Below are 72,089 nucleotides of genomic sequence, written 5' to 3'. Positions count from 1 at the left end.
TTAGAGAACTAGTTGTTTGTACTAAGTTTTCTAGTTTCTGAGACAGTTATGTGAGTGTGTTTTCTATACCAATACAGAACTAGTGGTTCCAGAATTTTTTTCTTTCTCTCTTTCTCTGATTTATAAATAAGTAGATATTCACAGAAAGAAGTCACTCATTCTCTCATCATCTTAATGCTATTATCCTTGTTTATTTGTATCTTGGCTATTGTATTCAATCCCATTTTATATATTTGCAATCCTGGTATGCATAATATTGTATATTTTAGTATGCCTCTCTTAACATTGTGTTGCAAACATTTCCTGATACTTCCACATTCTCATGATTATTACTATTAAACTACATAGTATACCATAATTTGCAGGCTGCATAGGGCCATCAGGTTGTATCCAAATTGTTATAAATAATGCCAAAATGGATTCTTTTATGCCCTTACTGTTTCCTTGCTGTGATTTTCTTAGCACAAATTCATTGGAACAGAATGTTTGGCTTAATTCATTAATGCATCTTTTTCAAGTCATCTTAACTATTGCTTCTTGTTGACAAGACAGGTAATCAAACAGACAAACATTAAAAGATCTTGGGTTTGCTAGTTATATTGCTTAATGCAACTGACTGCAGTAACCCTTTAATATGATATACTCAACTCAGAGGACATAATGTCTTCCGTATATGAAATCCTACCGTTGCCAGACACATCTTTTCCAATCTCTACTTTTAAGATGTAGTCTGCAGTGGTTGACATTTATTTTTGTGGATTTGATTGGTTAATGTTATGGATGGTGACATTCCTTTAGAGTTCAGATCATCCTCAAAATCAGTGTGCATTTGCAACTACCTTTGGCAAAATTATGCACCGAGAATGCCCTAGAAAAAAAATAGCTGGCTAGTATTGGAGACAGCTGTTAACCCGACTCTAGAAAAGAGTGTGCTTGGTAACTGCAAAGACAACTAAAAGCTGAGTCATCTTTTCAGTTGTGTTGGTTGCCTCAGATATGCTTGTTGTTAAGAACACATCAGTTTGGATGCTAGTCAATTACCACCCATTGATGACTCTGACTTCGTTTAGAGAAATTAGTAGAACTTGGTACTTGGAAGATCATCCATGGAGACAAGAATGAGGTCTCTGTAAAAATAAAATAAAGAATGGGATAAATTAGAAAGGATCAGTGTTTTATGTTTACTATATATCTATAGATGTTGACAACAAGCTTATACAATTTAAGCAAATTTATCATGGTTAAACAAACCTCTGTAGTCTTTTCTCAGCAGCAGTTTCCCCAAATAGACTCATCCTTGTATCTGTTCTCAGACCTAGTGCTACTTAAATTACTAATGATTGAAATTATCTCTTTTACTCATTGTATGCTTTCTGCAGGTACAGAGTTTATATTTTACTTATTTGAACCATTTATGTGCCTTAGCACATAGAAAGCCATAGAAAAATTTGTTGAGTGTGTGAATCAGAAGTTTGCGTATGTCAGTAGTAGTAACTAGACCTTTAAATTTTATTCACTTTATTCTTTCAAAATGAGTTGGGTAGCCAACTTGTCTACAAATTTTATTTCTTCAAAATTAAATACATAAAACAAAGCATAGCAAAAACTTATGTTTCCAGTCCATTCTTACTGGACATGAATACCTGCTGAAAACAAGTATGAACTGAAAAACAAAACAAAACAGTAATCTGAAATCAATGGGGTGTGCACCAAAACCAGCAGATCCTATAAAGGAGCTATAAAAACTTGAAGAAAGGGATGGCATGGGGTGAGTTAGCCATTCTTTATGGCATTTAGCATGCCAGAAGACTGATTCAGTGCCACATAGTGTAGCTAACACTTCAACAGAAAATATGCAGTCTTTCTGATAATATGACACAATTCAGGGCAACCAAAACCACTGGAAAGTGAGTAGGTTAAGGATTTCTGGAAACAAGACAGGCAGAGAGAGAGAGAGTCAAAAATGTTAGCTGATGGCTGAGTATGTTTGTATGAGGCACACTCAAAACAACATGAATTAAGATAAAAGCACTAAACAAAGTTGCACTCAAGAAACAGGCTTTGTAGCTTTCATATGACTAAGTTAATATACGGTTCAAATGAAAACATTAACGTATTTGAAGGAATATTACAGAATTTAGGGTTCAGAATATGGCTCAACATTATTTGATAGATAACTGGGAAAACGTAACATTTTCGAGAGAAAGGTCAATCAATGAAGGTAAAATCCAAGATAACTCCAATGCTGGAAACAACAATAAATATGGACTTTAAGGCAGCTGTTATTATTGTTCTCAGTGACATAAAGAATAACATGATCAGAATAAGAAATAGAAACCATAAAAAGAAATTTTAAAATTATAGAAAACATAATTTAAAAATTTTATTAGATGAAGTTACAAGGATGAAAGAGAAAAACATCAGTTAACTTGAAGATAGGTCTGTAGACATTATCTAATCTAAAGTAGGAAAAAACATTTAATTAATGATAGACCAGATTCTTAGGGACTTAAGGGACATACCACATGGTCTAACATAAGTGTAATTGGAGTCAAATAACAGTGAATAATTGGACAGAAATTTTATAATTGCAAAAACTTCCTCAATATCATGAAAGACTTAAATGTATCAATTAATGAAGTTTGGTAAATAAAACATACAGGGATAGTGTAACTAAACTGCTAACCATAAAGAAAGAGGTTATCTAGAAAGCAGTCAGAGGAAAAGAACACGTTGCATAGATTGGGACAACAATTTATAATGACAGCTGGCTTCTCATCAGAAACTATGGAAATTAAAAGATGGCAAAACATACCTTTATAAAATGCTGAAAACAAAATAAAAACCTGTCAATGTAGAATTCTATATACGGCAAATGTATCCTCCAAAAAAATTATTTGAAAACATTTTTAGATAAAGAAAAATGAAGAATTTTTTGTCATCTGACTCAGGCTTCACACTGAAGGTACTTCACACTGAAGAAATGACACTAGAAGGGAATTTAGTTCTTTAGAAACAAATGAAAAGTATTAGATATTTTTAATATCTGTGTAAATAGAAAATAACATTGTTTCTATTATTAAAAGGCATATAATTCTTTACATAAAAGATGTTAACATTTTCTTGTGGGTTTATAATGTATAGAGACCTTACAAAGATATGACAATTCTGGTAGAGAAAGAAATGGATCAATATAGTTGCACATTTTCTATATTTTATGTGAATTAAAACAGCATTAATTCTAAATACATTATGAAAATTAAGATGGTATTTTGTAAATTCTAGACCAACCACTAAAAAATTATACCAAGGGGTATGAAAAGAACTTCAGCAGGTAATATGCTAAAGAGAAAATATAGTAATCATTCGAAGGCAAGATCCACTGGAGAAGGGATTTTTTTTTTTTTTATTGCTTTACTCCTACAATAGTGCCTGGTATAAAGTTGATGTTCAAATATCTATTTTTATATAAATAAATGAATGAATGTATTCCCCTGAAAATGCTACTTTTTACAACATTTTGAGACAGAATTGACAAAATTAAAATTATATATTGAAGATGTGCAAGTTTATTTTTAATATACATATTCATTATGAAATCACCACCACAATCAAGCCGGTTAACATATATGACACATCACATAGTTACCATTTTCTTTACTTTTCTTTTAAAAATGGTATTTGTGTACCCTTAACTTAGGTTTTTTTTTCTTCTTTATCTCTTTTATAGGAGATAAATAAAGGCTTGGAGGAAATACAACATAATATTATCAGTTATTTCTGGAATGGGGTGGGGTGATAAGAGTCAATATAGTATAGTAGGCAGAGCTACAGACCTGAAGTCAGGGTGCTTGTGCTAGGTTATTGTTGCTATCACTTACTAGCTGTGTATCTTGAGGTATGTTTGTTATTCTCTCTGAACATCCATTTTCTATGTATAAAATGAGAACAAAAGCACCTAAATCAAAAAGTTGTCAGCAGGATTTAATTAAAAGATACCAATAAAGTGCTTGATACAGTTCCTGGCACACAGTAAGTACTCAATAAATACTAAGTTTCCCCGAGTTTCTAAGTCTTCTGTAATGCATAATTTTACTTTTAGCATTAGAAAGTGTTTTCATTGTTATCCTGTTCTGTTTCTTAAAAACTCTAGCATGTTCATACACATAAGAATCTAAAAGAATTGATAAAATAACTCCTGGAAATTTAATATACAAAAGTCAATGGCTTTCTATATATCAATAATGGACAAGAAACATTTGAAATTAAAAGCATATTTCTGTTTACATTAGAATCAAAGTAAATTAAATTCTTAGCTATAGATCTATTAAAATATATATAAGGTCAATATGGGGAGCAAAAACTCTGATGAAAGGTATCAAAGAAGTACTAAATAAATGAAGAGATACTCCATGTTCATGAATAGAAGAACTCAATATTGTCAAGATGTGAGTTCTTCCCAGCTTGTTCTCGTGCAATTCCAATCAGAATCCCAGGAAGTTATTTTGTGGATGTTAACAAAGTAATTTGAAACTTTCTATGAAAAAACAAAGGATTCAGAATAGCAAACCCAATATTGAAGGGAAAGAATAGAGTAAGAGGACTTAAACTACCTGACTTCAAGACTTACTATAAAGCTACAGTGATCAAGACAATGAGGTAAAAAAAGAAAGAAAGGCAAAGGGATCAACAGAATAGAAAGCTCATACATAGACCTACATAAATGTAATCAATTGATCTTTGACAAATGAGCAAGGGCAATGCAATGGAACAAAAATGGTCTTTTCAACAAATGGACCTTCGCTTACAGAAAAATGAATCTAGACATAGCTCTTACACCCTTTACAAAAATTAACTCAAACTAAATCACAGACCTAAATGTAAAACACAAAACTGTAAAACTCCTAGAAGATAACATAGGAGAAATTTTGATAATCTTGGGTGTGAAGGTGACTTTATGCAAACAAAAGCATAAAAGAAATTATTGATAACCTGGACATTATGTAATTGATAAGCTAAATTTTATTAAAAACTTCTGATCTGTGAAAGGTAATGCCAAGAGAATGAGAAGACAAGCCACAGACTGGGAGAAAATATTTGCAAAAGACATACCTGATAAAGGACTGTTATCCAAAATATACAAAGAACTCCACAATAAGAAAATAATTAGAATTAGAAAATGGGCCAAATACCTTCACAGACACTTTACAAAAGAAAATATAAGGCAGTGGATAAGCATATGAACAGATGCTCCATAATATATGTCATCAAAGAAATGCAAATTAAAAGAACAAGATGCTACTACATACCTATTAGATTGGCTAAAATGCAGAACACTGACAGTGCCAGTGCTGGCAAGGATGTGGAGCTACAGAAGAATTCGCGTTTATTGCTGGTGGGAATGCAAAATGGGGTGGCCACTTTAGAAGTGAGTTTGTTTCTTACAAAACAAAACATACTCTTATGCTATGATTCAGCAAACATAATCTTTGATAATTACCTATATGAGTTAAAAATGTATGCACGGAACTCTTCACACCAATTTATATGGCAGGTTTATTTTAAAATTCCCAAACTTAGAAACAACCAAGATATCCTTCAATAGGTGATTAGATAAATAAAATGTGACACCTCCGAAAATGGAATATTTTTCAGCACTTAAAGATAGATAGCTCTACCGAGTCATAAAAATACATGGAAGAACTTTAAATGTATAAGTGAACTTTAAATGCATTACTAACTGAAAGAAGCCAATCTGAAAATGCTACATATTGTGTGATTCCACCTATATGACATTTTAGAAAAAGCCAAACTATGAAGACAGTAAAAAAAATCAGTAAAAAGATCCCTCTAGAAGTTAGTGGGGAGGGAGGGATAAACAGGTAGCGCACAGAAGATTTTTAGGACATCAGACTATTCTGTACTACAGTAATACTGATATTACTGATACTACAGTGGTGGATATATACCATTATGTATTGTCAAAATCTATAGAAGGAACAGTAGCAAGAGTGAACCCTAATGTAAACTCTCAACTTTGGATGATAATGATTTGTTAACTTAGGTTTGTTGATTTTACGAATGTACCACTGTACTATGCCATGTTCACCATGGAGTAGGTTGGCTATATTTGGAGACAAGGGGTACGTGGAAACCTCTGGATTTTCTGCTTAATTGTGTAAACTTAGAGCTGTTCTAAAAGATACAGTTTTTTGTTTTTCTTTAAAAAAAAAACCTGGCTTGAAAAAACTGTGGGTCTTGTTTTCTATAAAAAGATGGAATATACAAAGAATCAGGAATATTTAAATTTGAGGACAGGATGACTATGCATTCTGGCAGTTAAACTCTGAATTAATGTATTCATTGATGGCTTTTAGAGGAGCGTATGTCATGGAAGGCATATCCATATCTATCAATTACTTGCAGTTACTATCCTATAGAACATATTTGGGAAAAGGCAGTAGTTCTCAGAGTGTGATCCTGGATCAGCAGTGCCAGTATCACCCAGGAACTCCTTACAAATGCCAATTCTCAGGACCTGGCTTTAGATTTACAGAATGAGAAACTCTCAAGATTGGTCCCAGTTATCAGTGTTTAAAACCCTCCCAATGATTCTAATGTTTGCAGAAGTTTAAGAACTACTGTCTTGAGATAAGCAGATGCTGCATTCAGCTAAGTTACTATCTGAATGCTTCACAGTGTATCCATCATTCATTAAGGGTCTGTGGTTGCATGCAACAGAAACTGTTCCAGACTGACTTAAGTAAAACAAAACAAATGTACGGGAAGTTTATCTGTGAGTAATTTCCAGAATCAAAGAAAGAATGAAACAACTAGACCTCAGGAAGAGTAATCAACGAAACAGGATTTCATAAGGAGTGCTTCAAAATGGTCATTCTTTCAACTGACTTCTGTGCGAGTGTAACTTCCTAGGAGTTAGAATTCTAGAACGCAGGCACCTAGTGACAGAAAGAGGAGATGTTGGCACTATGACTGATAGTCCCAGAAGGTCCATATTTAGTGTCAGTTTTAGAGACATGGGCATCAGGGCAGGAAAACACTCCATTTCAACTTTAAGAAGGCAGTGTGACAGAGTAGAAGGTATATGGTGTTTGGCATTAGAAATGTCTGGATTTGAATCTCAACTCTGCTGCTTATTACCATTGGACTTTGGAGAAATCACTTAATCAGCCTGAACATCAGTTGCAAAATTAGCTGGTTTGACATGAAGATTAGAGAAAATGTAGACAAAGGAGCTGGCACATAGTGGGTAGTGACTTTCATTGGGCACCATCACTAATCTTTGAATCATCAACTATTGTTTATTTCACTTCCCACAGGTTTAGGGAGGGTCCCTTAGATACCACTTTCATATTAGCTGTTACCCAATGGTACCCTAGGGGTCAGAATGGGCTAATACTCTTCCTAACAGGTCTCATATTTCCAGAGATTAAATTCAGTTATAGAAGATTTGTCTGAAAGTGGGAGAAAGTAACCTCTGAAATACAGTCAGTAAGAGCTGGCCTTTCTGCTATATTTCAGCAAGGGGAATGAGTCACCATTTCCCCACCAACATGTATGTGTAAATAGAAAGCAAGGTTAGGCAACTACCTGCTCTTGCTTTATTCTCTGTGGCCCTAACCTGCTTCTATGGCAGCAGCTTGTGAAATGGTAAAAAAAAAAAAAAAAAAATGCAATGATTGCATGACCTAATTCAGGCCTGGTGCTTCAAGTGGGAAACATGTATGGGCCTCTCTGTGTCATACGTACACTCAGAACCCTAGAGCAATTGAAACAGATCCTTGTGGAAATGAATTCAGGGCCCTACACCTACTTATTACATAACTTGAGGTTAAAGAAACAAAGCCCTGTGGATGGGTGTGCCTGGGTGTGCGAGCCAGAGAGAAATACACAAGATACCCAGAGATCAGCCCTGCCCTTACTAAGCAGAAAAGGAAAGCCAGCAAGGACCTCTTGGTCATGGATAGCCAAAATGTTCTCTGCTCAAGAGAGTCCAGTGACAAAAGAGAAGAGAAAGTTAACATCCACTGTATGTTAGAAAACAGGCTTGGTGACATTGCGAAGTTTACCTCAAACTTTACAACAGCTGTCATTTTTTGAGCTAGCATGATGAAGTAACAATCCTTAGATCATGAATGAAGGAACTGAAGCTCAGGCAAATGAAGTCAAACTGCTAATTAACGGTGGTGGCCAGCTCGTAACTGAGACCTGTGTGGCCACAGATCCACATTCCAGCTCAGCACCTTGCTGTCGGCGAGAGAGACACATGGCCAGGCTTCCAGTCCTCTTTGTCTCTGTCCCAGTGAGGTAGTGTGAGATGAGGGTCAAACTGCCATCACCCTCACTTGATAGACATTCACAGACCACCAGAAATGAATTTTCTTTCCGCTGCATCTTTGTGGAGTAGAAAAAGAGGTGCACCATTCTCATAGCCAACAAAGAGAAGGGGCTATGTATTTGATACAAAGGGATAAACATTGAAGCTTCTCATGCTTGTCTTTATGTTTGTGCAGGATTCTCAGCAAGCAAGAAAGAAGAAAATAGACTCAAAAGGTAGAGGACTTTGCAGCAATTTATTTTTATTGTTTATTTTTCAATTTTTACAATGACTATAAAATGATAATTTAGCTGATGTCCACTGCAGTCCAACGTGTCAATGTCCTATAAAACCAGAGAATGAACGATCCACACTTTAAAATAATTTTTCCTGTATTAATGAATTCATTTGCTCAAACACAATACATATTTATTGAAAGATTATTACATGCCAGACATATGTTCATTGCATACATTTCAGAAAATTAAGACCTAGGCCTTAAAAAACTCTGAGTCTAGCAGTGAAAAGAGCAAAACTTGGTCAGTGCTACATATACAGGCAGGGCACTAGAAGACTGCAGAGAGTGGCTCCTCCAGGAATGAGATCTGACAATTCTAAGAAATTGTGACAATACTAGAGTTGAAAGGCAGAGAGGGACAACAGTGAGAGACAGAGAAATGTATGGAAGGGCAGTGTCTCGAGCAGAGGCACCTTGTGCAAAGGCAAAGAGTCAGGAGAGAGTTTTCACCTTTTAGGGAAGAGCAAGTAATCTAAAACTTTGGACTGTGAAATAGGAGGAAGAGGTAGGAGATAAAGATAGAAAAATAAACAGCTAACTCTGGAAGAAAGTAAAGGATATACTCAGGTTCCCAAAGTTTGGTAAGTGGCAGGCATGGAACTCCATTCTTTTGGCTCATGTTATAGAGATACGTCCATGATACAAAGTCAACTTAAAAAAAAATGTGATACTTGACCTTCAAGGATTGATGAAGGCTGCTGAAAGAATAAGACCTTGGTACATTTCCTCATGGTAAAGCCATGTTAAGTCATACCTTTTGAAGTTATCCTTTGTGATGATTCTTCTGCGTGCTACACAATCCACATTGTTGACTTATAGGAAGCACTTGAATAATCTCTGAGTGTCTGACTAAAGTTAAATTAAGAGCTTCCAAAGGCTATGGCTCCCCTGCCCATCTACTTTTCGCCTATTCACTTGCATTCACAGTTAGATTCCACATGTGCCCTACTATTTAGCTTCTCCTTCTCTGCTTCTGTCTTCCTACTAGTGCACTCTCTCAGAACATGTGCTTTTAGAGGCTCAAGTCACCACGTAAAAAGCCCAGTGACTTTGAGTCCACTATGTTCTGAAGATCATAGAAAAAGACAGCAGGAGAGGAAAAAAAGAAGGCCAGGAAGCCCTAGCTGTTGCAACCCTCCCAGCCTTATGAATTTTCTCAGTCCAAACACCTGAATAAAGAGTCTCTTGAGATGAACATAGTCCCTGTCTTCATCTAACTGCAACTTTGTGAGACCCTTAGGAAAGCCCAGCCAAGCTGCTCCCAAATTCTTGACCCTCAGAAACTAAGAGATAATACACAATGGTTATTTTGTGAGATACTAAGCTTTGGGGCTATTTGATATGGAGAAATAAGTGATACAGATTGTGAATGGTTTTTCTGAATAGAAAAACTAAATGATACAGAATATTGCTGCTTACAATGCCTGCTTCTCTGTGTCTTCTACCTGGCTGCTGGCCCTTCTCTTCATCCATCCAAATTTGTCCATGCTTGAAGCTTCAACTCAGATTCCAATTTCCCATTGAATCTTTCTCTAATCATCCTAGTCCACAATGATCTCTTTCTTCAACAAGGTTAAGATCAGGAGTCTGCAGATCTGCCTGAAAAGCTGAACCCTTAAGGAGTTTGTTAAAGGGACGCATGCCCAGGAGCTAGCCCAGACCTACTACTTTAGAATTGAAGGGCTGGGGACCAAGTATCTTTACTGGCCTGGCCTCAGTTGGTGGGCTGGTGTAGATCAGTTTTTGAAAACAAGTCATCTGGACCACAAATTTGAGCACAAGATTATTTACTGCTTTATAATACTTTCTCACTGCAATCAGTCTTTAAATGTTTTAAGAGTGGAACACTTTCTCTTTGTTCATTCACTATGTGAAGATTTATTGTGGATTTGCTATTCACTGAGCATTATGCTAGGTGCTGGCAACCCAGAGATGAGTAAGCAGTAGGATCTCTCTCAAAGAGATCTCAGGCAATTGCTGCGGGGTAAAAGACTGGGCAGTGACTCAGACAGGCAGCTGAAGGTGGGATGAAGTAACATGCTCAGCTGGTGCTAAAGAAACCCTGAAGCTTTTGTAAGAACAGTCAGCGAGGCAAACAGGTAAAACCAGGGTGAGGAGGCTGCCTATCATCTGCTCTTTCTACCCTATTCCTATTCATGCACACATTCTTTCCCACTTCAAGGCTTTTCTTGATATTCAACATAAGCCAATTTTACTTTTATGGAACCATCTTCAGGGAGGACCAAACAATGTGTTCTCTGAAGTTTCTACCCTCCAAAAGATCACTTTGCCCACAGGAGAGTCAACATGCTAACAAATTATTTTAAACCACATATTAAGCACTTATTATACTACAGGTTGCTGTGCTAATTTCCCATTCTTTGCTCAGAACAATTCTTTGAAATAAGCACTTACACTTTACCCTCTTGTCCACCCACCTTTCCCGACACTGCTATACCTGCCTCTGCATTTACCTGACTTTGGGCCTCCAGACACAGACTCATCATCATCTCTGCCTAGCCTGGAGCCAGCTGACCCAGCTGTCTACTGCCTGAAAACATATTTTTCAATACTATATTTAAACTCAATATACTACATTATTTTCCTATTGCTGTAAAAAAAAATCACTACAAGCCTAATGGCTTCAAAGGACCAGATTTATTATGTTACAGTTCTGAAGGTGAGAAGTCAAAAATGGGTCTTGTTAGGCTAAAACCCAAGTGACGATAGGGCTGTATCCAGAGGCTCTAGAGAAGAATCCATTCCCTTGCCTTTGCCAGCTTCTGAAAGCTATAGGCATTCCTTGGCTCATGGTCTTTTCTTTCAACATAAAAGCCAACAGTCTAACATGATCTCTCTCTTCTGATATCCTCTTTCCCTTTTGTAAAAACTCTTCTGACTACATTGGGCCCATAAGGATAATCCAGGACAATTTCTCCATCTCAATATCCTTAATTTAGTCACACCTGCAAAGTATTTTTTGTCATGAAAGTTAAAATATTTGCAGGTTCTGGAGGGAGGAATTAGGATGTGGACATCACTGGAGTGTGATTATTCTGCCTATTACACTTAACATTTCCTAAGCAGTGGGAAACAGAGTTCTAAGCTCTCCTTCCTACCTCCACTGAACACACTTCACCCAAGGATCAGTGGAGAGGAAACCAGAGTTCACACCAGAACTGCCAGATCTCCTTACCACAGTGCCTCTGAATCTAATGGCAGAGTATTTATTCATCCATAATCAGGTATCATTAACATTATGGATGACGTTCTCCTACTAACTCTAACTGTGCCCCCATTGCAACTTTTCTCAGCCTATGTCATTCATTCAGATGGAACTTCTATCCTTGTGAGTTTGCTCTCTCTGTTTCTACTCCTTAGTCTCACTGTGTCTTATGGAATTTACCTTTGTGGACCACATGATCCATCTATAAAATATATGCAAGCTTTGATCCCTCTATCTTCTTGCTTACACTGAGATCGAGTTGATCCTTGATGGTGCCATATGTCCTAAAATGCTCTAAATGCAGAATGCTAATTGATCCTTTCCCATTTTTTTTTTTTGTTCTCCATCTTAGATTCCATACTCTGCCTTTTCAGCCACTATTTGGCTTGTTCTTTTCTTCGATCTTCGATGGCATCCACATTGTCCATGATGGATGGGTGAATCCCTACTGACTTTCCTGTGCCCATCCCCTATATTCTGAAAGACTGCAGTACTGAGAATAAATGAAGGTACCAAGAATAAATGACATAACTGAGGAAATTGGCATTATCAATTCAAGATCACCAACAATCATTGGTTCCTCAACTTTGTTCCCTGACCTAACAATATTCCTGTAATAACCTCCTTTCCCTTCCCATTTCAGTATTCTCCTGCCTTTAACATATTTCAAGGCCCAATTCACGTTCTGTCTCCTTACCAAAGCAATGCCTAAAACCACTAGCTCCCTCATCATTGATTGTCATAATCAATGTCTCCTTCTGTTAATTCTAAAACATTTGTTTCGACTCCTCTTGGAGCATCTAACTTGACCAAGTTCTTATTTTCTTCACAAGTTTGTAAGCTCTTAAAACAGATACTATTTAAAAATATATTTTACTTCCTTTATCCCTTAGACACTAGCCTTACTACACAGCATTCCCAAATATAAATTTTCCAAATGCATGCTTGAGTTAATGATAGTAAAACATTGAACCTTTCTTCAGAGACAACTCCACAACAGGTTGGAAAAACATTAACCTGGTCTTACGACAGCCAGTATTTTTCTTCAACGAGATACTTTTCCCCAAAAAGAGACTCAGAATATCAGTTAGAAGAAAACCTCCAGTCACTTTTAGTGACAAGCTTTCTTTTTCAAGCTCGCAAATTCCTGTTCTCAAAACAAAATAGAGGTGTACATGGACATATATATATATTTATATGTACATACATACTTATAAATATATATACTTATATATCTTTTCTAAACAAGCTCTTGAAGTTGAAAACTTTTATGTTTTGTCAACAAAGTGTATGGTAGTCATATTACCTAAATTATTCTCAGCCCCCACTTTTCTGGTATTAAAAGCTTTTCTGGCAGAACCAAAAGAAGGTGGAAATAGAGTGAGGGGCTTGAGGGTGCGGGGAAAGAAGTTTAAGAAGGAGATGCTTCCAAGCTAAAAGCACAGAGAAACGAACCTCATTCCAGAAACGAGGCTCCATGCAGCTTTTGACAGAGGTTCAAAGCTGTCACGCTTCTTTAATTCCTATATGCGTCAGCAGAGAAAGGTTTCAGTATTCCCACCGAAACCAGAGATGTTTTAGATTTATGTGATCCACACCCTTGAAATCAAGGCATTAACATGTTCTGCTGGAGGCACTGAAAAGCTTAGCATCTCTCTTTCAAAAAGGAAGAGTTTCCTGTAAAATAAATGAAGTCAATCATAAGTGGAACAGATCCAGGTTATTACAGGAGCTCACGTGGCTCAGGCGAGGCTGGGCTTAGAGTTTCTGCTTGTTTTTCACCTCACACCCTCTTTCCCTCATGAGTTCCTCGTCATTGGATTTGGGCGCTTCAGTGGCTGGGCATATCATGTGGTGTGTTACTAAGTGCTTCAGAGATTTAGCAAAATACTCTGCCCTTGCCTAAAAGCCTCCTCTCTGAGACAGGTGTATGACTCAGCTTCATCAAGTGCCCTGGGAAGCCAGTGATGATGGGTAATTGTTTTTTAATGCCAAGTTGAGGAGCTCTTGAAGCACTTAACTATTGTTAACCAATTAAGCTACATATAAACATTTGCCTTCCATGGCTAAAGGCCAAGTGGGAGCTAAGGTCATCATCAGAGAAGCAGATTCATTTGCTAAGATTCAACCTCTGTCTATTGTTCAAAGCTCATCATTTTTTGCTTAATTTGCATATGGTTTGCTTTCATTAAAGTCACCCTAATACACCAGTAAATGAGAAATCAAATAAATGTTCCTACAGGAACAATTCATAACCAGGGCTTATACCCCTCTGGGGGGGCCTTAACTAATCTGCTGTGCAGGATCAGGGCATATGACTCAAATTACTCTCATGCCCGCTCCTAAAGGGGACTTGCTTCCCAGTCCCCATTTGACATAGTGAGCTCACTATTACCTTTAGAATTTCACAGTGGTATTTCTCAAGTTTTAGAGGAAAGAAACAATGTGACCAACGACTGACTTTAAAATGTGAATTTTAATTTTTGCTTCTTACAGGGAGAAGCTAAACCTAGTCATTTAAACTTGGTACAAACCAGGTTCTCAACCATAGCTGCACATAGAGTTCATTTCTGATATTAAAAAAAAATCCAGAGTCATCATTCCTTGCCTGAGGATTATACTTCATTAGGTTTGGAGTGAGCCTTTGACATATATATATCTAATTCAATATCTAAACATATATAGAGATCTATCTATCTATAAGTATAGAGGTTAATGTGAATTAATGCATCAATGTTTGATCAATAATCAAAATAAAATACATACTTATTTTTCTTTGTAGTATCTTCTGTCTCTGGCACAAACACTACATGCAGTAAAAATGTAATACATGTCTGTTAACGAGTGACTTTATATCCCTCCTACAGTATATATTCTGAGGTTACTTTTTCTTACCTGGAGTCAGCTTTCTCAAGGTTCTGTCAGGGTTCTTTTATGTACCTAGATACTCTTTCAGTTCGTTGAACTTGCCATGTTCCTCTCACCACAGGGATGTTATACTTATCTCCTTTCTTCTCTCCCTCCTTAGCCCATGATTTCTATTTATACTTTAAATCTCAGCTCAAAGACGATTTACCCACAGGCAGCTTCCTTGACATCTGCTGAAGAACCAGTACCCATCATGGACAACTTAAGTACATTTCTCATCATACCGTGTCTTGAGACCATTATTCTTTCCCTCAAGATCCTCATATAAGTTTGACATTCTACAGCCAGAAATCTAAGTATTTGTTTAATATATCTCTTCATCTCCCCACCATACATAAATCACTGTGAGGACAGGTACAGGGTGTGTGTGTGCACATTCCCACTTGCACCACCAGAACTTTGTAATGCTTACACACAGGAAGTGCTCAAGACCTATTTACATCCAAGAACTATTTGTATAATGAGGAAATGGTTCTGAGAGGCCCTTTAATCAATATAAGTGCTGACAGGCAAGGTGTCTAGCAGGTACAGGGATTAAATAGCAAAACTGGAAAGACTTCGAACCAAAAGAATAGAAATTGGAGTAAGGAAAGATCCTTGTCCCAGAAAGAAAAAATATACCCTTTTTTGGCATTAATAATACAAATTTGAATGGTTTTCTGAACCATACACTACTAATGGTAAAAAGTGTGTTTGTCAGTTAAGCTTGAATCCATGTTCTCATTTATTCCCTTCACTTTTACCTTTTAACTAATTGAAACATCTTGAATGCCAATCTGGGGAAACAGTTTCTCACAATACACTTAAGGGTGCAGGTTTGGAGAAAAGCAGCTTGGGTTGGACTCCCAGCTTGATCTCTATTACGCGTGAGAATGGGGAAAGACCTTCATCTCTCTATGCCTCAGGTTTCTCATTTACCAACTGGGGACAAGTTAACAAAACCAGATCCCTGGGATTGTGATGAGAATTAAATAAACTAATGTAAATTATGTGCCTAGGCCACCTCTTGGCATGCTACACTTGTGCTTTTTACCAGTGCTCAACTAAATGCCCACAGGAGAAAGTGGGAAAGATTGAAAATCGACACCCTAACATCACAGTTAAAATAACTAGAGAAGCAAGAGCGAACAAATTCAAAAGCTAGCAGAGGACAAGAAATAACAAAGATCAGAGCAGAACTGAATGAGCTAGAGACACAAAATCCCTTCAAAAAATCAATGAATCCAGGAGCTGGGTTTTTGAAAAGATTAACAAAATAGAGAGACTACTAGCCAGACTAATACAGAAAAAAAGAGAAAAGAATCAAATAGACACAATAAAAAATGATAAAGGGTATATCACTACTGATCTCACAGAAATGCAAACTACCCTCAGAGAATACTATAAACACCTCTACACAAATAAATTAGAAAATCTAGAAGAAAGGAATAAATTCCTGGACACATACACCTTCCCAAGACTAAGCCAGAAAGAAGTTGAATCCCTGAATAGACCAATAGCAAGTTCTGAAACTGAGACAGTAATTAATAGCCTACCAACCAAAAAAAAAAAAAGCCCAGGACCAGAAGGATTCATAGCTGAATTCTACCTGAGGTACAAAGAGGAGCTGGTACCATTCCTTCTGAAACTATTCCAAAAAACAGAAAAAGAGTGATTCCTCCCTAACTCATTTTATGAGGCCAGCATCATCCTGATACCAAAACTTAGCAGAAACAACAAAAAAAGAAAATTTCAGGCCTATATCCCTGATGAACATTGATGTGAAAATCCTCAATAAAATACTGGCAAATCGAATCCAGCAGCACATCAAAACACTTATCCACCATGATCAAGTTGGCTTCATCCCTGGGATGCAAGACTGGTTCAATGTATGCAAATCAATAAATATAATCTGTCACATAAACAGAACCTATGACAAAAACTGCGTGATTATCTCAATAGATGCAGAAAGGGCCTCCAATAAAATTCACACTTCATCCTAAAAACTCTCAATAAACTAGGTATTAATGGAGCATATCTCAAAATAATGAGAGCTATTTATGACAAACCCACCGACAATATCATACTGAATGAGCAAAAGCTGGAAGAATTCCCTTTTCGGTATCAATGGAACATATCTCAAAGTAATAAAAGCTATTTATGACAAACCAACAGCCAATATCATACTGAATGGGCAAAAACTGGAAGCATTCCCTTTGAAATCTGGCACTAAACAAGGATGCCCTCTCTCATCACTCCTATTCAATATAGTACTGGAAGTTCTAGCCAGAGCAATCAGGCAAGAAAAAGAAATAAAGGGTATTCAAATAGGAAAGGTGGAAGCCAAATTGTCTCTATTTGCAGACGACATGATAGTATACCTAGAAGACCCCATTGCCTCAGCCCAAAAACTCCTGAAACTGATAAACAACTTCAGCAAAGTCTCAGGATATAAAATCAATGTGCAAAAATCACAAGAATTCGTCCACACCAATAACAGACTTAAAGAAAGCCAAATCAAGAGCGAACTGCCATTCGCAATTGCTACAAAAAGAATAAAATACCTTGGAATACAACTCACAAGGAACGTAAGGGACCTCTTCAAGGAGAACTACAAACCACTGCTCAACGAAATCAGAGAGGACACAAACAGATGGAGAAACATTCCATGTTCATGGCTAGGAAGAATTAATATCATGAAAATGGCTATACTGCCCAAAGTAATTTACAGAATCAACGCTATCCCCATCAAGCTACCATTGACTTTCTTCACAGAACTGGAAAAAACCACCATGAACTTCATATGGAACCAAAAGAGAGCCCGCATAGCCAAGTCAATTCTAAGCAAAAAGAACACAGCGGGGGGCATCACACTACCGGATTTCAAACTATACTACAAGGCTACAGTAATCAAAACAGCATGGTACTGGTACCAAAACAGAGATATAGACCAATGGAACAAAACAGAGGCACCGGAGGCAACACAACATACATACAACTATACAATCTTTGATAAACCTGACAAAAACAAGCAATGGGGAAAGGATTCCATGTTTAACAAATGGTGTTGGGAAAACTGGCTAGCTATGTGCAGAAAGCAGAAACTGGACCCCTTCCTGACACCTTACACTAAAATTAACTCCAGATGGATTAAAGACTTAAACATAAGACCTGGCACCATAAAAACCCTAGAAGGAAATCTAGGCAAAACCATCCAGGACATAGGAGTAGGCAAGGACTTCATGAACAAAACACCAAAAGCATTGGCAACAAAAGCCAAAATAGACAAATGGGACCTAATGAAACTCCACAGCTTCTGCACGGCAAAAGAAACAGTCACTAGAGTGGATCGGCAACCAACAGAATGGGAAAAAATTTTCGCAGTCTACCCATCTGACAAAGGGCTGATATCCAGAATTTACAAAGAACTCAAACAGATTTACAGGAAAAAAACAAACAAGCCCATTCAAAAGTGGGCAAAGGATATGAACAGATACTTTATGAAAGAAGACATATATGAGGCCAACAATCATATGAAAAAATGCTCATCGTCACTGTCATCAGAGCGATGCAAATCAAAACCACATTGAGATACCATCTCACGCCAGTTAGAATGGCGATCATTAAAAAATCTGGAGACAACAGATGCTGGAGAGGATGTGGAGAAAAAGGAACACTTTTACACTGTTGGTGGGAGTGTAAATTAGTTCAACCATTGTGGAAGACAGTGTGGCAATTCCTCAAGGCCTTAGAAATAGAAATTCCATTTGACCCAGCAATCCCATTATTGGGTATATATCCAAAAGACTATAAATCGTTCTACTATAAGGACACATGTACACGAATGTTCATTGCAGCACTGTTTACAATAGCAAAGACCTGGAATCAACCCAAATGCCCATTGGTAATAGACTGGATTGTAAAAATGTGGCCCATATACACCATGGAATATTATGCAGCAATCAGAAATGATGAGTTTGTGTCGTTTGTAGGGACATGGATGAATCTGAAGAACGTCATCCTCAGCAAACTGACACAAGAACAGAAAATGAAACACCACATATTCTCACTCATAGGCGGGTGATGAAAAATGAGAACACATGGACACAGAAAGGGGAGTACTAAACACTGGGGTCTATTGGGGGGAAAAGGGGAGGGCCAGTGGGAGGGGGAGGTGGGGAGGGATAGTCTGGGGAGAAATGCCAAATGTGGGTGAAGGGGAAAAGGAAAGCAAAGCACACTGCCATGTGTGTACCTATGCAACTGTCTTGCATGCTCTGCTCATGTACCCCAAAACCTAAAATCCAATAAAAAATTTAAAAAAAAAAAAGTGGCACAAGACAAGGATGCCCTCTCTCACCACTCCTGTTCCACATAGTATTGCAAATTCTGGCTAGGACGATCAGGCAAGAGAAAGAAATAAGGGTATTTAAATAGGAAGAAAGGAAGCAAATTGTCTCTGTGTGTAGATGACATGATTGTATATTTAGAATACCCCATTGTCTTAGCCCAAAATCTTCTTAAGCTCATTAGCAACTTCAGCAAAATCTCAGCATACAAAATCAATGTGCAAAAAATCACAAGCATTCCTAGACACCAATAATAGACAAATGGAGAGCCAAATCATGAGTGAACTCCCATTCACAATTGCTACAAAGAGAATAAAATACCTAGGAATACAACTTAGAAAGGACATGAAGGACCTCTTCAAGGAGAACTACAAACCTCTGCTCAAGGAAATGAGAGAGGACACAAACAGATGGAGAAACATTCCATGTTCATGGATAGAAAGAATCAGTATTGTGAAAATGACCATTCTGCCCAAAGTAATTTATAGATTCAATGTTATCCCCATCAAGCTACCATTGACTTTCTTCCCAGAATTAGAAAAAACTACTTTAAATTTCATATTGAACCAAAAAATATCCTGTATAGCCAAGACTATTCTAAGCAAAATGAACAAAGCTAGAGGCATCATGCTACCTGACTTCAACTATACTACAAGTCTACAGTAACCAAAAGAGATGATACTGGTACCAAAACAGAGATATAGACCAATGGGGCAGAACAGAGGCCTCAGAAATCACACCACACATCTACAACCATCTTTGACAAACCTGACAAAAATGTGGAAAGGATTCCCTATTTAAAAACAGTGTTGTGAAAACTGGCAAGCCGTATGCGGAAAACTGAAATTGGACCCCTTTCTTCCACTTTATACAAAAATTAACTCAAGATGGTTTAAAGACTTAAACATAAGACCTACAGCAATAAAAACTCTAGAAGAAAACCCAGGCAATACCATTTAGGACATAGGTATAGGCAAAGACTTCATGACTAAAACACCAAAAGCAATGGCCACAAAAGCCAAAATTGGCAAATGGGATCTAATTAAAGAGGTTCTGCTCAGCAAAAGAAAGTATCATCAGAGTTAAGAGGCATACTACGGAATGGGAGAAAATGTTTGCAATCTATCCGTCTAACAAAGGGCTAATATCTGGAATCTACAAAGAACTTAAACAAATTTACAAGAAAAAAAAACCAACAAAAAATGGACAAAGTATATGTATAGACACTTCTCAAAAGGAGATATTCACGTGAACAAGAAAGATGAAAGAAAGCTCGTCATCACTGGTCATTAGAGAGATGCAAATCAAAACCACGATGAGATACCACCTCATGCCAGTTAGAATGGCACTCATTAAAAAGTCGGGAAACATCAGATGCTGGAGAGAATGTGGAGAAATAGGAACGCTTTTACACAGTTGATGGGAGTGTAAATTAGTTCAACCATTGAAGAAGACGGTGTGGTGATTCCTCAAGGACCTAGAAATAGAAATACCATTTGACACAGCAATCTCATTACTGGATATATACCCAAAGGATTATGAATCATTCTATAAAAACACATGCACATGTATGTTTATTGCAGCACTGTTCACAATAGCAAAGACTTGTAACCAACCCAAATGCCCATCAGTGATAGACTGGATAAAGGAAATGTGGCACATATATAGCATGGAATACTAAAAAAGGATGAGTTCATGTCCTTTGCAGGGACATGGATGAAGCTGGAAATTATCATTCTCAGGAAACTAACACAGGACCAGAAAACAAAACGGTGCATGTTCTCACTCATAAGTAGGAGCTGAACAATAAAAACACATGAACACAGGGAGGGGAACATCACATGCAGGGGCCTGGGGGGTGGGGGGCTAGGGGAGGAATAGCATTAGGAAAAATACTTAATGTAGATGATGGGTTGACAGGTGCAGCAAACCACTGTGGCACATGTATACCTGTGTAACAAACTTGCACATTCTGCACATGTAGCTCAGAACTTAAAGTGTAATTATAATAAAGAAAAAAACAAGAGTGAAAAGGAAAACAGAAACTAGTATGTATTGAACACCTACTGCATACCAAGAACTACCAAACATAGTTTAGGCCAAATTAATCCTCATTTAATCTTCACGTCCTCAAACTTAACTGCAAGAAGCTTGTATACCTTGCAAATTTTCACAGAGAGACCTCTGGTATTTAGTTCCCCCATTTTGTGACTATTGGTTCTTAAAGGGGCAGAAATAGATTATATCCTGCTGAGACTATTTCTTAGGGAATTTATGGTTAAAGGAAATTCCCTGCAATCCATCACAACAATATTTGTATCCATGGAAACTTTCACCTCTTGGAGGGGGATGGCCATAATTCAGATTTCCCCATATATGACCTCAAAGAATACTGAGCTTAAATAATTTCTGTAGAAAGAAAGAGCCCAAGATAGCACAGGGACTTTACAACGATTAAAAACTCTGGAAGTTCTCTGAACTTCAACATTCTCCTTTTAAAAATAGGGATGATAAATGGGAATCACCTGACCAGCATCTCCCCATTCTATTACCCTCCCCAGCTCCTAGTAATTATCATTTTACTCTCTGCTTCTATAAATTTGACGTTTTAGATTTCAAATATAAGAACATGCAGAATGTGTCTTTCTGTGCCTGGCTTATTTTGTTTAGCATCATCCATGCTATTGCAAGTAACAGGATTTCCTTCTTTGTGTAATGTCAAATTCTATTACACATATGTCACATTTTCTTTGTCCATGTTGCAGTGAACACAGGATATCAAAATTTCATATTGTGTAACGTAAGTGTATACATTTTTAATTTGTCAATTATACCTTAATAAAGCCAGGGAGAAAATTATAATTTTAAAGAGTGTAATGCCAATCTTACCTGCCAGATAGTGTTGTACTAAGAATTCAATTAGTGTCACTCAAACCATGGTCTTTCCACAGATCACCATCTACCCCTAGCCCCAACTCAGGCTCAATGAATAACCACTAACCCCAACCCAGGCTCACTGAATTGGAATTTCTGAAGGTGGGACCAGAAATCTGTTTTGAAAATATATTTCTCTTTGTCTTTTTGCATGCTGAAGCATGAGAAAAACTAAATTAAATGATGCAATCAATAAAAAAATAACTTCGTGAACTGGAAAACATTTTTACAAATGTAAATGTGTTTCTCTCCACACTACTCTTTCTCTTGCTCTTTCTACCTCCTCTTCCTCCCCGCTCTTTTCTATCCACACTTTACCTCCTCTACTCCCACTGTCTCCTATCCATTTTGCCTCCTCTCCCCACCAAACTGAATATCTTTTGTCTATAAAGAGCTTGTTCCTTTTATAATTTGTCAGTGTTCTATAAACAATAAATATTCAAATAACACTTCATGTATGAATGCATGGGCAAATGAACAAATTACAGAAGGTGTCCTATGATGTCAGCATTATTTTCTTTTTACGTATTACATTTCATTCCGTCTACATACTTTTCCCTAAAAACTCAAATGTCTTCATGTGTGCCAGCTCATGCAACTTCATCTTCAGAAAATTTTTCTGAATCAGAGAGAGGCAGAAACCCCACCCCTATACCCTAAATCGCAAACCTAGATAGATAGGAAAATAGAAATTGGGAGAATTTTGGTACTTGGATCAAAACATTCAAGGAGGACAACTTGGGGTCTGGTATTTAGAATTCCCAACCTCTCCAATAAAAAATTAAAAAAAAATAAATAAAAAAAAAAAAAAAAAAAAAAAAAAGAATTCCCAACCTCTGACTGCAGTCCTTTATAGTCACAGTCTTTGGATTTAGAGGGCAAGATCATCTCTAGCTGTCCTCTCCCCATCAGTGGGGTCTAGAAAAGCATATATAATTGATCTGTGCCTCCGTGTGCTTGGAGACTTAAATTAGAGTACATCTGAAAAAGGCCTGAAGTGTAGTAAGTGCTTGGTAAATATTACATCTCTTTCCTTATGTTCTTTTGGGCTGGCTCCTGCAAACTTTATCAACAAAATGTACTTGGCTGACTTCACTAGAAGTATCTTTACTGAGAGCAACAGAGTGGATTCCTGCTCTTTGATCTGCATTCCTTCAGCAGCGGGGTGGAAGGCTTAAGCTAAAAATGAAAAATGGAACCAGGCCAATGTTCTCAACATGTGCTTTTTGTACTACCTGAATCAGAATCCCTGGATATTTTCTAAAACTGCAGACTGCTGAGCTCTACCTGCAAACTCCCCAGAGTTCTAGGGTGGGTATCCTAGAAATCTGTATTTTTAGCAAGCACCTCAGGTAAGCCTTATATTCTCTCAAGTTTGAGAATCATTGCTTTAGTTCATTAGATGTAAGCCTTAACTGTACATGAGAAAGATCTGGGACACTCCTCAAAAATATGGAAACCCAGATACCTCCCCAGAAAAAAATGAGACAAGCGTATCTGAGGTGGAGGAGTAGTAGGTAGGCATTGGATAAAAGTTAGGATGGATGGAAAGTGAAGAGAAGAACAACAGCCAGCTAAACCTATTTTGTTCTCTAATATTTTCATTCACATTTAAATTTGTCTACTGTGGGAGAAAAAATAAGACAAGAAATTATATGAATATGTTTTATTGAACTTTTTTTCTCTAAACCAAGAGCAGACATGAGCCGTCAGTAACATTTTAGAAAGAAGACCTTTTCTCTCTTTCTGTGTAGGATTCACTGAAACTGTAAAGCTAAGATAAATTGAAGACAGTTAAGTTTCTTCCGTAAGCTACCTACTAGCAAAGATGCATTCACGTGACCAATATGCACTACTACACTGAGGAACCCTATCTGGCATTTCAACAGCCTGCGTTTTTAATTATTATATGAACATTTTGTCAGTTGTCAAATGCTTGGAAATCATTTAATATCTTCCCATTTCTATGCCACACATTTACTGATATTCATGAAGTGAATTCCTTCAGCAGTGTCTAGATTGGATGTCAGTAGGGTCTGTGGAGGGAAATACTTTTCACGGAGGGTGGATATTAATAATGGAATTTAGAAATTATTTTTAATTTTCTTTAATAAAGGATTAGCTGAAACAAGACTACTGTGCCCCGCTAATGTTCTACTGCATAAATAAATATAACCTGGCTAAATCATTTTGAATGTCAAAGATGAGATATGATCAACTTAACACAATTCACTTTTAGCTGATATTATCTCCATAATTTTGTAGGCCGAAGTCTGGTTATCCATGTTACACTAGAGTTATTTGCTTGTATCCTATGTGGAACAGTGACTTTTTGGAGGCAAACTCCCAGTTTTGGAAACCTGATACATGGAAAAAATTAAAAACTGATTTTTAAAAAATTGTTTTTTATTGAGACAAAGTCTCCCTCTGTTGCCAGGCTGTAATGCAGTGGTGCTATCTTGGCTCACTGCAACCTCTGCCTCCTGAGTTCAAGATATTCCCCTGCCTCAGCTCCCTAGTAGCTGGGACTACAGGTGTACACCACCACACCTGGTTAATTTTTTGTATTTTAGTAGAGAAGGGGTTTCACCATGTTGGCCAGGATGGTTTCAATCTCCTGACCTCATGATCTGCCCACTTTGACCTCTCTAAGTGCTGGGATTACAGGTGTGAGCCACCGCACTTGGCCAAAACTGGATTTTTCAAACATACTTGGCAGTAACTTGCTTCTCACAAAAAAAAAAAAAAAACCTGGACATGCCCCTCCAAAAATAGTCCAAGCTTCAAAGTGAGAAGAAAGGAGGAATTGCTGTACACCTAAAGATGTTGCAAAACTATTGGCCGTCACTACCTACCGGGTAGCAGATCCTCAGCCAAGCCTCTCCTACACTTCACCACACTCATTTCCCCCAGCAAGGAGACCCAGTTATTGTCCCTATTTGTTATTTTTCTGCTTCAGAGAGTTGAGTTAATCACACTTCTCAGTATATGGCCTATTTTATTATTTTTCTGCACAAGGCCCCTGTTATGTAATGAATGTATCCTTTTTTCACCCCGTCCACTCCCCATTCTCATTCCCTCTGCTATCCCAATACCATTCCATGGTATTGTGTGTGTATTTTATTTGAATGTGTTCTTAGGTAATGTGTAATAAGTGAATGATAATGTGTCATAGCTGTTTCTTACTTTTTTATTAAGAACTATGTTTTTAAGATCCATTGATATTCCTCTGTGTATCTCTCATATACTACACTGCGATTATCCATTAATATGACTTTACAGATGAGGGAACTGCAGCCCAGCACAGCATCACATAGTTATCAAGTTATAAAGCTGGTCTCCAGCTCCCTTTTACTCCAAAGTTAGTACCCAATTACTCCACTATATGACTTCCTTTTAAAAACATTATGTTTAGTTTTCACAACAACCCTGTGAGGTTAAATAACTTATCGAAGGTCACTCAGCTAGTTAATGGCAAAGCTTGGATTATAACTCAGGCTTTCCTGACCCTTGAACCTGTGGGCTTTTCATTCTATGATCCAGTGGCCTGCCATTGCTAGGGTCTTCTAAGTTACATCACTCTTCAAACTCCTTTCTCTGTTCTTTATTTTTATTTACTAGACTGGGATATGGGGTGGGTATCTTTCCTTATTAAACAGCAATATGTGGGGCATATAGAGTCTTGTGGAGAGGCCTGATGTGTGTGTTTTCAAATATCACCGTGGACAGTGCTGTTGTAATTAGGTTCATCTGAACCCATGGGACCAAGAAAGGATACCTGGGTAATCAGTCCTCTCAAGGTGGACTTCTGCCAAGGTCTCATGCTGGAATAATGACAGAGCTACTACATTCTTTCTCCAAGACTGACATGATGCAATAGGTCTGGTGACAGGTTTTTCTTTCTCTAGTTGCCCTTGGACACTTCATGGCTATGTCTACTGGGGTTATGTAAAACTCCTTGTATGCCTTGGCAGGGAGCCCTGGGAACTCAACTGCATTATTCTTGTAGTAAGCACTCAAGCAGGGTGAAATGAAGAGTCAATTCTGCTCAATAACTTCTGAAACTTTTAGGTCAATCTACATGGAGGCTAGTCTTGTGAACTAGGCTTATTATGCCTGAATTAAGCTAAAGATATAAAAGGGGTATTTGTATGTTTTTAAGACACTTGATTTCACCATTTTACATTTGGACAACCAGTTTGAATGAGCACATTTCCTGATGTGCAGAGTAGAGAGACAGAAGTTTTCAAAATATTGAATAGAATTTTTAAAAATTCTTACATAAGCTTGAGAAGTTGGCTTGCCTGGAAAGAAAGAATCAGGATAAACTCTAGAGTAAAACAAAGTCCAAATACCAGGCTCACTTCTTTCCAGTGTGACCTTGGGCCATTTACTTAACCTTGACTTATTTTCTCAAACATGAACCGAACACGATGACATCCATTTCACAACTGTATTATGAAATAATCTGAAAAAAGTCAAATAAAATGCCTAGCACGTTATGAGACATTCATTGAATGTTAGGTCACCATCAGAAAGAAGAGACTGGCAAATATTTTAGTATCTCAGCTGATTTTAAAGATCTTTTCTAGTTGAAGTTAAATTATAGATTTTTTTTCTTTGCCCTTTCAGTTCATTTGGTAGACAGCTTAGCTGGGCCTTGAAGCATTTGGAAGGTCATTCTGTGCATGAATTTGTTTTGGCATTTGTTTCTGCCTTCTATATTTTATTTTATCCACTGCCAAGGGGGCATTTTGATTGGCACAGGAGCCAAGTGAAACAAAGCACTCCCTCCGAGGGACATACACTAAGCAGATCTATGAGAACCATGTCCTTTCTGTCTTATGAGGGCTGACTTTCTTCCTCTTCACTTTGTTTCTCAGAGATTTTTGATGTTTTCCTGGCCCTGTCAATTTTATTCCTGGCTTATTTTATACACCAACACCACAAGACGCTATCAGCTCAGACCCAGAAACAGGATGCCAACATTGCAGAATCCATTTAGACATGGTAACGTCTAGTCTGAGGCTTACAGGGGACTGTGACTAAATTTGTTCTAAAGCTTAAATTCAGGGAAAGGTTTCTCTGCTGGTCTGACACTTGGTTTCATTGATCAGCCTTTTTCCTAGTGATGGAGATTTTGTTCACTGTCCCTTGAAAGATATCAATCACCTGAGCTCACCTGTTCCCATTAGCTGTACTTTTGATCAGTGGCTCCAGATTGAATCATCTGAAAATTTCTATTGCATTAAGCAGAGCCCCTTTCAAGTAGCCCAGGGATGAAATGAATTTTTCAATAAGTTCTGTTCTCTCCAGTGCCCAGAGAAAATTGGGAGATGCAGTGACTCCACTTTAGAAGAGAATTGAGAGGATCATGTGTTCATAGGAAGTGTGTGTTACATTTTGAACTGAAAACTCCTTGGAAAGGAAATGTATAGTAAACAGCAAGGCGACTTAGAATGAGGTTAGAAGAAGGTGAACCTTCAGTCCTAAAGCACTGTTCTTTCAACGTGTGGTAACCCATGTTTCCCTGGGGAGATTGTTCCAAATGCAGATTCCCTGCCATCCCTAGAGGATTCTAATTTTTGTATTTGGAGATCTGGAATTTGCAGGTGGGCTTGATGGGCATTGACCGTGAGAATTACCAGCCTAGAGGTTCTGCACAACTTCCTCAAGGAACATACATTACAAATTATATTTCTAAAATGTCATTTAATCTTATTCTAAATAAATAAAAAAGAATAGGCCAGGCATGGTGACTCACCTGTAATCTCAGCACTTTGGGAGGCTGAGGCAGGCAGATCATTTGAGGTTAGAAGGTTTAGACCAAGCTGGTCAACATGGTGAAACCCCGTCTCTATCAAAAATACAAAAATTAGCCGGGGGTGGTGGCAAGCACCTGTAATCCCAGCTACTTGAGAGGCTGAAGCAGGAGAATAGGTTGAGCCTGGGAGGAAAAGGTTGCAGTGAGCTGAGATGGTGCCACTGCACTCCAGCCTGGGCATCAGAGTGAGACCCTGCCTCAAAAAAAAAAAAAAAAAAAATGAATGAAAAATAGCTAGTGGTTAAAACAAGAAAAAGAAAAAAGTGGTAAAATTTTGAACTTAGACAGATGTGTTCTCAATTTTAAATTTTTCCTTAAGGGTGATTATTATCTATTTCTCAGATAATTCTATTTTCCTTTTGGAGAAAATGGTAGAATTTTCACATGTTTGGCCTCTTGGAGTTCAATGTGGCCAAGTAAGGCTTTAGCAATAATTTGTGAACAGTGGTATCTGATGAGATTTGGTATGAGGCCAGTCTTTCAGTCTAGATCCCGGAGTGACTGATAGGCAGAGATTTCCCACTAACCCACATGGGATGTGTTTGAGTGAGAAATAAATGTTCATGGTTTGATTTACAGATTGTCTTTTAGTGAAGCAGAACCTGGCCTAACCTGACTTAAAAACAGTAACTCACTCTGTTACTACAGGCAAGGAGGTTAAGATCTCTGAGTCTCATTATCACCACTGTTAAATAAAAAATGCAATACACACAACTAATGTTTGTGGGGAGGATTAAATAAAATTAATTGTAGGAGATCCTGACCTACTTCCTGACACATTAGCCACTCAGTGAGTATTGGTTTCTTTTCTAGTTTCCCACAGTATTTTCCCCCAGTGTGTGCATGCATTAGATCATAAATAATAAATCTGCATAATGTTTGTGAATGTTTCTAGTAATATCTTAAGTAAAATAACTGCTTCCTACAAATAAGTGCATTAATATTTGTAAAAGGACACCTAAGAAGACACATTTATTCTGTGACATCAAGAAGCTCAGTGAATAAATCAGAGTAATAGAATCTTACAATTAGGACATTATTTGAGGATAGAAGGTAATCATGCCAAACACACAGATTGGCACATGCAAAGATGAATATGAGAAATCAGGAAATCTCTATCTTCAAGAAGCTAATAGTCTAGTTATGGACTAGCTGTTCTGTACCATAATTGAGTAATTTCATACAATGATGCAAGTGCCGTAAGCTAGATAAATATGCACAGAGTACAGTGGGAACATAGGAGGGTGTAGGATGAATTGTACATAGGTAGTCAGTGATGACCTCATTGAGATTACATTTAAGCTGAGCCTTAAGGGACAAGTAAATGCTGGGCAGATGCAGGAGAAGAAGCAACAACATAAATAAAGGTCTGAAAATTAATACCTTGTTTAAGGAATGATGGACTATAGGGTTTGGGAGCTAATAAAATCAGTGAGATCAAGTGGTAAGAGATGGGCGTGTGTAGGTAAGTCGGGCCAGATGGTGATTTTCGGATTTAGTGACTGAATAGTGAGACAGCGAGCAAGATTTAGATTATAAAAAGGACACGATTAAAGTTGTGTTTGGGAACAAGACCTTGAGTAAATTACTAAAGACATGGGGCACATTTGATATGTTTTCAAAATTTCCAGTGGGAGAAATAATGACTTGACTGTGGCTATTATCCTAGAAATAGATATAGCATAAGATTTAAGAGCTAGGTTTAGGTAGAATCAAATTGATTACGTACTGAATGTGAGAAACCAAAATAAGTTCAAACAATGTGATCAAATATTCTAACTGGAACAAATAGATGATTGATGTGGATATAGACCCAAACAGGGAACATGCACAAAAAACTCCTAGAGTGGGAATATCATAAATTTGGTTTTGGAATATAATTATATATCTAGAAAATATATAAGCAAGTTATGAGTCATAACAATAAAATGAATATTTGTGATTCATGACACAACTTTCTTATTTTTATTATTTTTAATTTATTTTTTTATTGCATTTTAGGTTTTGGGGTACATGTGCAGAACATGCAAGATAGTTGCATAGGTACACACGTGGCAGTGTGTTTTGCTGCCTTCCTCCCCTTCACCTACATTTGGCATTTCTCCCCATACTAACCCTCCCCAGCTCCCCCACCCCGCTGTCCCTCCCCTATTCTCCCCAACAGACCAACAGACCCCAGTTTGTAGTGCTCCCTCCCCTGTGTTCATGTGTTCTCATTGTTCATCACCTACCTATGAGTGAGAACATGTGGTATTTCATTTTCTGTTCTTGTGTCAGTTTGCTGAGAATGATGTTCTCCAGATTCATCCATGTCCCTACAAAGGACACGAACTCATCATTTTTTATTGCTGCATAATATTCTATGGTGTATATGTGCCACATTTTCCCAGTCTAGTCTATCATCGATGGGCATTTGGGTTGGTTCCAGGTCTTTGCTATTGTAAACAGTGCTGCAACGAACATTCGTGTGCATGTGCATGACACGACTTTCAAACTAGAATGTTACCAAAAACATAGACGTTAGCTGTGTGCTTCTTTCTAATCCCATTCCACCATCTAGAATCATTCTCCTCTTTTCATAGTTTTACCACTTATGGCTATATTCTTATGTAAGCTTATAGTGACTCGATTCTTTACGCGATTGTTGTTGCGGTATTGTTATTTAAGATTTATTCAAATTGCTTTGTATAGCTGTAGTTTATTCACATTGACTGTTCTACAGCTGATCCACACACCTCTTGATGCAGTTGGATTATCTCCAGTTTTTTGTTATGGCAAGAAAGCTGCTGTAAACATTCTGTATGTTTTACCTGGCTTTGATCATTTTGGTTTTGGGGAGCACATTCACGTGTTCTAAAGCTTACGTAAAACATCTGAGTTAGATACACGCAGCTGGGACTCTCTGAGCGATGGGTCATATTTAAAGGCCACTGGTTTCATTGAGGTGACTCAGCATAAACAGATAGGAGAGAGCCAAGCTCGGGATCAAAACCATCATAAATGTGAACTATTAAGGGATGAAGATACGCCCATTAAAGGAGATGTTTGAAAGTAAGAGAAGAATCAAGAGGTTGTAATAGCAGAGGGGACACTGAAAGAGACTTTAAAGAATAGTGTAGTCTACACTTTAGAAGGCAGAAAAATTGGGTGGATTTGTTCATTATAACCTCATCAGCAAAAGACAGCATATCCAAGAAATAAAGGAAAATGAGATAATGAGTGAATGCAAGAAAATAGCATTATCCGGAGAACATATTAATAATAGAATAACCTTGTTTGTTATGGGAGGTGAGAGTTGTACTGGGAGGTTGAGGAGATGTGCAGGCTCAAGAAAATGCTTTTGGAGATAGAAATGTATTTACAAATGCAGGGGAGCTATTCGAGATCATGGTAAAAATGGGAAATTCGGTGTAGTCATGTCTACAGTAACATCACACAACATTTATCAATTGCTCTTCTCACTCTCCTAATTTCTTTGCATTTGGTCTTTACAAAAATTCTAGAAAGAACATATTTTATTTTTCTTTTTTCTTTTTTTTACTGCTCAACCTGCTTTGTTCCGAATAGACCACAGGGAACCCAGGACAGAAGAAGGAAGGTTAGTTAGAAGGCTTTGCGCAAATGCTGTTGCAAGATGATGGTGAATTGAGTGAGGGAAAGTATTAAGAAGAGGGTAGATTTCAGATTCTTTTTTATTTTTTGAGATGGAGTTTTGCTCTTGTTGTGCAGCCCGGAGTGCCTTGTTGTGATCTCGGCTCACTGCAACCTCCACCTCCCAGGTTCAAGTGATTCTCCTGCCTCAGCCTCCCAAGCAGCTGGGGCTACAGGCACATGCCACCATGCCTGGCTAATTTTTGTATTTTTGTATTTTTATTTTTTAGTAGAGATGTGGTTTCACCAGGTTGGCCAGGATGGTCTCGATCTCTTGACCTCATGATCCACCTACCTTGGCCTCCCAAAGTGCTAAGGTTACAGGTATAAGCCACTTTGCCTGGGTCCAAGATTCTTTCTGAAGATAGGAAGAATAAGATTGTTGCTGGAGCAGATGTGGGCTGTGAAGGAAACAAATACAAAAACAACTGCAAGCTTTTGGGATTGAGTAACTGAAATAATGAAGTTGTTATTGACTGTGATGAAGACTATGGGAAAATAGTTTGGTGCAGAGGAAGGTAGGAAGTAAGGCTTTTGATATTTTGTGTTTGAGATGCCTAATAGTACATTCAAGTGACGATGTTGAGTAGGTAGCTGGATATGCAAATCTGGAGTTTAGATGAGAAGTTTAGGCCAGAAATGTAAGTGTGGGAGTCATCAGTGTATGGATAATATTTATATAAGTTCATGAGACCAGAGAAGATCAGCCAGGGTATTAACCTAGAAAAGAAGTAACATTTAGAAATTTAATCCTAGTGTAGAAAAGATGAATAGAAACCTGAAAAAAAAAAAAAAGACTGAAAAGGAGAAGGTATCCAGATGGAAAGGCAGCCAGGAGAGTGCTTTTGGAAAACCAAATGAGGAAAGTATTGTAAGGAAGAGGAAAAAAATAACTGTTTCAAAAGCTAAGTTCAAACACGAAGAGAAATGAGAAATGGTCATTGGATTTAGTAGTGGCTAATTGCTATGTCAAACCAGGGAACCTCAATTACTGCATTTTGGTGACTAATTAAACTTCCTAAGTAGCAGGGATGAACTACATTCAGCTTTTTTTTCCTCACATGAATCAGAATTTTTAGTTTGTTCATTAACCAGAAGAGTTGTTGTTCGCCAATCTTTTGGTATAGATCCAAGGTTTTTCTTTGCATAGAAATAACTTGCCTAAAAACAAACATTTGAGTTCCTGTTTCAGTTTCTTCAAAGTATAGAAGAACTTAAAGACATGTACAGCTATCCGAGTTCAGAACACGTCTAATTTTTGCAACTCTATCCAAATATTCTAAAGTTGAATTGCCCATACCTATTTCAACAGAAAAACAGTACCAAATCATACTTACTGACTCTTCCTAAAACGTTCAACTTAGTTTTCCTAGAAATTTCTGTTTTTTTTCACTCCACTTTTATTGATGTATAAAACAATACATATAACATGAACATGTTTGGGAACAAACACCATTCTCTCTTGGTAAGAGTAGTAGGGAGGTAAAGGAGGAATAAACACTGCAGCTGCTTCTTGGCCCAGAGGAAATATGCCATGGCTATCAGCCAGCAATTTTATAGTGGGGAGTAGAATATTATTAATTTCAAAAAAAAAAGAAAAATGAAGTATATTAAGAAGATATCCTACTAAATTTTTGATCACTTATAATTTGTATACTAACATCCAATTTATACAAATATAAAGTAAACAACATCAGCAGTATTAACTTGTCACTGCCTATCTCATGAAAGCTAAATCCAGTCTTCTGACAAAACCCAAGACTTCACACTACCTCCCTCCCCACAGGAACCCCCTTCTGCCAGTCATCCACCTTCTGTCCAGTTGGCTACAGTACTTTTCAATTACCATTTCTGGATTATTTAATAGATAGTTTCCTGTCTCCTTTCACTTATTTGAGATCTTAACTAAGCTTCTGGAATGCGAAGTGTGGGGTCTCTTTTTTCATAGTGACCACAAATACACAGTTTAATTTTTGAGCATATCATTATTATTTTTGTTATCAAATACTAATAAATGTCCACGATGCATTTATACCTTGTAGTATCCATATTCATTAATCCTAATAATAATTATAGGACAATTTCTGGGGCCAAGCATGATTTTCTACCTAGTTGGAGAGGTCAACGAGGGCGTCTATGAGAAGGTCACATTTATGCTGAGACATAAATGGAAGAACGAGCAGCCTGCAATAAAGAGAGGACCTCTTCACCCCATTGCAGGAATAACTGGAGCAATTGGAGACACAATTATAAAGGGTAGTGAGTGAAAGGAGAGTGGCAAGAAATGAGGATGGAGTTGCAGGGGATTTGGGGTGGTAGGTCCAGGTAGGCTCTGTTAAATATCCCCATGTTATTATAAGTGAAATGGGAGCCCTTGCAGAGTTTTAAGGAAAGGAGTGACATGATCTGATTTATATTTCAAAGATTCATCCTGGCTCTGATTGAAGAATAATAAAATCCAGGACATTAATTGGCAGATCAACATGGATTAATCTCATAGATATTATGTTGAGGAAAAGAATCCAGGCACAAAAGAAGCACAGGCTGTCCTGTATGTTGATTTCTATGCATTATAGGCATATAATGTTCTATGCATTGATTTGTGTGGGGTTTACCAGTAATCCAGAGAGAAGATGTGGACGAGTGCCAGTTACAGTGGTAAGGGAGAGGCCTTTAGTGTGTCTGATTCTTGTTGGAAGAGCCAGTGTCTTGTCCAAAATCACAAAGCTAGTGCCAGTGGTCCCAGGTTTCAAGTCCAGATTATCCTACTTATTTTATTAATAAAAATGGTTCAGCTATATACATTTATGCAAAGAAATTTTATTCGGCATCAATAAGGAAAATTAATTGGTCATGTAACAACATGATTTAATTTTACAGACACTACACTGAGTCAAAGAAGATAGGCACAATGAGGAACTATTATATGAAGTTTTACAACAAGCAAAGTGAATCTGTGGTCTGTGGTGATCAAAGGAAAAAAAGTGACGACTTCTTTGTGGTTGCAGAAAAACTTACTGGACAGGGCCATGAGGGAACTATCTGGAGTGATGGATGTATCCATGTCTTGATCCATGCATGGATACATGATGATTGATAGATAGATACATAGACAGATAGATAGACAGATACAGAGACAGACAGATAGAGAGATGGATAGATATTTGCCAAAATTTATTGAACCAAATTATTAGGGGAAAATTGAGGGTACATAAATGCTTTCTTAAATATATAGGGTCAAAATATGACAGTCTGGGATAAGAATCCAAGTTTTCTAATGTCAGATCATATACTCTTGTCTTGAAGCCATAGGTCTTGGGCCTAAAGCTACTAGAGAATGCAGGTTTCTGACCCCTAGACAAATGTCATGACTCTAGTATCCAGAGTAACCCTTTTCCCTTTGAAGTTGTAACTAATAAAATTTAGAGTTCAAAGTCACGTCCTGCATGGGCAAGGTAAATGTTCTAGAACAAGAGGAACTATGCTGAAAATGGAAGTTTTTTGAGATGATGGAATAATTTTAGGTCCTGAACCACGTGAGAAAAGTGTTCTAAGAAAAGCTCTCAAGATCTAGAATGAGGCAAATAACCAAGACAGCTCAAAATAAACCCTGTAAATGGACTGGGTTAGCTTATCAGGATTTAGAGTCATTCTAATGACGTTTTTGACAACGGTGTCTACAGGATTGATGCTATGAAGCTGATAATGGGAGGCGATGCCCTTACAGGAGTGACATTTTGGCAAAACTCAACATCTTCTCACAGTTCATTTTTTATAGGTTCTATTCATGGACTGCATACTTATACAATCTCATTATTCTGCTATTAATCATTTCTAGGTCTGTCTGTAATCTGTAGTTTTCAAGACTTGGGTTTGCATACATGAAAACGATATGCTCCATTCATATAACATTTTGGTTTATGAGGCATTTGGGATCTGAATCATGAGACATTCAGGAGGTGGGAGGTTATGACTTCTGTACTTATCCGTAGGTCCTTGGGTGAGCTGAAGCTGTGCTGGAGAGTTGTGTCCCATGAGGTCCATGTTCAAATGATACCTGAACAACAAAAGGGATGGGAAAAACACAGAGGCTGGCTTTGAGGGTGACGAATTCATGAGTACCCGAGCTCTCTGATGCCGTGATTTTGTTACTCCTTGTGAATCAGTTTATATAAAATAGTGTCGTATCTCTCTTTAGAATACATTAGAGAATACATTTAGAATACATTATACCTCCATACAGGTATAAGTATCCTGGAAGACATAAAGTGTCCTGTTACCTTGTCCTGAAGTATTTGCCTTATGCACAGCATTCCAAGCCGGTAAGCTCTTGCCAAGTTGAAAAATGGATGGATATGAAGATGGAGGCAGGGTTGGGTTAAGGGATCATTAGACATAAAATATCCAAGTTATCAGTAAAAGGTCAGTGGACTAAAGCAGGAAACTTTTCTTTCTGGTCCTTTAATGCATTTTACTCAGCACAGCAGCTCATTCTACTCCTCTGTATCAGGTTGCTAAGGGTGTCATAACAACATTCCACAAACTGAGTGGCTTAAACAACAGAAATGTATTGTCTTGTAGTTCTCGCAGCCAGAAGTCAAGTTGTCTCCAGCGTTGGCTCCTCCTGAGGCTGCAAGGGAAGGGTCTATTCCTGATCTTTCTTTCTGGTTTGTGGTTGGCCATTTTCCTGTATCTCCTCACACCATCTTCCCTCTATGCATGCATGTCTGTATCCAAATTCGCTTTCCCACTGCCTTTTTAAAATTTTTTTGAGATGGAGCCTCGCTCTGTTGCCCACACTGGAGTGCAGTGGCTTTATCTCGGCTCACTGCTACATCCGCCTCCAAGATTCAAGTGATTCTCCTGCCTCAGCCTCCCGAGTGGCTGAGACTTCAGGTGCCACAACACCTGGCTAACTTTTTGTATTTTTAATAGAGATGGGATTTCACCATGTTAACCAGGGTGGTCTTGATCTCCTGACCTTCTGATCTGCCCACCTCGGTCTCCCAAAGTGCTGGATTACAGGTGTGAGCCACTGCGCCTGGCCAAATTTTCCCCCTTTTATAAGGCCACTACTTTTGTTGGATTAGAGTCCACCCTAATAATTTCATTTTAACCTGACTACCACTGTACAGACTCTATCTCCAAATGCGGTCACACTCTGGGGCAGTGAAGGTTAGGACTCCAAACATACTTGGTTTGGGTGACACAATTCAGCCCATAACATATCCTGATCCTTGGCTTCCTCATCTCCAAAACAAGTATATTTACCTTACACTGTTATTTAAAAATAGAAAAGCAGCCAATGTATATTTTAAAAAATCTTAGTAAACTGAAGATTCTGCATAAGAACAAGGCAGCAAAAGCAATGAGAGATAATGGCATAGATATATATAATAATAAGAGCTCTCTCTTACTGAGAACAACCATGTACCTGGCAGTTCTAAATGTAATCACTTATGAATCTATGCAATCTCCTATGAAGATAGATCGTAGCATTATCTTCGATTTCCAGATGAGAAAACTGCAGGACAGCAAGTTTGGGTAATTTGCTAAGGACACAGCTTATAAGTGGTATGGGCACTTGTAAGCCACTCCGTTAGAGGTCAGAGCTTGTAGGCTTAATCACATCCCCTCCCCACATACAGTTACTAGTGACAGAACCAACTTTAAATTTTCAGAATAAAGTTTGTTACAAAAATAGAAATAGATATTAAGAAACAAAAATAAAAATTATTTCTATAGACAACTAGGTAAATGGAAAAGCAATAGTTAAAATGTGAACGTATTTTAAGTATGATATACTATAGCTAACGATATTATGCAGCACTTTTAAGTAATACTGTATGTATATAGAGAAGTAGATAAAAACAGGTAAACTATTCAGTTTCCCTGTAGTGGAATCCCAATTAAAGCAACAATGTAGAGGAATAAGAAGCAAAATCTGCTTGGATCCAAATCCTGACTACATCATTTCTCAGCTTTGGGACTTCGGTCATGTTGCTGTGAATCCATTTCCTCATTAAACAAACATCGTTATGAGGATGGAACATGCTAATATTTATAAAATGCTCATCAAGAGTGCTTGACACAAAGTAAGCTATAGACTAAAAAACGGTGATTCCAGACCTCAAGAAATAAGAACTTGAATTTCAGAAAAATCTTCTCTGATTATTCCTGAGGTCCACTCCATAGCTTGATCAAAAGAGAAGTGGGATATTATATAGTAGACTAGTGGCAGCACCTTTAACCCACAAATAAGTTTGGCCTTTGTAAAGAGAAGGGAAACTAAAAGTATTTCAGGATCTACCATGTGCAGAGTCTTTATCTGCTTTATACATAGGCATAGGCTATTTCATCAATGGTTCAGAGGGCATGAACCATTAATAAAGTGATTTCAGGGATTATGAAATTGAGAGTTGCTTAGGGTCATACAATTTTTGAGTCAAGTATTAAATACAGGCTTATTTCATTCCAAGGCCCATGTTACTTTCTGGTTAAAAAAATAAATAAATAACCTAAAATATAATATATCTTCTTTGAATCCCTAATAGTGGATTCTGTCATACCCCAATTATTTAAATTGATCCTGTACATTACCAAGAGATTAAATTATAAATTATTGAGTTCAAAAGGATAATTTCTTCCTCCAAAGAGATGGCATCTTACAGTTTAGTTACTCTGACGGTTTTTTTTTTTTTTTTTTTCTCCTAGTGAATTATCAATGGGAACTACCTAGAGAAACATGTAACTTCAGGTCTTCCGATTAATCGATTTCTTTTTTTTTTTTTTTTTGAGATGGAGTTTCGCTCCTTACCCAGGCTGGAGTGCAATGGCGCGATCTCGGCTCACCGCAACCTCTGCCTCCTGGGTTCAGGCAATTCTCCTGCCTCAGCCTCCTGAGTAGCTGGGATTACAGGCACGCGCCACCATGTCCAGCTAATTTTTTTGTGTGTTTTTAGTAGAGACGGGGTTTCACCATGTTGACCAAGATGGTCTCGATCTCTTGACCTCGTGATCCACCTGCCTTGGCCTCCCAAAGTGCTGGGATTACAGGCTTGAGCCACCGCATCCAGCCTTAATCGATTTCTTAGAGTGCTGCTTGGCAGTGACACAATGGTCCATGGGGACAGTTTTTCAATTAATGTTTTCAACAATGATAGGAACACAAGAGCTGATGATAGGAACACAGAGCTAAGCAGAGTATCAAGAGACATTTAGTGCAGTAGAAACATCTCATCTGTTTTTCCACAGAATTTGCATAGAATTAGTATCTGATTATCATCACCTCAGAATGAACAATGTCTTTGAGTATAAAAGTGGGGAGGAGCCCCTGGTGGAAGAAGAGAAGACTTCAGCCTCACAATAGAAAAGAGTGTGTTTGTGCAGCTAAATCTAACTCCAATAAACTCTGTCTAATCCAAGGAACAGGCACTTTTAGGGAAATGATAGAAAGATGCAGAAGGAGATGAAGCACCTTGGGCTGAACTAGAGAAATTTGGAGTAAATGTTCCAGACTGAGGACCTGAAGGAGGTGTGCATTTTTATGTAAGGAACCAATCTGTAGGAGAAGCACCACATTCACCCTTAAATGAGCAAAGAGGATCCCAAATACTCTCCCTCTGATCCTCCCCTTTTCCTTCATTTTTCCAGCTCTTTATTTCCAAGAAGGCCAGCCCTTCTCTTTAGCCACATGGTATTTGGACAGCCTAGACTCAATATCTGCAGGAAAAGCTCAATTAGCCAGCTGAGCCAGTTTCTAAACAACCAAGTCTGGTAAGCACAGGGGCGAAGTATTTAAGAAGCCTGTCTTGGCTGGAGGGCTAAAGCCTTGTTCTCAAATCAGCTTTATAGATGATAAAACTGACATTGAAGCAAAAACAAAAAAGAATAATAAGGCTTCTTCTGTGGATTTCCTGGGTATTACTTCTCATTGGGTTCGAAACAGGGAGAAAAGGGTATGTTTATTATACCCTTCCCCCAGCCTCAACAGATTAAATAGGTTAATGCATGAAAAGCATCAATCACAGTGTCTGGAACATCATCAGTATCAGTAAATATTAATTATTACTTTGAGGCTGGCCCGTGTGGCTCCTGGCATTACAGGCACCAGTGGAATTCCAGGGAGACTAGGAGGAGTACAGTCTGGGGGAGTACGGAGGATGTGTAACTGTGTGGCAGGTGCTTTGCAAACTGCATTGGCTCTGTATCTATGTCCTTTACTGAAAATAGTGTTGATATTTTCAGACTCTAACGGGATCCTACATACTATTATTCTGAAATTCATTTGCACTTTTTTAGATTTTGTATCTACATGATACATAGTAACAGTTCTTAATTTGGTTTATTCCTAGCTTATCTATGTTTGTCATTATTTCAAGATCTAGTAAACTTGGAATCAATTTTAGAATTACAAAAAAAAAAAAGTGTAAGTAGGGTCTCACTGTGTTGCATTTAAATGCATTGAGATGGAAGATTTAAAACACCCAGTGAGTTTTATTCTGTTTCTTTATTCACTATTAAAGGTAGTGTGCCACATTCCCTGCCCTCTATTTTGACACTGACATTAGGCTTATTCTGAATGTCTAAGAGGTCCTAGGCTACAAGCTGGCAAGGCTTGCTGGGTGGAAGTGACAAGCAAAGATTTGCTGTATTGTGTAGCCAGGAGCAGAGACAGGTTTTCTGGGGGGCATGAGGCTTATACAGTGGAGAGACACTATTAAGAAATAGAACAGAAAATGATGACTACAGAATGAGGGGCCCCAAAGCTTATGTTTCATTAGCTTCACAGTGAACACATTTCTGCCCAAAGCCAAGGACTGTAGACACGACCTGGTAACAGCATCCAATGATTCCCTTTATTGCCTCCCCTGGGGCAGTAATGGTGGCAACAAAGCAACTTCCAGTCACAGCTATCTTCTTTCATTTGACACAGGAAGGGGGAGCTCCCTCTTTAATCTCTAATAGAAACATTAAACAGCAGGCTGTGACAATTTCATAGGACCTTTACAAATGTTGCATTCCTCCTTCCCTTCTTGTAATATGCATAATGTACCTTTTAGGAATATAAATTCATTGTCTTGGAATATATGATTTAGAATCAGTGTTCAGTTACAATTGTCAAATAAAAAAATTCGGCATATGACTAAGTGAAAGAAGTCAGTCTGAACTGGCTACATATTGTATGATTCCAACTATGTGACATTTTGAGAAAGGCAAGACTGTGGAGACAGTGAAAAGGTCAGTGGTTGCCAGGGGTTAGAAGGAAGGGAGGGATGAATCGGGAAAGCACAGAAGATTTTTAGGGCATCAAACTGTTCTATACAATACTGTAATGGTTGATACGTGTCATTATACATTTGTCAAAACACATATGTCTTGGTCCATTTAGGCTGCTATAAGAAAATACCTTAGACTGGGTGGCTTATAAACAGCAATTTGTTTCTCACAGTTCTGAAGTCCAAGATGAAGGCACTGGCAGGTTCAGTGTCTGGTGCAGGCTGTCCTCTTGCTATAACTTCACTTGTGGAAGGAGCAAAGCAGCTGTCTGGGACTTCTTACATAAAGCGATTAATCTCATTCATGAAGGTTCTGCCCTCATGGCCTAGTCACCACCCCTTAAAACCATCACATTGGGGCTGTAGGTTTATTGGGGATGAATTTTGTGGGGAACCCAAATAGCAGACCAACATTCACTGGGGATTGTTTGGGGGAGACATAAACATTCAGACCTCAGCAGCACAGAATATACAACACCAAGAGTAAATGTTTATGTAAACTGCAGACTTTTAGTGATGTCAGAGAGAAAAACTTCCTTGACTCTCTTAGGTTTAGTACTTGGGAACCAGTAAATTAAACTAACGAAAGACAAGATAACATGAGAAAAGGCACATAGATTTATTGATATTACATGCATAGGAGGTCATAGCAAAGAAATGAAATTTAAAGATGCAATTAGACTCAGGAGGGGTATATACCACTTTAAAAAAATGATTTGGGGCTTCCAGGGATGATAAATCATGGGGAAGTGACTAGGAAAGATATGGGGAAACAAAGGAAGAATAAGGGCTATTTTAGTAAGCTCTGTTTATGTAAACGTGCCCGACTCCCCATCTCCAGTGATAAGAGTGGCTCTTCTCCTCCCAGTATGGGAGAGATGGATGCCGTCACAAGAGGAAATGTATGCCCTGCTTTTAATCTGATAAGAGGAAGGCAGAGAACCCTTCCTACATTTGCTTGTTTTCAGTTGCCTTCAGCTCAAAACAATTCTTATGTTGAAGTGACATATTTTTATGGTGGTCGTATGTTTTGAGCTCTTTCAGTGATAATTGTGTGTCAATGAGTCCCATTGACTGTAATAGGTATACCGTTCTGGTACAGGATTTGATAGTAAGAGAGGTTGAGCATGCGTGGAGGCAGGATGAGCAGGTGAATTAACTTTCTGTACTCTCTACTCAATTTTCCTTTGAACTTAATATTGCTCTAAAAATAAAATGTATTTAATAAAGTCAAAAACAAAAGCAAATCTAGACTGAGAAAAGTGGAAGCTTTATTAGAAAAGATTATTATAAGAGGGGGAGTATTACAATTACTATTGGAATAAAAAGACCTCTCTGACTATAAGAACAGCAAGCTTCTCAGAGCTCAGGCAGAAAAGGACTTTTCTTTTGTAGGAGGAAAGACAAAGGCTATAAAGAGCCAGATGTAGGTAAAATGTAACCAGATATGAAGTGGCCTGATTGCATAGTAGATCAGAGAATGTTTTACCCTTATGCCAGCCTCTTCCTGGGAGGACCCATTGAGAAGGAGCTAAATTCTGGCTCAGACTTGGAATGCAGCAGAGTTTAAGAGTCTAGGGAAAAGAAAGAAGTGTAACCAAAATGTGTTCAGGTCGGATTCTGTTCTAATTGATCAGTGGGGACAATAAATTTAGCTAATCATTTATGAAGCCAAGAACAGGAGTTTGGAGAGTCTGTATCTGGCCTTGCCATAGGCAAAACATCCTTGAGCCTGATCTATCTCATATTGGGAAGGGTGGTCCTTTGCAATAACCTATTCCCTGAAACAGTTTAGTCTAAGTGCAATGTATTTTTACCAACAAATACCTTGATTGTGTCTCGGAAGGAAAGGGTTGGTGATGTTGAGTCTGGAAAAGGCCAGACAAAGAGAGTGAGAGTTGTGGTCCCTGAAGAGATAACCCCTATGCTGTCAGGTAAGACTGTGAGAAAGGCTGGAAGAATGAAGTGGGTGACTACCAAACCCATCTTACTTCAATGTGCATAGATACTATTTCACTTCAAAAAACAGGAAAAGTATGGGATAGATACTAAATCAGACAGGGCATTGGGACAAGAGGCATGAACTAGGACATAGGCATTTACCCTACTAAGTCACAGGAATAGAAATGCAGAGAGAGTTCTGTAAAAGAAAAATATTTTGTGCAATCTATTAGTATAAAAACTCACAATTAATTTACTAAGATATAACCATTGATTTGTCATGTTATGCAACATATTTTCAGTGTTATCTTCTTAGAGAGAAGGCTAAAGATTTTGTTGAATGTTAAAGGTCTTCGGTCACCATCATTTTCACACGGTTGTTATTCACCTGGTTATCATTATTCCTCATCATTAAGGGCGCGAGTAATCTTCTAAGCCTTTCTGGCTCTTTATAGGGAAAAGGACAGTCTTAACTCAGACGTTCCTCATTTTAGTGAGCTTCACTAGTTTCACTTTATTGCACCTCACAGATTCTGTGTTTTTCACAAATTGAGATTTTGTATCAACCTTGGCTCAAACAAACCTATTGGCACTATTCTTCCAACAACATGGGGCCACTTCCTGTTACCCTGTCACATTTTGGTAATTCTTACAATATTTCAAAATTTATTATTAGTCTACCTGTTATGGTAGTTAGTGATCAGTGATCACTGATGTTACTATTGCACTTGCTTGGGGAACCACAAACTACAACCCTGTAAGGCAGCAACTTAATTGGTAAATGTTATGTGGGGTCTAACTCCTCCTCCAAATGGCCATTCCCCCATCTCTTTCTCTCTGCTCAGGCATCCTTATTCCCTGAGACACAAAAATAATTAAATGTGACTAATTAATAATCCTACAATAGCCTCTAAGAGTTCAAGTAACAGAAAGAGTCTCACGTCTCTCCCTGTAAATGAAAATCTTGACATGATTAAGGTTACTGAGGAAGGCATATAGAAAGCTGAGACAGGGCCGGGCACAGTGGCTCATGCCTATAATCCCAGCACTTTGGGAGGCTGAGGCGGGTGGATCATGAGGTCAAGAGATCGAGACTATCCTGGTCAGCAAGGTGAAACCCATCTCTACTAAAAATACAAAAATTAGCTTGGCATGGTGGCATAGTCCCATCTACTTGGGAGGCTGAGGCAGGAGAATTGCTTGAACCCAGGAGGCAGAGGTTGCGGTGAGCCGAGATCATGCCATTGCACTCCAATCTGGGTAACAACAGAAAAACTGTCTCAAAAAAAAAAAAGAAAAGAAAAGAAAGAAAGAAAGAAAGCTGAGACAGGCCAAAAGCTAGACTTCTTATGCAAAACCACATTGTGAATGCAAAAGAAAAAAATGAAAGATGCTACCCTGTTTAATGCTATGAAGGTCAGAGAGGCGAGGAAGCTGCAAAGGAGTTGGAAGCTAGCAGAAGTTAATTAATGAGATTTAAGAAAAGAAGCCACCTCTAGAACATAAAAGTGCAAGGTACAGCAGAAAGTGCTGATGTACAGGCTGCGGCAAGTTATCCAGAAGATCTAGCTAAGATCACTGATGAAGGTATCTACATTAGATAACAGATTTTTAATGTAGACCAAACAACTGTATATTGAAAGAAGATGCCATCCAGGAATTTCATAGCTATGGAGGAGAAGTCAATGCCTGGCTTCAAAGCTTCAAAAGATAAGCTGACTCTCTTGTTAGGGGCTATTGTATCTGGTGGCTTTAAGTCAAAGCCAGTGTTCATTTACCATTCTGAAAATCAAAGAGTCCTTCAAAATCATGCTACATCTACTGTGTTTGTGTGCTGTAAGTAGAACAAACTGGATGGCAGCATCTGTTTATAGCATGGCTTACTCAATCTTTTAAGCTTACTATTGAGAATTAATGTTCAGAAAAATAATATTTCTTTTAAAATATTACTGCTTACAGACAATGCATCTACTTGCCCAAGAGCTCCGATGGAGTTGTACAAGATTAATATTGTTTTCATGCCTACTAATACCACATTCATTCTGAAGCCTATGGATCAATGAGTAATTCTGAATTTCATATCCTGTTATTAATAAATACATTTTATAAGGCTATAGTTGCTATAGATAGTGATTCCTTTGCTGGATCTCAGCAAAGTACAGAATAAATGGTTGTGAACTGTGCGGGCCCACCTGTACCTAGATTTTCATCTGCCTCTGAGACAGCATGGCTGATACCTCCTCCTCCTCCTCAGCCTACTCAGCATGAAGGTGATGAGGATGAAGACCTTTATGATGATCCACCCCACTTAATAAATAGTAAATATATGTTTTATTTGTTATAATTTTCTTAATCACATTTTCTTTTTTCTAGCTTACTTTATTCTAAAAATCGATTGTATCATACACATAACATACAAAATATGTTAATTAACTATTGATGTTATCTATAAGGCGTCTGCTCTACATTAGCCCATTGGTTTAGTTTTTGGGAAGTCAAAGTTGTATATGAATTTTTAAATGTGCAGGTGGCCCAAATCCCTAACTCCCACATTATTCAAGGGTCAACTGTAAGTTGAACACTCTTGGAAGGGATTCATCATTGTAGATACTAGGGCATTCATGATTCATGGGAGGAAGTCAAAATATCAACATTAACAGGGGTATGGGAGAAGTTGATTCCAACTTTCATGGATAACTTTGAAGGTTTCAAGGATTTAGTGGTGGGAGGAACTGCAGATGTGGTAGAAACAGAAAGAGAACTAGAAGTAGAAGTGAATCCTGAAGATGTGACTGAATGGCTGCCATCTCATAACAAAACCTTGATGAATAAGGAGTTGCTTCTTCTGAACCAGCAAAGAAAGTGGTTGCCTGTGATGAAATCTACTTCTGGTACAGAGCCTTTGAACATTGTTGAAACAAAAACAAAGGATTTAGAACAGTATATAAACTTAATTGATAAAGTGGTAGTGGAGTTTAAGAGGATTGACTCTAAATTTGAAAGAAGTTTTACTGTGGGTAAAATGCTAAACAGCAGCACATTATACAGAGAAATCTTTCAGGAAAGGAAGAGTCAGTCTACGTGGCAAATTTCATTGTTGTCATATTTTCAGAAATTGCAAAAGACAAACCCAGCTATCAGCAACTACCACCCTGTTCAGTCAGCAACCATCAGCAATGAGGCAAACTCTTCCACCAGCAAAATGAATGTGGCTTGCTGAAGGCTCAGATATCTTTAGCGTTTTTAGCAATAAATTAATTTTTAACTAAGATACATACATTTTAAGCCATATGCTATTGCACACTTAATACACTACAGTATAGGGTAAACATAACTTTCATATGCATTGAAAACAAAAAAATGTGTGTGACTCATTTTATTGTAATATTGGCCTTATTGTGGCAATCTAGACACAGAATCCACAGTGTTTCTGAGGAATGCCTGTAGTTTGAATATGAGTGATGCTAAGAAAAATTTTTAGCTACTGTAGCATCTCTGGAAATATTCCCCACAATCTTTTTAGTGTATAGTTGCTCTTGTATCTGTTTCACCTTTTCCAATAATGATTGCACTTAGCAGAATTTGTGCTAGGAAACATTGTTATTGTTATTGCCACAAAAGTAATTTACTGTAGAGAATAGATCTTTTTGTCTGATTCATTATTTTAGTGTCTCTCTGAAAAGTATTTTTCTTCATGTCACTTCTGAAACAGAATCTAGGAAAAAAATACCATCATCTGAGACATTTAGAAACATCTGTACTTTCACACAATGCATAGACAACAAACCCTTACAGAATTATTTATGGGCACCCTATTTAGAAATTTTCTAAAATTATTTGCTAAAAAAGAAATGCAATTTATCTTACATCATATTGTTTTACATCTATTATTTAAAATCTATTTTATTGTGACAATGACAAGAAGAAAAACAATTTTCACCCCAGTGTAAAATGTATAGCTTTTTGTTTTTGAGAAACATCAAAACATACCTCTAAGTAGTAAGAAATGTAGTAAAATTTACATAAAATGTTGGGACAAATATAGAATAATTGAAAAATGACCCTTGAACTATAAATATTTATATTCATCTTGTGAATACTTAAAATTTAAATGTCTTGTTCATAGTAAGGACTTCATGCTGTCTTTGTATCTTTGTACAATTAGCATATAAGACAAATTTCAATACCAATGAAGTAGATGTAATTTCACATATCAAGTAGTTTCCCTAAAAATTTAGGACTTTTTTTCAGTGACTTCTTGTCATATGAGTATGTCATTACATTTTATAAGGAGTATAAAAAGTACGGCTGATGTAGTACTCATGCCCTTCAATGCTTTTTTCATTTGGCATCACTAGTATTCGATTTATTCTTTTTCCCCCCCAGGACATTTTAAAGATATTTTTCCATTTTGAAGTTTATTTCAGGTATAGCTAGATAATCTATTATGTAAATCAGCCTAACCTAACCAGGCACATGTAAACTAAACCAGGCCACAAGATGCCAGTAGTGACAGATGGAATGGTTATGCCTCTGGAAATCTCTTCACATTGTAGAGCTTCTCCTCTTCCCTTGGGATATCTTCTCTATTTTCTGTGACAGATGCCTATGTGCTAGATCAACTGAGAGCATCCGTGCCTATAGGTAATTGAATAAAAATAAAATTCAATTTGTGTGATGGTCTGAATGTTTATATTTCTCCAAAATTCATATGTTGAAATCCAATCCCCAGTGTGTTGGAATTAAGACACCAGGCTTTTGGGAAGTGAGAGGGTCATGAGAGTGGTGCACTCACAAAAGGATTAGTGGTCTTATGAAAGAGGGGTGTCTGTTTTTCCCTTCTCCCATAGGAGTAGGAAAATATACATGGAAGCCACTATCCATGGAAAACAAGTCTTCACCAAAAACTGAATCTGCTGTCTCCTTGATCTTGGGCTTCCCAGCCCCCGGAACTCTGAGCAATAACTTTCTGTTGTTTATAAATTGCCTAATCTAAGACAGCAGCCTGAATGGACTAAGACAATTTGTTTCTTTTTTGTTTAGGTAGTAATAACTAGAAATACAGTTTCTACAGAGGCAACATAAACAAAAATAGGTAGGATTTTACCAAACCAAAATGCTTAGTAAAAGAATGCATAGTAAAAGAAATAATTACCAAAGTGAAAAAAAAAAATAACCTATGGTTGGGAGAAAATATTTGTAAATCACATCTCTGATAAAGGGTTAATATCCAAACTATATGAGAAATTCCTCCAAGTCAATAGCAAACAAACCAACAGAAAACAAGAAGCAAAAGATAAATAAGTTAACCAATTTAAAAAATAGACAAACTGAATAGACATCTCTGGAAAGAAGATATACATACAAGTGTTCAACAGATACCTGAAAGGTAGGAATATCACGTATCAGGAAAATGCAAGTTATATCACAATAAGATACTAGCAAAAAAGCAAAAGCGGCCCCTTGCTTTGTCCAAGTCCATCATGGCTGCCTCCTTAGCTCTCCAGGAGTCTGGCTAGCAGGCCCGGCTGGGAATGTCTGAAGTCTGCAGGCTCCAGTCACTAAGGACAGTTTTCCCTTCAGTGTTGAGTAAAGAAGGAGCTGAAGGTAGTATTGGGGTCCTAAGAGGTAGAAAGGAGAAATAGGAATGCAGATGATTGCAGAGTATGGCTGGGGGTTAGAAGGGTGCCCTGCAAAATAAATAAATAAAAATGAGCATTGGAAATGATGTGGAGAGATGGAAACCCCAGTATATTATTAGTGGGAATGTAAATTGGTGCAGCTTCTATAGAATAATATATATTTTAATACATCATAATGCATATTTCAAAATTGTTTTTAAAAAGTACATTTTAGTTGTTCTTACTACAGACAAATGATAAGCATGTGAGATGATGTATATGTGCGTTAGCCTGTTTTAATCATTCCACAAAGTACACAAGTATAACATTTATGTTATACCACATAGATATACACCGTAATGCTATTTGCCCATTTAAGTAATTATTTTTAAAAGGAGCAAATAAGTGTTCTAAAATGGGAAAGATTATCTTATAAAGGAAACAGTAGGTTTGTTTTTCTCCAGATGGTAGAGTTAATCCCTGAAGCTAAAAGATGCTTGGAGTGAAGTTTCTGCTCAAAATATTTTTCTAAAAATAGAGCAGCCTAAAGATAGAGCAGACTGCCTCAAACGTGAGGTATGCATGCAGAAAAAAGTCACTGTAAGGGATACGTGCAATGCTGTTTGGGGATAATCAGGGACCAGGGATAGGGAACTAAGGAGTTTGGGTTGTCTACTGTATAGAGGAAACTAAAGGAGATAGCTAATTTCAGTCATCATTCATTCATTCAGTAAACATTGCTGAACACCTGTGTGCCAGGTGCTGTGGTTGACACTGAGATGTAAAGCTAAATAATATCTAGTCACTGGGGCCCTGATGTCAAGGCACATACTCTAGTGGAAGAGAAACCCATGTAGCTAAGAGTGTGTGGAAAGTGCTATGTGAGAATATCTGCAGCATAATGTAGAGGCTGGGGAAGGGGATTCCCAACTCACCTGGTGGGGTAAAGGAAGGTGAATGGTATTCAGCAGGGATTAACACAGGAGGGATCAGCTGAACTAATCCCTAAAATATAATACAGTAGGAGCATGCTAGCAGAGGCAGTGGGGATAGTGGCGAAAAAAAAAAAAAACAAAACACAGAAGTAGGTATAAGTCAAAGGAGAGAATTCCACACAGATGGAAACTGTAAAACTACTTTAGCTTTACTTTAAAAAGGTCAAGGCCAGAAGTAAGGAGCTGCAAAGTCCATTTAAGCTGAGAACTTTATTACAGCTCCGGTTCCAAGCCCATGCCTTGTGTGACCGAGGACAGGATATTCTACTGCCACTTGTGGAAATTAATCTTTTTTGGACAAAGGCCAAGACAGACCCATGTTGTGATTCTCTCCCTATGGCAACCCAAGAGGAAGGGTGAATGCCTGCAGATGAGAGTTACCTTTTCATGCCAGCCACTTAATAGAGAGGCTATGGAAAAGTGAAGAGCAGTCCCCATGGCGGGCCTCACAGGAATCATAATCTGATTGTCACAGCAGTGACTCTTTCAAATCTGGCCCAATTGAAGCTAACACCACACCAGGATCTGTGCTGGGCACACACCAATCACCCGGGAGGTCAGTATCATTATCACCATTTTACAGATTTGAAAGCTGAGGCACAGGATAAATCACAGTTATGCAGAAGCCTTGCTTCAGTGTCTAACTTCCTCATCTTACTGGATTCCGTTTTCAATAGGAGAAAAGATGTAATTTCATGAAGAAAAATACCATCTAAAGTGGCAACTTGGATGCATTAAACAAACTGGATTGGAAATGAAAATTAGAGTCAGTCCCAAGATACTTGACAGTGTCCCCTATGTGTAGATAGTTTAGCAAAATGCTTTCATCTATGTTGTTTCATTTGTTGCTCAAAACCAGTCCGTCTTCTAGGAAAGGCAGATGATACATTAATCTCCAGACAAAAAAAAAAAAATGGGATTCAGAGAGGCCAAGGGGCTTGTTCAAGATCCTGCAGTGAAGAATATACTTGCAGGAATTTTAACAAAGGTTTTCAGATCCAGAATCCACAGGATGACTGCTCTTGAAATCCAGTGGTCACATATAATAAGATGTCTTTGAGCAGGTAAGGGAGGACCAACATTTCCTAAAGCCTTTCCTTTCCCTGCTCTCATGTGCCTACCTGAGCAGCCTACCCAGAGATTCTGGAACATGTTAAAATGTATCTTGCTTCAGGGCCACAGTTTGTGTCACTCCTTCTTTCTGGAATGTTTTTCACAAGCACTGTGTGGCTCCTTCTCATCCTTCAGGTATCTGCTGAAATATTCCCTTCCCAGAAAGGTGACAGCCCTGACAGATATGCCGTCTCCAACTCATCTCTTCAACTCTTTACTGAATCTCTTTGTATTCCTTTTGCTAACACATTTCATAATCTATAGATGGTGTTTAATGCAACAGTTTGCAGTGGACTGAAAGTTGTGTTCCTCCAGCATTCATATGTAAAAGCCCCAATCCCCACTGTGATAGTATGTGGAGGTGGGGCTTCTGGGATGTAATGAGGTTTAGATGAGGTTGTGAGGGTGGAGCTTCTCATGTAATCAGTGTTCTTCCTTTTTCTTTTCTGTGTTTTTTTTTTTGAGGCAGAGTCTTGCGCTGTCATCCAGGATGGAGTGCAATGGCATGATCTCCGCTCACCACAATCTCCGCCTTCTGGGTTCAAGCGATTCTTCTGCCTCAGCCTCCAGAATAGCTAGGATTACAGGCACATGCCACTATAACCAGCTAATTTTGTGTATTTTTAGTAAATACGGGATTTCACCATTTTGCCAGGCTGGTCTTAAACTTCTGACCTTGTGATCCACCTGCCTTGGCCTCCCAAAGTGCTGGGATTATAGGTGTGAGTCATCACACCCAGCTAGAATTAGTGTTCTTATAAGAAGAGAAAGAGAGAAGAAAATTGTCTCTGTGTGTCTGTCTTTCTCTCTAAGACATGGAGGGACACAATGAAAAAACAGCTGTCTACATGCCAGGAAGACGGACATCACTAGGAACCGCACATGCTGGCCCTTGATCTTGGACTTTCCAACCTCGAGAACTATTCAAAATAATTATCTGTTGTTTAAGTCACCCAGACAGTGATATTTTGTCATGATGCCTGAACTGACTAATATACAGTTTATCTGTACATTGTTTGTCCCTCTAGATTATACACTCTCCAAGTCAGGGACCATACAGTGCTATAAAAGATAAGTCCATGGCTATAAGTTTACTGCTATTTCCCCAGCACATTGGGGAGAAGAATCATTGTCAGAATTGTCAGCCATTAGACAGTTTATTTACTGTAAGGGTGTCTGACAAAATTATCCAGTTATTTCTCAACTTCCTAAATAGCTCAAACCTCATAATGTTTAAATTGTAAAATATCTGTTGATTCAAGAGGGACATATTAGGTGGTCTCTCTTGAACTTTGGACGTCTCTTTCACAAACTTCCAATATTAGACCATCTATTGCCAGACCTTCTCAACTTAAACAAATCTTACTTTCAACCCAACTTCAGTCACCTTCACCGTGGCCTAACTTTTGCCCTTGTTATTATCCATAATTTTCTAAACTTAGAATCCTTAATCACCGGCATCATAGTTATTTACTTCAACCCCCAACACTGATAGGTCTCTCACATCCTCATTTATTCAACTCTTGGTTTTTGTCATCTTAGAAATTGAAAATTCTTGAAAATCACAAATCCTCCCTATAAATCAGATCCCTTCATATTGTATTTTCAATCCAAGTTTGGCTCCATGTTTAATCATCCAAATCAAAGGTTTATAAACTATGGCCTGTGGAATAAATCTGGTCTGCACCTGTTTTAGGAAATAAAGTTTTATTGGAACACAGTCATACTCATCCATTTACATATTTTTTACATCCATTTTCATGTTACAATGCAAAGTTGACTAGTTGCAACAGAGTCTCTGTGGCTCACAAAGCCTAAAACATTTTTTATCTGTCTTTTAAAGAAAAAGATTACCCAACCCCTAACCTAAATCAGTGATCTGTGAAGTAGAAAGTGAAAGATGATCTTTTGGTGCTGATAAGAACATATGATTTAAAAAAAAAAAACACTTTATAGCTAGGCGTGATGGCTCATGCCTGTGATCCTAGCACTTTGGGAGGCGGAGGTGGGCTGTATGTGAGGTTAGGATATCGAGACCATCCTGGCCAACATGGTGAAACCCCGTCTCTACTAAAAATACAAAAATTAGCTGAGTGTGGTGGTGGGCACCTATAGTCACAGCTATTTTGGAGGCTGAGGTGGGAGAATCACTCCAACTCGGGAGGCGGAGGTTGCACTGAGCTGAGGTCATGCCGCTGCACTCCAGCCTGGTGACAGAGCAACACTCCTTCTCAAAAATAACAACAACAAAAGAAACACTTTATTGAGGTATGACTAGCAGACAGAAGCTGTACATAATGCATACAACTTGAAGTGTTTGTTGACAAGTGTGCAACTATGAAACCATCACCACAATAAATGTCATAAACATATCCATCACCCCCAAAGGTTTCCTCTGCCTTATTTATCATTTATAAGAATACTTAACATAAGATTTGCTACCCTCTTAGCAAATGTTAGCAACTCTTTGAGTATGCAATATAGTATAGCTAACTCTAGGCACTATGCTGTACTTAGATTTCTAGGATTTATTTAACTTGCATAACTAGAAGTTTTTACTCTTTGCCCAATATCTCCATTTCCCCCTCCTTCATCCCCTGGCAGCCATCATTGTACTCTCTGCTGCTACGAGTCTGACTGTTTTAGATTTCTCAAATGAGTGGGATCATTTAGTATTTGTCCTTCGATGTCTGGCTTATTTCAGTTAGCCTAATGTTCTCCAGGTTCATCAGTGTTGGTGCAAATGACAAGATTTATTTTTTATTAAGTCTAGATAACATTCCTTTGCAAATATATACCACATTTGCTTTGTATATTCATCTGTGGATGAACATTCAGGTTGCTTTCATGTCTTGCATATTGTGAGTTATGCTGCAGTGGACATGGAAGAACAGATATCTCTTTGACATCCTAATTTCAGGCCTTTGGGAAATATCCAGAAGTAAACTAATAAATCACATGGTAATTCTATTTTTAGTTTTTTGAGGCATCTCCAAACAGTTTTCCTTAATGGCTGTACTAATTTACATTCTCACCAACACTGTAAAAAGGTTCCCTTTTCCACACATCTTCACCAACACTTAAATTTCATTTTTTTGATAATAGCCATTCTAACAGACCTGAGGTGGTATTTCATTGTGGTTTCAATTTGCATTTCTCCAATGATTAGCGATAGGGATATTGAGCTTTGTTATTAATAACCCACTGGACATTTGAGTGTCTTCTTTTGAGAAATGTCTATTCAAGTTTTTTGCCTATTTTTAACAGAATTACTTGTTTTCTCATTATTGAGTTATTTAATTTCTCCCTATATTTTGGATATTAGTCCCTTAATAGATGTATTATTTGCAAATATTGTTCTTAGCCTGCGGGCTTTCCCTTTATTTTGGAAATTGTTTGCTTCACTGTGCATAAGTTTTTTAGTTTGATGCAGTATAATAACTAATAGATGAATGGTCTCTCTTTTCTTTTGTTACCTGTGCTTTTAGGGTCATAGCTCAGATCAATGTGTAGAGATTTCCTTATTTTTTTTTTAGTAGTTTTATAGTTTCAGATCTTATATTTAAGTCTTCAAACCATTTTGAGTTGATTCTTGTATATGGGATGTGATGTGTTCAATTTCATTCTCTTTATGAGGACATCCAATTTTTCCAACACCATTTATTGAGAATTCAACAAAGTTGCAGTATACAAAATCAACATAGAAAATCAGTAGTTTTTGCATGAACTAACAATGAACTATCTGAAAAAAACTAAGAAAATAATTCCATTGTAATACCATAGAAAAATACTTAGTGGTAAATTTAACCAAGCAGAAATATGGAAAGATCTATGTTCTAAAAACTATAAAACACTGATCAAAAAATGAAGATCACACAAATAACTGGAAATATGTCTCATGTTTATAAGTTGGAAAAACTAATATGGTTAAAATGTCCATACTAAACATGATCTAAAGAATCCATGTGATTTCTATTTAAAAACTGTCATTTATTTATAGAAACTTAAAAAAGCTAAAATTTATATGGAACCAGAAAAGACCTAAATAAACAAAGCAATCTTGAGCCATAAGAACAAAGTTGGAGGCATCACACTACTTGATTTCAAACTATATGGCAAAACTAAAGTAATCAAAATGGCATGGTACTGGCAAGCAAACAGATACAAAAACCAGTGGAATAGGATAGAGAGCCCAGGAATAAATCCACAAATTAAAAGCCAATTGATTTTGACAAAGATGCCAAGAATAAGAAAGGGCCAGTTTCTTTCATTATTTATTCTCTGTATTCTTTTCACCTCAGGGAAAATATCCAGTTTTCTCAATTGTCTATGAATTCACTAACTTGATAATACCTTTATTCACTCATTTGTTTATTCATTTAATCTCTCAATTGCTTGTCCATTCTATAAATATTCAGATTTCTTATTATGCATTTCCTCAGAATTGGAAGTGTAATACTCAACAAGATAGCTATGAATCTCAGCCTCCTACTCCTGTGTTTATAGTTTGATTAGGGAGGCACATTTAGATATGCCATGATAATTGCTTTACTTAGAGAAATTCAAGGTGGTGACACCTAACCCAGATTGGTAGAAAAAGGGAATTCTTCCACTGGTAATGCCATGATTTTCTAAATAAGTAGGCTCAATCAAGTCAAGAAAGGGCCTGAAAGACTATTTCAAGCAGAAGGAAGGTATTTTCAAAGGTCGGAGTATGTAGTAGAGAGAATAGGCAGTGGAAGAGAATTATGAAGTGTTTCAATAACTAAAAGTAAAGTGACAAGCTCCTTGTCCAAGAGCTTAGATTGCATCCTAACTGAAATTAAAATATACTAAGTGTCTGAAGAAGGGAAATAAAATGACCAAGTTTTATTGTGTAAAAATCTGTTCCTTTTAGGTTAAGTTTATTTATTTTTTTTAACTTTCTGACTACTCCTTTCTGAAAATTTCAAATATTGTCACAATTTCTGATGGAGAATACAAACTAAGAATGGATTAGGGAACTGAGTCAGAATGTTCCTGTTGGACAATTCAATCATGTTCTTCTAAGGATGTGCTTTTGGACATTATGGAAACTATCTTAGGCTCTCACTTGGATCCTAGAAAAGAAGGCACCTGTTAAAAGGAATGTCCAGCCCCACCTAATCTGGCAGCTGCCCCTCCAAGCTAATGACACTAGGGATGTAATGGATTCAAGAGGCTGATGATGCCATCTGGTCAACTCATGTGACTATTTCTATCAGCTTTATTTCTTCAACATCCTGTGCCCACAAAGGGGACACAAGATCATTTAATAATTCCCTCACCATATTAAGATACAGATATGCCCAGAATCTTAAAGGCAAGAATATGATTGAAATGTCAAATGGGGACTTGCTTACTTAAATGATGCCCCCCAAAAGCCAATCTCTTGCTACCACCAGTGCCCTATGGGTGGAGTTTCTAAACAGATTACTCAAAACACAAACTTTCAAAAAGGGAAAGTCGTGACCCTCTGGTCATCAGGGCAATTATGGAATAACATTTCTGGAGTAAGGTTTGCTCAATGCCCAAGAGATGAGCTGGCAATACCACAATGTCCAATTCTTAGTGGGTCCAAGACCATGTGTTGCATTTCCGTCTCATGATTACTTGCAGCTTCACAGTTCTGCTGTCCTTCCCTCCTCTCTGCCATCTCTTAACTGGGGCTTTGACCTCCTACCCCTAAGTTTCAACCCTGTGATATTACTTGTTTTTCCATATACACTGTGATCATTCTGACCCCCATTCTGTAGATTCAGGATTTTCTCTTTTCTTGGATTATTCTCCAGCACAAGTAGAAAAATACTGTGCTTCAATGGAAAGTGCATGTTGTTTGAATCATACCCTTTCAAATTATACAATTCTAGACTTTCATTATCTTTGAGCCATTGTATAGCTCTGTAAACTAATGTTAATGTGTATAATTCTTGTCTATGGACAAGTAAATTGTGTCCAGTGGTGATTTAATTGACTTGTCTTCCTCATTGTGGAAAAGGCTAATAGTTTTGCCTCCATTTACCCATTTATTTCTGTAGTCCAGGTCTATAAATGTATTTCTGGGTTTCCCTTGGACTCATTCTAACATCTCTTCAGTTTTCTCAGTAATGAATTAAATTAAATCTTTAACACCTGTTCATATTTCTGTCACTATGAGAGTATGAAAAATTATTTTTGAAAATTATCTTTTAATAGATGAAAAAAGAATAAGCACTGAACAAGAGGTCCTGAAGTTTTGCTATAATCCAAAGAAAACTAGATGCAGTGCCATAGGATAATGTTTCTCCTGAGACCTCTTTATTATAATCCTTTAGGTTATTATAAATGCAGATAGCTGGGCCTCTTATTAGACCCACTGAATCAGACACTCTAAGAGGAAGGTCAGGAATCTGCATCTTAGCAAGTTGATGTCCAGGAGTGTTAGAGACTCACTATGACATATGATTAAAAGTAGAAAGAAAGGCTTTCCAGCAACTTAAACCTACTTGGAAAGATAGACTAATGTCTAGATGAAACTACTGATGAGACTTTAGATGGATATGTTACATATATACCTGGAAAAGCATGTATAAACCAAATCCAAATAAACCAAAGCCAAATTTCTTTTAGAAATAGTGAGAAATGAAAGAGTGAGGAGTTTGTCACTAACATCACCCAGGTAAAACATCTTATATCTTTTTAGCTGAAATAGATGCTACAGTTTGAAGGTGTTCCCTCCAAAATTCAGGCACTGAAATTTAATGGCTGATGTGATGGTATTACACATGACAGTAGGTTCTTTAGGAGGTGGTTAGGCCATGAGTGCCTCCCCCATGAATGGGAGGAAAGATCTCATAAAAGAGGCTTCTCACAGCATTCTGTCTCTTGCCCTTCCACCTTCTGTAAGTGAAGACACAGTGTTCTTCTCTTCCTGAGGACACAGCAACAAAGCATCATCTTGGAAGCAGAGGAGCTATCACCAGCCAACAGAACCAGCCAACAGCTTGCTCCTGGACATCTAGTTTTCTCCAGAACTGGAATAAAATAAATTCCTGTTTTTTAATAAATTACCCAATTTCAGGTATTTTTGTGATGGTAGCAAAAACAGACTAAGACAACTAGTATGAAAATATGCATTAACAAATAAAATTAGTCATCATATATGTTTGTTTTTAAGAGAAATCAATATGCTTTCTGTTGATTGATTGATTTAATAAATATTGGTTGAGCATCTCCACTGGGGATATGGCATTAAGACAAGATTTCTTTGATCTTAGTACTTTCAATGCTTTTTAAATAGGATCAAATATATGCAAGGTAAAAAATAGAATACACTATATATTAGATTTGGGAAATGTTAGAAATTTCTTTGAAGCTAAATTACAGTTATCATTTTATGAGCTTTACCACCAAAATATTGTGGTGCTCACCAACTTGCTTAAGTAACAACACTTGCTGTCTTCTCAGATACAATATCAGAAACTCATAATCCAAATGGGAAGTGTGAGTTAATAGAAGCCTCATAAAGCAAGGAGTGCTTTGGAGTGTGTGGAAGACATCAATAAATGATACGTATAACATCAAGTGCAGAAGTGTGTGCTAGGAAAGTTCAAAAAAGAAAACAAAATCAGTAAGTAAGGTAAGGCCAGAGATTGAGGAGTGGATAGCTTCTGGAATTCAGGAAATGCTAAAGTCTATGCAGAATTTGCATGGGTGAAAGATCAGATTGGAAGGCTTTCTCTGTGGAGGTATCCTGGGTCTAAGTCCGGAAGTGATCCTGAGCCGCCTACTGTGGAAAAGTGTCAGTGAGCAAGAGCCTGTCTGATGAAGGTGGAAGCTGAGCGGCCTTTTACTGCGCATTGCCTGTGTATAGGCCAGATTCCAAGAGATTGACATTCTGCTAGTTTGATCTTTCTCAGATAGCTGAGTAGAGAGGAAGTTTCACTCCAAATACCAGATGTCTCCAAACATCTAGATGCTTGATGTTGTGTATTTCAAATGGCAGGTTTGATAAAGCTGTTTTTACTCTCCACTTGGATGTTGGTTGTCAAGACTGTCATTAACTTCTGGGAGTTCCCAAATCCTCAGAGAGAAAAATAAGCAGTCTTGACTGCAATCAGGAGCTGGCTTTGAGCCCCACATGGCAACATGCCTGTATTTAATTAGAAGTGGCTTAGTTCTTGGGATTTACTGTGGATTGAGTCTATGAAGCTGGAAGGTTTTTATCCTGAGGATTCCATTGTCTCCTCATGCGTATTTTATCAAATTTCTTCTTTAACCATATAGGGGTTTTCAAAGTTGACATATAACACTTAGTTGTGTGGGGAAACTAGTATGATTGTGATGTGCCTTATGAGGACACCATGCTTTTTAAGTGTTAAAATTATTTTGAACACTAACTCTGCTGAAGACTAGATTTTCTAGTCCTACAGATGTTTTCCAGTAGACGTATTTTGCCCTTTTAATAAATTGATTGCAAAGTTATCTTCATTTTACCTTCATGTTGTCATACCCTTTCATTTTTCTATCTTCTCATAGCTAGGATCTGCTGGTCCCCAAATGTAGACACACCTCTGACAGCAGTCTCAGAGCCATTATGTTTCAGAGGCACTACAGATTTAACCAACTTTAGCTCCCATTGTTCAGCATCATCACCTGGTAGCCAAGTCAAAACTGAGCACCCTTTAATCCATCAACAAGTTTTCTGTAGCCATGAAAAGTTATGAAATGGGCACAGACATGCACATACAGTCTTTGTGCTTAAGGGGTTAGTGGTCTACCTGATAAATGCATTTTTAAATCTAAAATAGACACTCCATTTATTCCATAATTTTTTTTTAAGCATCAACAGTATAGCAAGCACTGTACTGGCTTCTGGGCTACAATAAAGACCACAAATTTGAATTTCATAGCATTGAACTATAATGTTTAAATATTATAATAATCATAGTAAGTGTCCTTGAGGAACTATGGAAGATTCCTACAAGAAGCAGAAACAAGAGGTTGAAGAAAAACCAGCTGGCTTTGGAGGCTAAACAAATATAAATATCAAATTAAAAAAATCAATAGTTTGATTGATTATAAAATCAATACATCCAGAAAATAAATGTGTGACCCCAAAAGCTTGGGTGAAGAAAGTCTTCTGTATGACACTAGGAAGGGCTAAGAAGAAAATAAAAAATGATATTGCTGAGAGCCAGGTGCTTTTTTAGGACACACACATACAAATGAGGGAAAACAGAAAAGCCCTATTGTTGTGGATTCAAAATAGAGGTATCGCTGTGTCTATCTCATCAGGGTTTAACCAGAGAAACACAAGGCAGTAATATATCTATATTAAGAGATTTATTGCAAAGGATTGACCTATGTAATTGTGGGCACTGGGTGGGCAAATCCTAAGTCCACAGAGCAGGCAGCAAGAAAGCAGGCTGGGACTTGTAGGCACAGGATGAAACTGCAATACTCATGTGGATGCTCCTTTTCTTCCAGGAAGTCTCAGCTCTGCTCTCAAGAACTTTCAGTTGATTAAACCAGGTTCACTCACATTATCTAAAATAATCTCCCTTACTCAAAACCAATTGATTATGGGCTTTAATCACATCTATAAAATATTACAGTAACACCTAAATTAGTGTTTGAATAACTGGGAACTGTAACTGATATTATTTGGCGGTGTCCCCACCGAAATCTCATCTTAAAATGTAGTTCCCATAATCCCCATGTGTTGTGGGAGAAACCAGATAGAGATAATTGAATCATAGGAGCAATTTCCCCCATCCTTTTCTCATGATAGTGAGATCTGATGGTTTTATAAAGGGCTTCCCCCTTTGCTCGGTTCCCATTCTCCTTCTTCCTGCTGCCATGTGAAGGACATGTTTGCTTCCCTTTCTGCTACAATCGTAAGTTTCCTAGGACCTCCCAGCCATGCTGAACTGTGAGTCAATTGAATCTCTTTTCTTTATAAATTACCCAGTCTTGGGCAGTTCTTTATAGCAGCATGAGAATGGACTAATAGAGTAAGTTTATCAAGCTGACACATGAAACTTATCATCACAATGTGTACTGAATATTTGGTAAGTTAATAGATATATTCATAACTTTTAAAAAAGGATGGTGATTCCTACTTCAGAGTGGTGGTGTAGGAGTTAAAAGGGTTAGCATAGATAGATCACCTTTCTATCATTGATCTAACTTTGGTTTTTAGGTCTACACTATACATCTCTGTCTTGTTTTTATGTTTCTACTTGCATTTCTATCTCTGCCCTCCCTTGGGGCTATTTGGATGTCACCTCTTCTGAGCTCCAGTCTGTTCCCTGTGTCACTAAAATCTACACTCCCCATTAGATTCATGGAAACCAGATGCCAGCCAAAGACATCTTTTTCCCTCATGACCCAGTTGAATAAATTCTCCACCCCTCTGCTAATGCTAGAATATTTAGGAGTAAAAGCCTTTCCCCTCAGATATCTGTCAGTTCCCAGCCTTATATCCCAAAGCCCCTTTTCATCCAGGTTTCCTACATCATTTCTTGTCATCTCTGTGCTATAACTCATTAACCCAGGCATAAAACTCAGTAACTACTAATGTCCTCCTCCATCCCACACTCCCCTCACACCAATAATTCTTAAAACACAGCAATGCAAATTGAGAATTTTAAGTAGAAGTGAAGGCAAATTTAATTACAGGAGCACATAGAACATTAACCTGTAAATAGAGCTCTTCATTCTAAAAACAAAAACAAAAACAAAACAACTCTATTGTCTTCTCTTCCCCATTCTAAGCAATATGCAATACTGCATCTTCAATAGTCTCAGATTCTCTGTCTCTTCCTGGACTGCCCATCTCCTGATCAACCCTTAATTTCTCTTTCTTTTCAGGATTGAATTAATGAGTCCTTTCCTTTCACTCATGCAGGGTAAGTTTCTACCTCCCTAAGCCTTTCTGTTTACTGACTACAACAACCTCAGATTATACCTCTTCTACTCCAAGTGCTTTCAAAGGAAGTCCTCTGCCAAAACAAACGTTACATTTTTTCCCGTCTATCTGTTTGCCTTTATTCTCTTTGTATTTCATCTTCTCATCTAGCTTGACTAATGTTTGAGAGCACAGATGTTAATTCATATTTTCTCCTTTCCGTTTCTACCCAGCATGAGGTGTCCATTGAACAAACTGGATGAATTTTTATTGCTTAATATCTTGCTAGAGGAGTAGAGAGAGGTTGGGGCAGTTAAGGAATTATCAGCGAGCCTAGGAGATATTTGAGCTTCAGAGATTTGACTACCTTGTTCAACATTACATCCTTAGGGATTAGTACATAGGCTTGCAAATAGCAGGTATGAATAAAAAATTATTGAATGAGTAAATGAATTTAAAATGTAAGTTTCTTAGGCAATATCTTTAGACATATCTGCATTTATGTGGTATTCAATGGCCTACAAGGTGTCTACATCCTAATCCCTAAGATCTGTAAACATTAATTTGCATGACAAAAGGCACTTTAAAGATGTGATTAAATGAAGGGATTTTGAGATGTGGATAATATCATGGATTCTTCATGTGGAACCAATGTATTTACAAAGGTCCTTAGAAATAAAACAGAGAAGCAGGAAAATGAGGGTTACAATAAAAAGATATGAAGATAAAGAAGAGGTTAGAGTGATGTTGGCTTTAGAGATGGAAGGAGTCACAAGCTGTCTTAGTCTGTATAGTATTGCTATAAAGGAATAGCTGAAGCTGGGTAATTGATATTTTGAAAGGTTTATTTTGCTCACTATTTTCATGTCTGGAAAGGTTTAGTACTGGGAAGCTGCATCTGGCAAGGGCCTCAGGATGTTTCCACTCATGTCAGAACATGAAGGGGAGCTGGCGTGTGTAGAGATCACATGGACGAGGGGAAGCAAGAGAGAGGGAGGAGGTGCCATACTTAAATTCTGGAATACATATGCAGAACATGCAAGTTTGTTACATAGTTATACATGTGCCATGGTAGTTTGCTGCACCCATCAACTCATCTTCTACATTAAATATTTCTCGTAATGCTATTCCTCCCCAGCCCTTCAGCCGCCAATAGGCCCTGGTGTGTGATGTTCCCTTCCCTGTGTCCATGTGTTCTCATTGTTCAGCTCCCACTTAAGAGTGAATACATGCGGTGTTTGGTTTTCTGTTCTTGTGTTAGTTTACAGAGAATGATGGTTTCCAGCTTCATCCTGTCCTTTCCAGCAAAGGACATGAACTCATCCTTTTATATGGCTGTATAGTATTCCATGGTATATATGTGCCACATTTTTGTAATCCAGTCTATCATTGATGGGCACTTGGGTTGGTTCCAAGTCTTTGATATTGTGAACAGTGCTGCAGTAAACATATGGGTACATGTGTCTTTAGAGTAGAATGATTTATAATCCTTTGGGTATATATCCAGTAATGGGATTCCTGGGTCAAACGGTATTTCTGGTTCTAGATCCTTGAGGAATTGCCACACTGTTTTCCACAATGGAACAACCAGTTCTCTTAAGAATAAGAGTAAGGACTCACTTCCCTGGCCCCAGAGAGAGCAAAAGAGCATTAATCTATTCATAAGCAATCCACCCCTATTACCCAAACACCTCCCATTAGGCACTGTATCCAACATTGGGATCAAATTTTAACATGAGCTTTTTGGGAGACAAACATCCAGACTATGTCAGAAGCCAAGCAATGTAAACAGCCTCTAAAAGACGGAAGAGGCAAGGAAACAGATTCGCCCCTAAGGCCGGCAGAAGGAAAGCAGCCCTGCCAACTTCTTGATTTTAACCCAGTAAGAGCCATTTTGGACTTCAGTCACCCAGAGCTGTAAGACAATTATATTGTTTTAAGCCATTAGACTTTGAGGCAATTTGTTACAGCAGCAACTGAAAATGAATACAGATTAATTCCAATTCAATTAGCATTATTCCCAGTTCTCTGGACCTCAGATTTCTTTTCTGAAAAACATTAAAAATAATACCTGAAAGTTTAGCACACAAGTGCAGAGTACCTATTTACTACAGTGAGCAGCATTTGTTTAGGCTGTAAGTAGATTCGAGGATGAAATTAAATAGCATAAATAAAGTTCCTAGTGATGTTTCTGATAAAAAGTATCTCCGTCAAAATGCCGGAGGCAGGTTCTAAAAACTCACAAAGTGGGTGAATTGGCAAAAGACTATGTAATTGAACTTCATGAACCTAAAAAAGTGGGATGAAGAACTTAGGTTGCTGATAAGTCTATACAGCTTATAAGTAAACATTTAATTTACTAATATATGATGATAAAGACATCATTGTAAGACAATGTTAAAACATTTTACACATTTTAAATGTTCAACAGTAAATCCTTCACTATTCATGGATATTGAATCCCTTATCACCAGAAACTCTTAAGAAAATAACTTCTACTTTGTTGCAGATATATTCTTGGTTTAGTTGAGGTAGCAAATGCTAAGATACTTGTTTATTTACCAGCTTGTTCTTCCCTGAAGCCAATCCTCCAGTCTGTGCCTGTGGGATCTTAGGTCTCCAAGAGTGCTTAATGCCCCTAACAGCCCCTCCTCTTAAGCCTCCATGGGACCTACCCTCGCAGTACCTCTTATACCTCACCCCACTTCCTCCTCGTGGCCACGTGCAGAATATCATTCTAAAATTAGATTCTATTTTCCTTGCCCGCATTGCCTTATGCAAAGAATTTACTTTGCTGTTCTGCGCCTGCTTTATCTCTATTTTCTACACTCGCTCCTCCTTTTTCTAATTATCTATAATAAGCGTCACAAAATTCGCATTTGTTGGAACCAAAATTTCCATGGCTGCCTCAAAATATACAGATGTAAATTTGCATATAATTAAATTTTGCATAAGGGAAACTCTCATTTGGGGAGAGATGCAATGCCCAATAAATGGCAGTTTCCTTCCCCTCTTCTCCAGCGTCCGCAGGCCAGCCTCCCAGTCTGTGTGCTTCCCCCGGCTGCAGTTACCAGGGCTCTCCTCTGAGGATTGGTGGACAAGGGTATCAAGTTTTCATTAAACTAACCCTCTCAAACTGAATGAGTGGCTTTAAAATCTTACTGTAAAGAAACTGCACAAATACCGATAATGCTGGCATCGAGCTGCAAGAAAAGAGCGGAGCCAGCGCCTCTCACAATCTTGTGACAAGGAATTTTTTTGCTTTCTGTTTTATTCTTTGGCAGCATTAGGGGGGAAAAACAATGATGATCTAATGAGATCTGACAAGAAGTTAGCCCAAAACAAGGAAATGATTAAGAGTCCTCTTCGAAATATGAATTTATTTGTTTGTTTGTTTGTTTGTTTATTTATTTATTTGAGACAGAGTCTCGCCCTGTTGCCCAGGCTGGAGTACGGTGGAGTGATCTTGTCTCACTGCAACCTCCGCCTCCATGGTTTAAGTGTGTCTTGTGTCTCAGCCTCCCCAATAGCTGGGATTACAGGTGTGCATCACTACACCTGGGTAATTTTTTGTATCTTTAGAAGAGACGGGATTTCACCATGTTGGCCAGGCTAGTCTGGAACTCCTGACCTCGTGATCCACCCGGCTGAGCTTCCCAACATGCTGGGACTACAGGCGGGAGTCACTGCGCTCGGTCTGAAGTATGGATTTAGGCCAACATTTGCTGAGAACCTCATCTCAAGTGTTATCTGTGCCTTGAGCTATTTCCTGGTCACAGTACTAAGCCATCACAACGAGCAAGACATTCAATAAGCAAGTGTGATGGGTATAATGATAGATCTTAACAGGTTATTTCTTTTTTTTTTCTTTTTTTTTTTTGGAAGGTTTAAAATTATATTACTCAATCTAAGACTTCATGAAATTTAAGTAAACTTAATGATAATACAGAAGCTTCCATTTATGTTTTATCATCAACAGCAAAACATAAAATTAAAAAATTATACATTGCTGTGGCTATATCCTGCTACAGTAAAGGCTGACATAATAGATGGAGAACAATATGGTGACAAGCCAAAACGTATTACTTCATCCACAAATAGTATTGTGCTATATATAGGCAGCCTCACTAAAATTTTAAAGAAATATACAATCAATTACACAATAGAATGTATACCATATGGTGCGTGGTGGCATGCAACTACAAACATTTCTACCATGTTTCTGTCCATAGGATTTTTTGAATTGTCATTTAATATTCAAGCACATCAAAAAATACCTTCTCAAGTGTGATCCTATAAAGCAAAGATGCCCTCACAGACAGTAGTTGACTAAACATGGCTTTATGGTAGAAATGCGGAGCAGATGCTCTCTTTAAAAAGAAAAAAATAGGTTAAATTTATATATCTCACCATGCTTTAAATTTACTTACTGCTTAAGTCATGGGCAATTTGTTGCACTGAAGTTGAAAGCATAAAGAATACTATATATAATGTAATTAATGAGGTTGAGGTCCCTAAAACAAGAGAGAATTAGTAAACATTTTGCAGTAGTTTTCATGAGATGGGAAATGACAGTAGAAATCTTTTTTACAATACAGATTTTATTGTGGAAGTGACCTCATGGCAAAGTTTTTAAAGAGGCTGCAGAACAATAAAGAGAGATAAAGATAACATGTTTCGCTTTTATGAAAAAGCCGACGTTCCAAATTTGCTGACCTTCTCTGTAAATAAGAAGTGACTGTCAGTAGCCAGCAGATATGTTTGTAAAAATAGACCCACTTGAACTGTCCCTGTAAGGCAAGAGTGGCATTTTCAAAGTGAATGAGAGAACTTATCTCAAGAGAAAATCATACTGTAAAGACAGTATTCTGAAAACATTTATTTGGACATATTTACATGATGTGATCTATTTATTTAGTAAAAAATGCCCAAGTGGGCTAACTTTATTTTATTCCTTAAAACACAGCTCAGGCATCAGATCTTACAGTTAGAACCTTCTGATCACCCTGAGAGTTATTTACTCTTTTATTTGATTTCTTCTCTTTAACTTCCTGCACATATGCTGCCGTTGTGCTTATAGCACGATATCAGAGTATGTTATTTGTATATGCATCTCCCCCATTCGATTGGGAATTTCTTGATATCAGAACACAGAAATCATCCTATCAGCAATTGTCCTACCAAATTGCCAGAAGATCTTCTATAAATGTTTGGTCATCAGTTCAAAAAACAAATAAAGAACCAATGGGCTAAAAAAAACCTGAACAATATAAAAATAATAGGCTGGGTACAGTGGCTCACACCTGTAATCCCAGCACTTTGGGAGTCTGAGGCCGGCAGATCACTTGAGGTCAGAAGTTTGAGACCAGCCTGGCCAACATGGTGAAACCCTGTCTCTACTAAAATATAAAAACTAGCTGGGCATGGTGTTATGAGCCTGTAATCCCAGCTACTTGGGAGGCTGAGGCAGGAGAAGTGCTTCAACTTGGTAGGTGGAGGTTGCAGTGAGTCAAGATCATGGCACTGCACTCCAGCTTGGGTTACAGAGTGAGACATTTGTCTCAAAAAATAATAATAATCATAATAACAATGATAATAAAATAAGGACTAACACTTAAACTGTGGTGTACTCACTATGTACCAGGCACTGATCAAAGCACTTCATACATATTTTTTTATTTACTATTCACTATCATTGTATTAGAATATGCTATTGTTATGACCAATTTCTAGGTGTGGGTAAAGAAACTTGTCCCAAATCATACAGGTAGTTGTCTGAGGTGTAATCCAGGTGATTGTTCACAGAGCTCAGGTTCTGTGAAGTGGGTAAAAATTGCAAACTAATAGAATATATAGAAACAATGATTTTACAAAGAGAATGCTAATTGCATATCAAGCACATTTGATATAATACATATTATTCTACCTTAAACATAGGGGATTTGTGTCCCATGATGTTGTAGATTCTGTCTTCTCACTCTGCATTTCCAAAGGCATGTGGTATTGACTCATTAGACTATTTGTTGAATAGTCTTTTTTCTATTATAGAATAAATACATGGGTCCATGCATAAATATTATCTATCAGGGGCTTTACATAGTTTATTATCTCACTTCATAGTCACAACAAACCTATCAATAGTTCCAGTGCAAAGCCTAGAACACTTTGGCTTAGAGAGGTCAAGTCTTTTCTCAGTGCTGCACAGCTGGTACACGGCATGGTCCCCTCCCTTCTCTTAGCGCATACTGTCCACTCGGGCTATCCCTCTCAATCTTATCTCAAAGAGGGCGAGACTAACTAAAATGTGTCCAGAACAGGGAGGCCGGCATGTTGGGAAGTTCTCTAACCACGCTGCTGTGTGAGGAACAGCTGAAGAGACTGAGAACATGCAGCCTGAAGAGGACACTCAGGGAGATGGGATCATAATCTTCACATATTTAAAGGACAGAAAGGGAAAAGAGATGAAACAAGTTAATATTAGCTCTGGAGAGCAAATGCAAGAGTGCTGAGTGGAAATGAAAGGGAGGCTGGTTTTGGTCAGAAAGAAGGAAGAACTTTCTAGTATTTGGTACTACGGTGGGAAAGACTATTTTATGAGATTTAAATGACCGACTCTCAAGAAATTGCAAGAGAGTCCCTATATGAGGGTTAGGTAGAATGGACCTACTTTCTGTCTCATAAACTTTAGAAAATGAAATAAGATCATTTATTATGGGGTGGTGTTTGTGTACTTTATTATCTATGTTGATAATGTTAATAATTGCATAATTAATAGCAGATTATTATTTTTGAGATAATAATCTGTTATTAGTGCTCTGTCACCCAGGCTGGGGTACAGTGGCATGATCTCAGCTGACTGCAACCTGCGCCTCCCAGATTCAAACCATCCACCTGCCTCAGCCTTCCTAGTAGCTTGGACTACGGGCATGTGCCACCACCCCCAGCTAATTTTTGTATTTTTAGTAGAAATGAGATTTCACCATCTTGGCCAGGCTAGTCTCAAACTCCTGACCTCAGGTGATCCACCTGTCTCAGCTCCCAAAGTGCTGGGATTACAGAGATGAGCCACTGTGCCTAGCCAGCAAATTATTGTTATTTTTAACTCTTCAATCCAAATCATCAGGGTCTATGTTGTTTCCTCAACTATAGAATGATGGTAATAATAGTACATTCCTTGTAAGATAGTTGAGAGGTTGTTAATGTCCATATAGTACTGAGAATGATGCCTGAAACATATTAAGTACCCCATTTTTATTATATTTCTGTCAATAATAATACATACATATCGTTTACTGTGCTCTTGCTATATGCTACACATATTTCATTTAGGCCTCACTGTGTCCATAATGTAGGCATTAATATCCTTATTTTGCAAATGAGAAAACAGTCTGTATCTGGTACACCATACTGCTATTCTTTATCTATTTGAATCTCAAGCAAAACTGCTTCATAACTGAAAATAAAATAAGCCTTTTTCTAGGTAAGGAGTCTGATATTGGGTTTTAAAAAACACTTATTTAATCCTGGGGCTGCTGCATGACTCCTGCTGCCGTATCCTGCTGTGAACAAAGGCACGTGAGATGGTGAGATGTCCCCTTGCCAATGGGGGTTTGGTAAGAAACGAAAGTGCAGTACTGCTTTGTTTCTTGCAAGTATGTACAGGTTAGAGGGGGAGGATGAACCTGAAGGTGCTGGGACAGCCCACCAGGTATCCCATGAGACTTTGCAAAGGAAAAGGAAGTGAGTGACAGCTCAGGGTTAAATAGGATAGAAGGAAAAGCCAGGCCATGGAGTTCCTCAGACCTGCTTTCTAACTGCAGCTCTACCCCCTAGGCAAGTCACTGAACTTCTCTGAGCTCAGTCCTTTCATTTATAAAGTGGGGTGATAATGCTCACATGCCAGGGGTGCAAAGGAATTGAAAGATAAAATATGTAATTAAGCACCTGTTGTGACATCTGTCAGGGACCTCGATAAAGTCAGTCTTCCTGTTTACTTCTGTTCTTTGTGGTACTCCAAGATCCCACCCTTCATCAACATTTACCCTCACTCCCCCACCCATGCCCAATACTGAAGACTGGAGAAACTATTCATCTAAAGTTCTAATTTGGAAACTTCAAACCAAAGCAAGTGCCATCAGGATCTCTGGAAACTTTCCCCCAAATAAGGTGTGTGAATGGCACAAAAAAGTTTTATAGATAGACAATGCAGATGATGTAATGGGGTTATAATAGAAACAAGAAAGAAAAAGAAATCTATGCCTTAAATTCTACCATGCCAGGTCTATATTTTAGCTTGAAAATTGAGATTCCTGTTAAACAATGACATTTACACCAAAAAGTAGAGGAGTTGGTTGAAGGATAGGGTAATGCCAGGAGGAACTGGGAATCTGAGAATCAAGTCAAAGGACTGAAATACACAGAACACTAAGGGCACCTCAGGACTCTGCCAAGGACAGGGAGAAGCTCTGAATTTGCAGCGCCACCCTAATTTAACGAGCTACCTCAGCACGTGGTGGAGCCTTGGAAAACAGATGTCACAAACTCTCATTAAATCGTCGAACACTTTTCCAGCGTTTCCTCTCCCATTATAGCTGATTATCAAGATATATAGACACACACATGCATACACATAAATACCTTGATAAGTTACTAGAAAAAGCAGAAAAATGTCTGACAGTTTAATGAGATTTGAGTGAAAGAAAATTCTATATTTTAATGTTTTCCAGGCACTAGAAATAATTCATCAATGTTTCCAAGACTCATTCAGCTTGGCTGCATTTCTTAAAATATTTTCATAAATTTTGAGGAACAAATGGCATTATTAGGCACTAAAAAGGTTGAAGTCTAATAGATTAGCTGCTTCACCTTCCTTCACTCCACTCAGCATTCATTCAGCTGGCTCCTACTGGTTATTATCCACATACCCCAGATGATGTTTCCTTCATAGGGTCTGGCTTTAAGATAGATTGAGGTGACAGCAGGTGGTTTGTAGAATGGACATGTTAGGATATCCTATTCAAGGACATCTGAGGAAGTATGGACCAATCAATTTTATGTATTTATTTATTTTTTTGAGACAGAGCCTCCCTCTGTTGCCAGGCTGGAGTGCAGTGGTGGGATCTCGGCTTGCTGCAACTTCCGTCTCCCGGGTTCAAGCAATTCTCCTACCTCAGCCTCCTGAGTACCTGGGACCACAGGTGTGTGCCACCATGCCCAGCTAATTTTTGTATTTTTACTAGAGAGGGGATTTCACTATGTTGGCCAGAATGGTCTCGATCTCCTGACCTCGTGATCCACCTGCCTCGGCCTCTCAAAGTGATGGGACTATGGGCGTGAGCCACCACGCCCAGCCCAATTTATTAATGAATAACAGTGAAGGGGTTTCCACCAGCAAGCAACATAATTTTTTACAATGATGATGCTGAAGTAGAAAGAGTATCTAGTCACGGACTGGACAAATCAATTTGCAGATGATTTTTAGGAAAGAAAATTATTGCCACAGCAAATTGTAATTGATAACTTCTAGAGTCACTTTAAGTACTGCTATTTTAGGACTCTGAGGGGGAAGAAAGAACATGTTTTACAAAACTGTAAGCAAAGTGATTTGTTCCAAGCCCCAAATTCAAGCAGTTTGAGAGATAAAAAGAGCCATTATAAATGTGGATATAGAACATGTGCTAGGCAAATCTCTTTCACATACATGTGGGGAGGTGATGAAATTATAATATGAAATAAGCATTAAGATATTGTACATTTCAGAAGAGATTGAAGATTAGAAGCAGCTTGTGTAGTTCAGAGCTAGGATAGCTCATTGGGTTCTAAATTCTGTCATCTTGTTGGTTTCTCTTGGATCAATTATGAAGGCAAAACATCAATAAACATTATAAGAAACTGGATAAGGGAGACCACTGAGAAGGACTAACAACACTTCCAAAGTTCTGAGTGAGTTTAGAAAGAAGACTGATGAAAATCTGGACAGAAATGGGAAAGGCAGCAGAGGAACTTGTTTTGTTTGGAACTTATTAATGTTGGGACTAATTATATTTGAAAACGACAGTGGTCATTGAGAAAACAAAATCCCCAAAGCAATTTTGGAATAAGAGCCAACATTTAATACTTACCAGACAACTATTCTAAGTATTTTAATATATTTGCTCATAGCAACTCCAAAAAGCAGGTAGTAGTAACAGAGAAAATGAGGCTTAGGAGGTTAGGTAGCTGGTCCAAGGCCACACAGCCAATCAGTGGAAGAGTTGGGACTTAGCCCAGGAGGTCTAGCTCTGAAGTCCATATTTTAGCCATTACACTACGATGAAAAGAACTTTAGAAGATATACACAGAAAACTCTAGGCACATAGCTTAGGGGTTCCTGGGATGCTCTGGGCAGTTAAAGGAACTCTTCTCAGAAGAAGTAAAGCTTGAATAAGACTGCTAGTCTAAGCTACTTTTCACATATTGGTGTATGATGTTGTGTCCAGTGCGTTGTTTTTCCCATAGAAAAAATAAGATGAAGAAAAAGAAAATTGAGAACTATATAAAAGTGTGTAACGTATCTCATCTCCCAAGGATCCTTTTGGTAGTATTAATTTTTATCTGCTCCAAGTAACCCCATTATTTGGAGTTAAGAGCCAATTAATTAAACCATGTAACAAATCCACCCTGTGTATTTGTTTATCTTTCAAATCTGTGTTCTAATTAAAAAAAA

At 37.9% G+C, this 72,089-nt stretch overlaps 1 long non-coding RNA gene across 1 annotated transcript; it reads left to right on the top strand.

The window, feature by feature from the left end:
- The first annotated feature begins 36,112 nt into the window (after positions 1 to 36,112).
- Positions 36,113 to 57,559, top strand: LOC144579665 (uncharacterized). Its single transcript, XR_013527799.1, has 3 exons — positions 36,113 to 36,194; positions 39,181 to 39,303; positions 57,380 to 57,559. It is a non-coding gene; the product is annotated as an uncharacterized LOC144579665 (long non-coding RNA).
- Positions 57,560 to 72,089: the final 14,530 nt, after the last annotated feature.

This window comes from Callithrix jacchus, chromosome 16, assembly GCF_049354715.1.
Source record: "Callithrix jacchus isolate 240 chromosome 16, calJac240_pri, whole genome shotgun sequence".
In the NCBI taxonomy this organism is placed as follows: domain Eukaryota; kingdom Metazoa; phylum Chordata; class Mammalia; order Primates; family Cebidae; genus Callithrix; species Callithrix jacchus.
This window is presented reverse-complemented; position numbering and strand designations above follow the sequence as displayed.